Raw genomic sequence first — 70872 nt, 5'->3', positions numbered from 1 at the left:
ATGTTGAACAACATTAGCAGTAGGCTGAATGGACAGGTTGGAAAACTGGTTCAGTTGATCCAGCCAACTCTTGAAAGCAAGCAACGAAACTTGAGCCTCAACCCAAAAGTGTGATGACCATTCTTCTAAAAACTCATTTAGATTAAATCAAATAATTTATTTGAAAAATTAACCATGATTAAAAAAACCTTAAAATTATAAAATCATTATCATAGTTAAAAAGAATAAACTTATATCACAAGTAATATCAATAATTAACTTGGACATTGGACTTTCGAAGTCCAGAAATACTATTCAACCCTTAGTTCAAACAAAACTCATACTTTCAAACATATGAACTGATAATCTTTTTAAAATGAGCTATGGAGTCCATTCATCAAAAGTCAAGACTTTCAAAATAGTATCACATACAAAGCCTTCGAGACCTCTAGCCTTTTAATGGCTCTCTCATCAAATAACAACAATCAAAGTATTAGTTTACACATCAAAGTAGATGAGCCGTATGTGGCAATATATAATAAATTAGCATGTAGAACAAAAGCAGGGAGGTTATACAAACTATAACAACACATTAAACCTCCGAAGCATTCTCTGATAAACCACTACCTGAACTATCACCTGAAGATAGTAAAAACTACAGGGTAAGACAAAGCCTCAGTAACCAACTTTCCCACTCATCATACATACTAGCATGTGCTCATGAGGTGTCAAGTGGGACAGTTGTTAATTCTCAAAAAATATAGATATATCAATAAAAATATAAAACATGTATACCAGGGTAATTTCAATCATCCAAACCCTCACTATAGAGCTAACACACAAGCCACATAAGTCTATCCCTCACTATGAGAGATCAATCAGACATATAGGCTTATCCCTCACTTTGGGAAACGAATAAGAAACCACAAAAGCCTATTCCTCACCATAGGGGATGAACGAAACCAACCAATGTGCACCAATGACAGTCTTACCACATGATAGAACAGAACTCAATTCAAAATCCAAATAATAACCAATCATTCATAATATAACGAGAAATGTCTTAATCTTTTTTCAGTATAATCCACCAGATATAAATCATATATTTTTTTAAACTTCTTAATCACAATTTTAAAATATCCCACAAGATGAATTTTAATAAACCAAAAAGGTATAACATATTTACTTGAGTTTCAAATAGAACATCATTATTCTAAAATAGCAAAATACTCACAAACAATATATTAGCACATATAACAAATGGAAAGTGGTTATCTGTCGTCAAAACAATAATAAGGATTACCACAAGGTCAATCCTGTGCTCAATCAATAATTAGTCTACATAATTAATATAATCATATGTTAATATAAGCTAATTAATTAATTAATTAAGCTTATATATGTTAGTTAAATTTCTAATTTAATTTAATTCAACTTTTATTCTAAATTCCCGTAATTTTTATAACCCAAAATTAAGTATTTTAGAACCAACTTAAAATTTTTTTAACAAGCCAAATTATTTATTTACATCTTCTAAATTATTTACTTTAATAAAAAAATTTCAAAATTTTTAAATATGAAATTATTAGATGTTAAATTCTAAAAATTCCAAGTTTAAACCTCAAAACTAAACCATTAAAAATTCAATAGTACTTCAAATATTTATAAATAAATAATCCAATCAAAATTTTAATGGTATAACTATCATATTTTTTTCCACAAACAATAAAATTTTTAGCTAAAATAATTATTTTAAATCCTCAAGTCACCCAATAAATAAAACTAAATTGATTAAAATCTCAATAATATGTCAAACAACCCAAATAAATTGTTTAACTTAATTTTGATCGGTATAAATATGATATGTCTTGTAAATAATAGATTTCTCAACTAAAAATTAATGGACAAATATAAACCAATAGAAATGATCTACTATAATAGATCGACAATACTATGATTAATACTTATGAAAACTAAATACTTGCTCCAAATTCTATACTAAAAATTTTCTCTAAGCAACATAAAATTATCATCATTAGATAGATCTAACTGAGTAGAATAATTTTTATGAAAGAAGTTTTATAATTAAAAGTAATTTTACTTATCAAAATAAGTTGTAATGGTAGAGGAAGACGTTGGAGAGAGAGATGCTACAACAGGGAGAGAGAGAGAGAGAGAGGAAAAGAAAAATGACGGTTAAAATAAATTTTGAGATACACTGAAGTTAAAAATCCTAGTTAAAACGAGAAAAATAACAGTTTGGAATCCTATTTTTTGTAATTTTGGAATAAAAATTAAGATGTTATAAGGAGAGATTGAGTTGATCCATCAGTTTTACGACAATAGTGTTTTATTCGGCATCTAACCCATTTAGAGCGTGGAGTATGAGATCCTCAGTAGCACAGGGGCTTCAACCAATGCTAGTTGATTAAAAATATTTGGTTAGGTATTCTTCTATCTTTATTCTGTTTTCACGAGTCTAATATAGCCCTGTTTTAAAAAACCATGACACGCACCCTAATGGAGGCACAAGACAATGCACGAGCTCTACTCCATAGTTCTTGGGCTGTCTTGCAATGGAGGAGCTGAGCACAAATCTCCTGAGACATTGTGTTTCAAAACCATCTCACCAACATATGGTTGACGGAGAACCACTCTTTATAGTCTGGATTGACTTTCGTCCCTGCACCATCAGGGATCAAAGGAGGTGGGGTACTAACGGAGCTGTTAAAATGACCTTGAAGACAGATGCCGGCATAGTTCTTGGAAAGAGGTGAAGAGGCGGACCCAGCAGAAGCAGAATCAGAGGTAGAAACTAGAAAGAGTCATGGTGACAGCTGGCTTTGATGCCAAGATAAAAAATTAGGGTAAATAAATGAATAAGCTGAAGGCACGGTGCCCTAGGTACTAAGGTTCTTTTCAAGATATAGAGTGCAATTGGACAAAGTAGTATAGTATGAGGTAGGGCCCATTATGAGGCCTATTGGGCGCATGACTGAATATTACAGTAATACAATAACTCAATGGTTATATTTTAACAATAATTAATTTAACAAATTTTTTATAATTTATTTACATTATTTAACTAACTTTTATATTAAGAACTTGAACTAGTATATAGACTACAGAAGTGTTTGAGTAATCCCAAAATTACTTTTGAAAAGTATTTTTTCACAAATCGAGACAAACTCCTTCACATATAAATACTGTAAAAATAATTTTAAAACCAAGATTTTACTTCTACCCAAACACCCTTTACTATATATATATATATATATATGAGTAAATAAAAGCTCTATGCTTTTTTTTTTCTTTTATATCATCACTAACATCATAGTATGTTTGGTTTTATGTTTAATGTGAAACTAGACGATTCATCATTTGTTGGGCTCTTCTCTTTTTTTTTTTTTTGGGTGACAGACTCATGGCAATTAGTTAGTTCTGGTTTTTTGTTAAGACAGTCAGTTCACTTTAAACAAGCATAAAGCATGCCATACTTGTTGAAAAGAAATCATACAGAAGAGAACATTGAAACCAAATCAGTCATACTGCTGTGGAAAAATTCTAATCAAACTGTCAATATGCAAATTTATCTTTTACAATGTTTTACATGGCTATATTTTATTAATTATACAAAAATCAAAATACCATTTATCTTATTTTGAAAGAAAAATTCAAGAACATGCACACTTTTTTAAAAAAAATATAGAAAAATACATATTGGTAACTAGTAAATTGTCTTAGTGGCAACGTTAGCCATTAGATGAGATTTCAAATTTGAACCTAATGTTAATGTGTTTTTCTGAGTGTTTAAATCGTATAATATTAAAAGTAATACTTTGAGTTGTTAGATATCGAAATATATTTTCTTAACAGATTAAATAATAAAATTATACCATGTCATTTTACAGACTTAATTAATTAATTGATTGATTAATTTAATTGAATTTATAACAATACATATCATTGTATTATTTCATTAAGAATTTCATTAGTGACTAAAAAGAATGGTGAGAAATAGTTATTGAGATTTCTTTTTTTTTATATTTTTTGCTAGCAATTTTGACCCTGTTTGGCATTAGAATTGAAATCACTTATAAACATATTTCATATAAGTAGACACACAATTTTTCTAACATAACCAACAAGTTGTTGGATGAAGTGATAGCGGCTTCACCCCTATGAGAAGGAGAACACAAGTTCAAATCTTGAAAAACGTACTTGTTGGAAGGGCTATTCCTTACAGCTTCATGCCCGAAAAGGATTAGTTTTAAGTTTAATAGACTTAGGGATACCCTTGTTTCATTTATAAAAAAAAATTCTAACATACTTAAGTCATGTTCCAATTAAAAAACTCTTATAAGCTATTCTAACCTAGCATTTTATTTCATTGATATTGCGTGCACGTTGTCAGGTCAGGTTGTGCAGCACAAGATTGGCATGTTGCGTATTTTTGCGGCTTTAATTAATCATAAAATAAAGGGAAAAGGACACTAAGTCCCATAGAAGGAAATATAATACAAAACAGTCCCTTGAAATCTGATAATGAATTACAAGTCTCATAGCAACTTAATTGCAATAATAAGAATATCAAAAGACATTATTGGCCAACAGTGTAGAAGTAAAGGGCACTCATATTTCTCGCATGGTTTGAAGTTGCTGCGCATGGGAGAGAAGAGCTGGTGAAAGAAAGAATCAGCCATTGATGATGAAGCATCTTTCTTATCATCATTAGTGAACTTCAAAGAGCTTCCATTTTAATCTCTCCACACTTCCAATTTTGCAACTTTGTTCCCCTCCTCTCCTACTACATTTTACTTGACAGATTGTGTATGGGTATAAAAATTTAGAAAATCGCTTTTGCCTTTAGATATTACAAAGCTTTTGTTTTTGGTCTAATATGAATAAGTTAATCAATAGAAAGATTGTGTTTTTATTTGGTTTGGGTTGGTGATTTAAGTTGGGGTTTCATTATGGGTGGGTAGGATAATGATGGGTGCTTTATTTTTGGTTCCATGATGGGTGGTTTTGCTCTGTTTTAGCATAGTTTAATGTGAAAGGCTAAAAAGAAGATGAAGGTTGGTGTGCGTAGAAATCTTTCCTGGGAAATGGGATATTGTGTTGTCAATGTACTACGAAAGTTGTTAATGGATGCCGCGATAATTATCAATAGTGCTGTTTCAATTGTCAATAACAGCTGGACCATTGTTGATGCAGATTTACATTAATGATGGCCAGTACGTTTAGCAAACATCTATTTTTCTTTTTTCATATAGGTAAGAAACCAATTGAAGTGAAAAAGAGGAGAAAAAAATAAGAAAAAACAGATGCAAAAGAAAAACTTACAACAGAATGTGTATAAATTAGTTGTCATGACTACATTACTAGTTGTCATTCACTGCATTATCACTTGTCATTATGTGCTACAAAGTTATAATCACATTGAATTCTTTTTTCTTTATGCAGAGAAATTGCTTCTATCAAATACCTCATAAGGTGAAGCTACAACTATTTGAGCATGAGGAGCAACTAGATAGGCAAGTTAAATATGCGAAAGTCTATGTGCAAACTGATAGATGAGTTGGATTAGTTGTCTTTGTCTTTTTTCAATTATGGTCAAAGATTCAAAAGTATGAAGTGTCACCTACAAGGATGGGGTGGATGTACTCACATGGTTACGAATGAGGGGTGGGACAATTTATGATGATTATAGATACATAATGCCAAAGTACTCCCATAAAGACCTTCGTGATTTGAAAGTTAGCTGCTTGTAGTGGCTTGTCAGTCACTGGAACAATTTACATATAGACAAAGTCTTGTCTATACTTCTAGGAAAAAGTCACAGCAAAAGAAAGAAATAGAGACCATAGTTGTTTATATCAGTTGTGCTTGTAAAATGGCATTTTGTATTGAAGTCATTAAATGCTGTGATGAAAAATAGTTGATCAGACTGTATTTACAATTTGTGGTGCCACTTTTGATAATTTTATGTAGTTGTATTGATAAATAAATTATGTAGTTAATATCTATGAACTAGTGCACAAGTAGTATCATTACTTTGTATAAAATTCATGGATAATCTAATTCCATGCAGTGTATTACTTTATATGAAAGTGTTATTTATTTGAAATTTCTAATTAAGTTATTTAACTAAGTAATTCTGAAAATGACATTAAACAATAGAAAATTTAACAAGTACAATGGCCTTATTAACAAGTCAATGTTTGGATATTAACAACTGATATTGGAAATTTTCAGAATTGAGGGTGTTGTTTGTTTAAGATGTTCGATTAAATTATACATAACTTAAAATATAAATATTAATCAGAAGGTACGTTAATTGGATGATAATTTTTCAAAACTTGACAAGTCACAGTGTAACTATTGACAAATCACGGTGCCACTATTGATAAGTCACGATGCGTTTGTTGACAAGCCTAATAATGCTCAATCTGCTACAGCCTCTGAAGCAGAAAGGACGGAGAGGCATTCTGTAATAGGCGTCACTCTGTCTGGATGAAATTCTATACTCTTGATTTCATGGTTGACAAGTCACAATACTACCGTCAACAAGTCACAGTGCCATTGTTGACAAGTGATGATGTAATTATTAACAATTCATTTTATAATTTATATGTAATAATAGACTTTTAATAATGATTGTATACGACATTATAACCAAAATGTCAGAGTAATTAAAAACATCATATGATATGTCAACATTATGTAACATGAATTCATATTTTAGATAACTTACATCAGCAAATTAATTGACAAGTCATATTGCAATTAGTGACAAGTCAGAATGGGTCTATTGATAATGCAGGGTGCAATAATTAATGACAGTAGAATCTAACATACTATTTTATAGCCAACTTTCATTTATACCTTTGTATATATGGAACCATTCATATTTCACAACTCATCAAAATAAAATAAAAATACGGGTTGTATGTAATTACCAAACTAATTATTGGTGTGTATCCATTTATAAAAATCTCTTCATACTTATTTACAAAATATTTCTTTCACATCCATATACAAAAAATAGTTGACTTCAATATGTTCTCAGTTAGTATTTGAGTTCTTGCATGGTTTGATGGTGTGATGCTTCGCAGACATACTGGTTGTCGTTAATGTAAACCTGCATCAATAATTGTCCAGCTGTTATTGATAAGTGAAGCAGCACTATTAACAATTATCACGGCATCCATTGACAACTTTCATAGCCTACATTGACAATACAATATCCTGTTTCGTAGGAAAGGTTTCTACCCACACCAACCTTCATCTTCTTCAGCCTTTCACACTAAACCATGCTAAAACAGAACAAAACCACCCACAATGTAATAAAAAATAGAGCATCTATCATCATCCTACCCACCCGCAATGAAACCCCAACTTAAATCACCAACCTACACCAAACAAAAACACAACTTTTCTATTGATTAACTTATTCATATTAGACCAAAAACCAAAGTTTTGTAATACCTAAAGACAAAAACAATTTTCTAAATTCTCATACCCAAACACAATCTGTCAAGCAAAATGTAGAGGAGAGGAGGGAAAGAAAATTTCAAAACTTGGAAGTCTGGAGAGATTAAAATGGAAACTCTTTAAGAGTTTACTAATGGTAACGAGGAAGATGCTTCATCATCAATGGCTGCTTCCTCCTTTCTCCAGCACTTCTCTCCCATGCATAGCAGCTTTAGATTGTATGAGAAATATGAGTGCCCTTTCTTTCTACACTGCTGGCAATAATATCTTTTTGACATTTTTATTATTGCAGTCGAGTCACTATGGGACTTGTGATTTATTATCCCATTTTAAGGGACTGTTTTGTAGCATATTTTCTTATATGAAACCTTAGTGTCATTTTCCCTAGAATAAACCAAAAAAGGCGGAAGCTTGGGTCCCTGGCGGAGGACTATTTAATGGGGAATCAAGAAAGGAAGATAGGAAGAGCACTCCATCAAGTCTTTCCCTTCCTTCTATGAACAATCTGCTGAAGAATTGAGCTTACAAAGAAGGACTTGGAAATGGCCAGGAGGTTGAGAGATGAGGCAAGCAGCAGCAGCAACAGCAGAACGGAAAGCGTTGTGATCGATTGGGGAAGACTTGAAAGCCCTTGCGGTTATTGTAATGGAAACAGCTTCTCTCACGGTTTGTTTCTTCCAAATTTTGATCCTTTTCATTTATTGATTTTCTCCCCTTTTATCCTCTTTCATTCAATCAGCTGCTGAATTATCGGTTTCGGTCACACGGAACTGTATTCTTGATGGGATTTGATACGCTTGTAAATTCGTTTGCTCAACCGATTTCGTATGTGTTAGGATTGTTCAACCGTCCTATCCAAAGACAAAAATGTGATGAAAATACTTAGTTCGTGGAAAATTTGAAGTTTTCTCCTGGAAAGACTTTCGATTTGACTAAGGACACAATGCATCCGACTAAACCTTGGGGTAAATTTGAGCGTTGAAGGTTACACTTGCAATTCCTAAGTATCTGGATGGCAGTAGTCGCAATGATTATCGGAGGAGTTTTCAAATTCACGTGCGGTTCTGTTTAAATGCTTATTCGGGATAAGACAGTGTAAAAACAGGAGCGTTCTTCCTGAAACTTTTCCCCAATTGGCATTATGAACCAGAACTGGCTTCTCTTTCAATTAAGCTAAAAACGAAATGAGCCTAAAAATCATTTGAATCCCAACATTCAATTCAAACTCGTGCCTAGATGATTTATAACCTTAATTGTGAGTGGCGAGACGAATCACTTTCACTAACCACCTCCATATCAAAATTGGTGGTTGAGGTCAAGACTCTTTCTTGATGCAATGCAAGAGGAGCATATGGAGTGGGAATTTGTGAAAACTGCCCGATAAATACTTATAAATGTGTAAAGCAAATTTACTGTGTATATTGGGCTATCTTACTAGAATGGAATTATTTTCACTTTGAAATAGGCCTGTCAATGCAGCATAAAAATCTTCTAAATTAGTCTTCTCTTCTGTTTTCCTTTTCTGCAGTCCTGCGGGCACAAACCCTTACAGTGAATGATTACCAAGGTGAGTGCAGATGGAATTTTACCTTGTGCTGCATATTCTGTTATTTTTATTATTGATTTACATACAAACATGTAAAAGGACCTTTGTGTGCACTTAGCACTCTTCAGGGCTCTCCACAATCTCATTGGCACGGTCTAAACTACTAGGCTTAGATGATTTCTTTATCATAATTTAAAGCCTGGTCTGGTTCTCATATGCTGCAGCTATCTGTTAAGGTCTTGAGCTTCTTGTTGGAATTACATTTTCTCTTGCAAATCAAGAGTGATGCAATTGTGTTCAATATTTTTCATCTTAAAACATTTTGCTGAAATTTATGTAAGGAAGTCTTCAGGACAGATCATAATATTTCAAATTTGCCATTGTTCTTGGAGAGATGTGATGCATAGCTTTTCTAATTCAGCTGTATCAGAAAAAATTGGCATGCTGCGATTTAAACATCTGAATTGCTATGTTTGTATGACTTATTTTTGTGCAATTCAATTTTATATTGTTTTGTTTTGATAGATCTTCTTGATCGGGGTTGGAGAAGATCTGGATGTGTTGTTTACAAACCAGAGATGGAAAGGACATGCTGTCCTTCTTATACAATTCGCTTGAAAGCAAGTGACTTTGTTCCTTCTAAAGAGCAACTTCGTGTATCTAGACGGATGCAAAGGTATCCTTCTTTTGCCCCACAGCAAGTAATATTAAATTGAAAACAATAAAATTGTTACTGTTTCTCTGGTATAAAGAACGTTTAAGAGCATCCCAGGAGATTTTAACCTATTATTTAGCTAAATTAGAAAATTTGGGTTCCTTTTAATCTTTTTCTTTAGTGTGCGCGCGCGTGTGCATTTCCTTGGAGGGGACAAGGTTGGGAAAGAGAAAGGTGGGGATGGGTTAGATTAATAAAATAGACTCTAAGACGCAGCTTCTTTCCTCTTTTCTGCTTCATTCATTTGGTGTTTTATGATGGTTGAGTGCAACTAATGGGATATTATCCGTTTAGAGCCATTTATATCATTTGATATTTCTACCTTCAAACATCTTGCAGCTGTTTTACTTCTTAATTTTCCATTAATTATTTGATGTGCCTAGGTTTCTAGATGGCGAGTTGGATGTCAAAAAAGCTAATACTTCAGAGCATCCAGCTACTTCTAATGAATCTGAAAGCTCTGTCCTCCATGAGTTCTCAAGCCCTCTGTCTAAAGACTCCCTCTCTACTTGTAATGAAGAGAAAAATGAGACTGAGAAAGTTTTGCGTTGCTTATCAGATCAAATTGATGATGCAGTTTGCATGCTCACTAATAAGGAAGAATTTCCCTCTGGTATTCAGTTACCAAAAGCTTCAGTCAAAAAAGTTTCACCTGGGAAGAGGAAGTTACTATTTAATGGATCAGAAGATCTCCTATACAGTAGCAAAATAGCATTCCAAATTGCAGCTTCTATAAAGCGAGCACAACTAGGTGACAAAAATGCCCATCAGTCAAAACTGTCTAAAGATTGTACAGAAGAGAATGAGATGTCTCCTAAAGTTATCGCTGAAAAGTTGGCAACATCTTTAGCGCATACTTTAAAATGTTCTGATATATCTGTAAGATCCTGCAATGGACATATCAACTTTAATTCTTCTACTAAGCAAGCTTCCTCAAGTGAAGGTGCTCAAAATGCTTCAGCTCCTAAAAAATCTGGGATAAAGCATGGGAGTGAAGGAAACCGTTTGAGTAACCCTCAGTGTAGTGAAGTGAAAAGGCGGAGGCTTGAGCTTCGCCTGAAAAGATCAAGTTTTGATCCTGAAGAATATGCTTTGTATAGAAGATATCAGCTCAAAGTGCATAATGATAAACCAGAACGTGTGACCAAGGACTCATATCGGAGGTTTCTGGTTGATACTCCATTGTTATATGTTGCTTCCTTTGGGGATGGCACAGTTCCTCCTTGTGGTTTTGGCTCCTTTCATCAACAGTATTTAATAGATGACCAATTAGTGGCAGTTGGAGTTATAGATATCCTTCCAAAATGTTTATCCAGTAAATATTTGTTCTGGGATCCTGACTTTGCCTTCTTATCTCTGGGCAAGTATTCAGCACTCCAAGAAATAAATTGGGTGAAAGAAAACCAAATTCATTGTCCTAGCATTCAGTACTATTATCTTGGCTACTATATTCACTCTTGCAGCAAGATGAGATATAAAGCTGCATTTGGCCCGTCAGAGCTTCTATGTCCTCTACGGTATCAGTAAGTTATTTAATCCAAATCCCTGAAGAAATTTGCTACTTCATCATGATGTTAGTTCCTTCACGAATATCTATAGAAAGTTACTGTCTTTATCCAAAATTGTTGTGGTTGCTTTCCAATATCTCCACCATAGTTATCAAATCCTACTGCAGTTTGTAATCCTTTATAATGTTGTCAAGACACTGTATTTTTTAGTTGTAGGTGATATGAAATGATCAGAATGTACCATCATGATCTTCCAGCCTGTAGATTTGTTAAATAAACTATACTTGCTTTTCTGTTGGATTCTGATAACTTTTTGTATGCATCCTTGATTATGTTTCAATGAGGCTGATGAGTGATGCATGATCTACAGATGGGTTCCATTCGACATTGCAAAGCCTTTGCTTGACAGAAAACCATATGTTGTTTTATCAGATTCTTCCATTTCACAAAATGGAGAGTCATGCCAACCTCAAGTTACTGTAGATGTTTTGGAAAGGCATCTTGATGCTGACCAACAAGACGCAAATGACGTTCCAATGGATGAAGATTACGAACTGGATGATTCTGAATTGGAAAGTTCTGACGACAAGCCAGCCTAGAAACTACCTCATGCAGCGAAACAGATGGTGATGTCGGCAAAGTTTTGCTTGGGTTAAAGGGATCTCGCCTGAGGTACAAGGTATGACTGCTCAAGTCTTAGCTGTGCTAGTCCTCTGGACCCGAATACTTCTCTCTTCCTGGAGCTCAAAATACTTAAAATTTCAAAGGAAAATCGTAGAAAATATAGTATTGATTATTAGCTATTTTAAATATTGGTAATCAATGTGGTTTTACTCTTGGATGTCCTTTGTAACACACGTTGTATGAATTCATATTATTTAAAACTAACCAATATTAGGTTTATTATAATTTCTTTACAAAATTAACTGCTTTAGGATAAAGCTAAAATTCTGAGGGGAACTAGTTACATATAACATGCCCTAAAACGTTTTCACAGGCACTCCTCGCTTCAGCAGTTTCTCCTGTGACTGCTTATATCTTGGTTTTTTTTTTTTTATTTGAAAAGAATCATGGTATTCCTCATATTTTATATATGAAGGATCTGCTTCGGGATAGATTTGGCTCTTTGGAAAGTTAATAGAAACTCTATATCTGTAAGTGGTGGTAACTAGTAAGTCTGTTCTAAAGGAGTCCTGCATGCATCAATGAATGAATGAACACTACGTCGGTCCTCATTTAGATTTTATATTTACAATCGAAATTGTGGGAGAGCATGGCTCTTATCCCCTTCTTTCTAGAAATAACTTGTAAAAAATTAACTGAGTGATCAAAATTAACAATTAAGGATATACAACATAGGGTAATGTTTACATAAAAATTTTTATATTTGTTATGTAAAGTTTTTCAATCATATAGTTAATTTTTGAAATATGAGTATTTGGTACTATTTTTGACTTTTAATATAAAAATTAATTTGACATTTAATTTGATTTTAAATATAATATTTTAATCTATTTTGTCTCTCATATTTATTCATTTTTTCTAACATAGTCTTTGTAATAGTTGCACATATTAAATGTTTCATCTAATAATAATTCTAATTAATACATATAAATTAGCAAGATTATTTTAAGGAATATAACACTTACTTATTACAAATAATTAAATTAATTAGCTTTTATATTAAGAATAAAAAATATAATAGCATTTAAATATAAATTTATGTAAAAAAAAAGTTATATGATTTTATGTGATTAAAATGGGGAGAATTGCAATTAGGTCCTATCTAATGGAATTAAATACAAAAAAGTCTCTTGAAATCATGAAATTATTCTAAAGTTTCAAAGGGTTTTTTTGTAATAAATTTTATTTGTTTAATTACCAAATTACTCTTCTTTTTTTTTTTAAGTTTGTATTGACAATTGAAAGAGTAATGATTAAGAATTTAGGGTGCAGTCATTGACAACTATCGTAGCTGGTTTGACAACACATTTTCTCTGTATATCACACCCTAAGTTGTCAAACCAGCTGCAATAGTTGTTAATCCTTATACTCTAAGTTGTCAACCACTGTTCTTTCAGTTGTCAATGTAAACTTTAAAAAAAGAGTAATTTAATAATTAAAAAATAAAATTTATTACAAAAAAGTCCCTTAAAACTTCAGAATAATTTCATAATTTCAAGAAATCTTTTTATATTTAATTTTCTTGACTAGGACTTAATTACAATTTTTCCTTAAAAATGCCTCCGTCCGCTCTCTGTGGGGCCCGTGCGATAAATTGAAAGTCAACGATGAATTGGAAATGGCATTGATATATTTGGAGGGGGTATGGACTCCCGGCACTAATGCCTCAAATCTAAAATTACTATTATGATTTAGTTACCAAAAAAATTAGAGTAAAATACTTTAACTACCTCTCTATTTTATCTAAGTTACAGAATTTGTTTATTTTAAAATTTTTTATTAAAATTAAAATGTATGATACACAAATTTTATATATTTGAGATTTTATTTTCATCTATATAACTGTTAACTGACAATTAAGTTTAATTTTTAAAATTTTTTTATCAAGATACCCCTCATTAACATAAAATTTATTTAGACATTTATATTTTTTTAAAAATAATTTTTGATACAACAAAAATAATTTTAATACATCTATTTTAAAAATTTGTTAAATGTAATAAAATTTAATAATTTTGATTATATTATAAAATTTTATAATTTTAATTCTTCATCACATATAATAAAAAAATTTTTAGGTTTGTTTAAATGGCTAAAAAATAAAATAAATACATATTTTTCATCATATAATATAAATGATTTAAGTTTGAGGTATTATAGAAATCATTTAAATTTATAATTTAAATTTTTAAATAAAAATTTTGTTAGAAACATTTATAACTTATTTAGTCAATTATATATTTACTTAAAAAATTAATCAAATTTTCATTCAAGGTTTTTTATGTCTACATTAACTAAATTACTTAAATTTCTATGCCAATATATAAAAACATTAAACAAATAACTATTTAAAAAATAAAAAAATAAGATTAAGGAAAAGGAAAAAATTTTAAATTCTTCAAAACTTTTTAGTCAAAATTTAGAGATTTTCTATTATAAAGAGTAAATTAGTAAATAAAAATATTTTAATATAAATTTTAATTAAAAAAGTATCTTCTGAGAATATTTTTAACAAAATTAATGATTTAAACTTAAATTTATGTTTTTAAAATAGATAGGAAGCCTATATAATAGGGTAAAGTAGAAGTCAGAGTATTTTACTAAAAAATTACTATTATGATTTATGAACCAGTTGATAATTTGGGGAATCTCTCACAAATGAATAATTGAACGAAAAGACATCTTTTTGTTTTGGTGAAATAAAAGATATCTGCTTATCCGTTTGTAAGTGATGGTTTTATGCTTTTGGTAACATAACATAACATAATACTACTTTCGGTATTTAATATAAGACCTTATTTGATTTTTATATTGGTCCTAAATATAAAACCTTAATTCATTTTGTCTTTAATATTTATGTATTTTTTTCTAAGATAATCCTTCTAATAATGATAGTTCTCATCAACACTCTTGATTAGTAAGGATATTTTTGAAAAGACAACACCTATTTATTACAAATAACTAGCTTAACTTATTTTCTTAATCCCCTCAAATTAGTTAACTAGCTCTTATAATTAGGACCAGAGGTAGTATATTAATTATTTGACTAAACGGTTTTATATTTAATTATAAAACATTGATCTCTTCTTTTAAAATTAAAAAATAACTGTAACTCATTTTTGAATAAAACAAAACATTTTTAAATCTAGTAAATTATAATGTAACAGTTTTTTTAAGTTTGTTATTTTAAACACTAAAAGGTATAAACATGTTCCCAAAACTTTTAGATGAATCTAACAATTATAAGAATAATATTTTATTACTTTGCATGTGGAGAGAGTTAGACGCTAACCGGATTTGCATTGGATGCTCATCAGGATCTGGACGGTCCAGATTTTATTTTATTTTTATTTTTATTTTTTAAAAATAGTCCAGATTTCTCATCACTTGATGAGCACTGGGTGCTCATCAAGTGATGAGCACCGAATGCAGGCCCGATGCTAACCACACTACCCTACTTCGAGCTAGCCACATGTAGCTACACTTTTTATTTGATTTCAACAGTAACTTATTACAAGCCTTATCACATATCAACCATATAGATGAGGGCATTTTAGTCGAAATATAATTATTTTTGGTTTCGAAAGGGTAAGAAATTTTTAGAATGAAGGCAGGGACAGCACAATCAAGCCACCTGTTTTAAGAAACGATAGTTTACCCATTTCTATGCATTTCTACGCTAAGACAAATATCTAAGCTCTTGGCATATCAACAGGTTGTTTACAGCGTTCCAGAACAATGGTGATATTGAATTCAATAGGCTAAAGAAACCAAGTTTCACTAAACTTAAATGAAGTTTCCTTAGCTTCCCAACGACTTTTCACTTCACTGTACCACATTCGTAAGTCAGAAAAGGCAGGCCAATGCTTTTTTTACCCCTTTCCATCTGTGAATGCTTCAAAAATGGCAGGCCCTACTTATATCAATAATTTACCATTTACCAATGTGAAAGGTTAAGAAAAAGATTTATCACAACTTTGAAACATTAATTTCATAGCAGAATCAACAATCAGGTTCATAAGTCTTCGACAGTTAATGGGCAAAATGCACAATTGCCCGGATAAATCCACATTCATTCATTGAAGGATTACATCACGGGTTAGAGAATGTACAATTAACAGTAGGAGATTGGAGATGATTAAGCGTCATCTGCATCACTTCCCCCAACATGTGCCTCATGACTGACCCAATAATTGCTTCCATCAGGACCAGACACCTTGTACCTGCCCAATAATAAAACTCGTCTAAACCACCACATAGCAACAACACAAGAACTTGACTTCATATTAGATTAGTAATGGGTTTTTATTCCTCACTCAACATTGCTACTGACCGTTCAAGAACAGACTTTCCTTCCTTGTACTTCTGGCTTTTTTCATAGGCAGTCTCCTGAAACAAACCATCAGAGTGACTCAATGCTACATAAAAACAGGCAAAACCGCGTGAATCAAAGTCTGGGACTTTTGAAACACTGCCTCCAAATCTTACATATTTCCACCCAACAATTGATCCACAACCCACACAGAAAATGTCAGCCACAGTATGCAACCCAGTCATCATCATTCTCTCCTCCTTTTCTCCAACAGAAACGTTCACTCTGTCATAGAATAAAACATTTGAACCACATCCATGAACGTAACCAACAGCTATATAATCGCGTCTGAAGCTTTATAGGTCTAAAGGCAACAGTAATATATACTTTTGTAGCTATAAGAACCATAATTACCATGTCTGTCATTGAGTTCCGATATACTACTAAAGGCAGCGCAGTAAAACAAGACTAATAGCAATTATGCACTGTTCTTCGTACATTGTTGTGATGCAGATAAGATTTACATATCGATAGGCTCTCATTAAATGAAACAATGAAAGAAATCACCCACTGGACATACAGAAGGCAAACAAGATAATTAATAAACTGTATTCTGAACTGTCTATGACCATTACTCAGGAGCGGAAAACTGATACATGGATTGTCAGCTCCCTTTGGGTGACACAACAATCTTTAGTGTCTATGACCAAAGGTCTGCGTAATTTACTCAAGAAAAGAATGAGTGCTCGTTTCATTTGCTTGATAATCATCCAATGACAAGGAACCCAGAGTAGAGTCTTGAATAACTTACACCTTATTAAAGAGATAAGCTTTCCCATGTCTGCAGTGGAAAGACTGAATAAAACACAGACAAAATTGTAGTCAATGTCCAGTGAAAAATTGCTGGATCCAAGCAATGGTATCAAGTTAACAACACTACTTCACGCACACAACCAAAAGAAAGAAAACCAAGAAATAAAAGTCGAAGGCGAGAAAAATGAAGGTGCAAATCAAAGATTATGGCATAACTGAACTTCATCATATGGACTTGCTGCTTAACTTTTCTCTAACCAATATATTAAACAGGTTCAAAATCAAATAAAATGGAAAAAAACGTTACCTATACGAGGAGCACATTTCTGCATGTAAATATGAATGCAGGAGTAAACTCCTTTATTTATTAAACAATACTAGCATGAATTATATTCACTAAAAGCATGAAGTTATGAAACTCTAAGTAGTATTTTATAGCCGATCCTCAGAATACGCGGAGACAGCAGAACAAGCCATGTCAACGTTGACTAGAGATGAAAATCAGAGGACGACTATTTTCTACATTTGCAAAGAAAACCAGGAAATTGTCCGCTTCCTCCTATTATTTATGCAAAGTAACGTAAATATATACTCTATTCCAGAAATGGAGCCTGCGAATCACATCATCTGAGTCCATGAGTGTAGACAGTAAAAGAAAACAATTGAAAGTATGAAAACATGAAACAGGACGCAATAAGCTTTTGTAAGCTTTTGAGAAACGTAGGCACGTTTTAGCCGTTGCAGATTAAGTAGCCACAATGTCACTGGGAAAAAAAGAACCAAGATATCTGAACAGAATTGTCAGAAGGTAAAGCTCTCCACTCCTAAGAAGATGAGAAGAGACATTGACAGAATCTGAGTGAGTACCAAAATGCAATTGAATAAACATCAACGACCCTCAATTACATATGATGGACACCCAAGTATAAGACCATATGCAATCGCATAGTAAGACTCTTTTTTGGTACCTAAGAAATGCCCCCACGTAAAAACTTTGGCTATCACATGATAGCGAGCAAGTCATCAAATTGATAGATTAACGACAATCTGGCCAAAATCAATCACTTATACAACAATCCCAGAAGAAAAATACATTTACCATTAAAAGATACAAAGCGATCAAACCTTGGATACGATATCTTCAACAAGAGCGAGGTGGGTCCGGCAGTGCTTGCAGCTATAGATCTTCCCCTCAAGATTGACCACAAACAACCTCCCCATGACTTGAATCTCGACTCAGAGAACAACTCTATGAAATTCCTACGCAATATGGGATGGTCAAGAACGATTTAGATAAAGGGTCGTAGCGAAAATATTCAGTTCAATTGATTAGAGATCGTCCAGAGATCAAATGCGATGAAGACGTCATTCGTGAATTACCAATTAATTTAAACAAGACGTCACAATGGAAGTCGAGATGCGAAAGAAGAAAAGAAAAGAAATCGACGAATATTACCTCCCTTCGGGAATGCTACGATGAAGCAAGAAATGTGGACGGTGAAGCTATCACATTTATCGTTTCTTCTGTAAAAGCAGAATCTGACAAGACGTCGAGAGCACGGTTTTCTTTTATTTTATTTGCTTTCAATTATTTATTATGCGAGTGGTTGCTTGCTTAAACAAAAACCTGATGCGTGATTAGCTTTTAAACTTGTGATTTAGTCTTCATAATCTTCTCAAATTCGTAAAGGTGCTACGAATAATGAAACAGAAAATCACGTGCAAACTATATCATTTCTTACCGTTTAGTTATTATTTATACAAATATATAAATTAAACTTTTAACAATTACAACGTGTGTTGTGTGTGGGTGACTCATGCAAATAATTGATTAAATTATTACATTAAATTATTGGCGAAGACATAAGAGGCATTAAAATGAATTTTAAAAAAATGTATTAATTCTAACTAAAGACACAATCATTAGTGGCATAAATATGAAGATGCCGGCAACAACAGCTGACTAATTCATGAAAAAGGACGGATATTCTATTCAAATTATTTGAAAAATGTCTAGAGTATAAGTTTTGAACTTAATCTACACAAGAAGAATTATCTTAGTAGGATAATGTTTGATTTTGAAGATATCAAATGTACCGAATGATTTGTACATAAAAAATGGTATGCTCTTTTAAAATGAAAGGAGGAAAATTAAATATTAAAATTTTGGGCCTGAGAAACCAAATTACAACATACAAATATAATACAAAAACTTAATAAATTATTTTTGATAAATTTTATGCCATAAATAAAAATAAGACAATAGTTTATATGTAAAACTCATTATAATCATCTCTGGTCCCCCAAAAAAAAAAAACTCATTATAATCATACTACCTCTAGTCCTTAATATAAGAAGTCTTTTAACTTTTATTTTAGTCATAAATATAAAATCATAATGTATTTCGTCTCTCATATTTATTTATTTATTTTCAACGTAATCCTTGTAGTAATGATAGATTTAGTCAATACACTTTATTAGTAAGGATATTTTAGGAAAAATAACACCTATTTATTACAAATAACTAATTTAACTAATTTTTTTAATCTACTCAAATTAGTCAACTAGCTCTTATATTAAGAATCGGAAATAATATTAGAGATAAACACAAGATATTGAAACTCCTTAAAAAATGAGGGGGAAGTAGACGACTTTGGTTTTTCTCTTTCCAAAATAACACGCAAGTTTCGCACGAAGGGATTTGACTTAAAATTTATTTTCAGAACAAATTTATTTTAAAAGTTTAAAATCATAATAATATTATCTCTTACTAACAAAAGACCAACATTAACTGTTAACATAGCTATATTGCCTTGTTATTAAAAAAATTAACGGTCAATGTTACTATTAAAATCAACATTAGTCTTTTGTTAGTAAAAGATAATATCGTTACGACTTTAAACTTTTGAAATAAATTTGTTCTTAAAAAAACTTACGGATACTCAAAGTTTCTGAGTGAAAACTTTTGCCAAAATTGTCACTTAGTCTTTTTAAAAAATAATTTTATAAAATTATTCTAAGAACAAGAAAAAAAAAATAGAAAGCCCATAGTTTCTATTAAATTGTTTTCCGTCAGTGGATAAATTTCTCGAAAGAAAAATGAAACCATATTTGGATTCACCAAGAAGTGCCCACAGCCATTTTAATAGCCTATTTGTGACTTACGATATTCTCCCTTAATACAAACAATCATTTGAGTTGTCAAAAACAATATCATGAATTAGCTCAATTATGTGCTTTCCAACCTGTGCTCCATTCCTTCATAACAATATTCTGCTTTTTGTGCTTCTGCTGAGCAAATATCACAAATTTGTCAGCTGAAATTTTCTCTATGCTCATGCTTCTTGTGCTTCCTAAATCGAACATCAACTTTCAAGAATCGCCTTAGATGATGCAGATAAAAGCAGCTATATATGACAGCTGCAAATATAAGTTTATCTGAAAGTGCCTTTTCACTTTAACCAAATTCCAGATACATAACTATTATAAGCTTATCATTACAATTTATACTGTTACGTATACACAAATTATTCAGTATGAACATCTTTAAATTGAGTTCTCAGAGACTAATGTTCTCAACTGTTTTTCCTGCATCAAACGACCAACTTATACCATATCATGATGGAGTACAGTGCAAAAACAGAATACATACAGCATCATACAAAAACAGAGAGAGTACATTAACTCAACATTTGATTGATTGCACAGAGCAGTTCTCAAGGTGGGGGGAGTATAGAAGAAGAATTGAAATGGGAGCACAGGCGATGTGAGCGGCTCAGTGGAAGAGAAGGATCGAGCTATGGAAGTTTCATTGGTGGGAGTAAGGTGATGTCACTTGTTAAAGGTAGCAATGAAAGCGATGGGACCTTTCCCTGTAACAGCAGCTTGAATTGCAAAGATGAGGAAAACCACCATGGCTAACCTGGAGTGCTTGATCTCTGCGAGTTGAAGTCTGGCCCTCTCTTCTGGGTCGTTGGCCAAGCCGAGGGGATCGAAGAACTTGCCACCTGGGTATATCCTCTTCTCTGGGTCAAGTTCTGCATTTCTTTGGAACTCAATGTAGCCTATCAATATCACCTCAATCCAGATCAGTGTAGTCAATGAGAATGGAAGAGGAAGCCCGAGATAGGATGCCCCTTCCACCAGCTCTACCTGATCAGGGCAGTTACCAAGAACAAAACCATTAAACTTGGTATATTTTCCTACTGATCAACCGGACACTATGGGGGAGACAAAAATGTCAGTCTGGCTTTAATTTTTCACCCTAAAGCCACAAACATTTCAACTTTTAAGCAAAACCAAAAAAAACTGGCAGCACCATGGATCTTTGAAATTTATATACACTCAATTTATGGGAAGAAAATGAGTCATCACGAGCAAATTTTAAAGTTCAAATTAGCTGTACCCACAGAAACAGAGAAATTCCAATGAAAGAAGCGGTCAGGACTCAGGACTCGAGAGTGTTCAGAAACCATTCATTTTTCCTCGAAAATTGAGCCAATTTATCCACATTCCATCCTTGTTATGTGGGAGAGGAAAAAAACATCAGATTATGGGACCCTCACACAAGCGATTCCACTAAAGTAAGCCCCATCCTTCGTGTCTTCGTGCGAAATAGCAACAGGGAAAAAATGTAGCAAGAGTCCGGTTCTGAATTCTGATTTGAAGCGAAATTTAAAAGAGAGAAAAATAATAGCAAGTATGGAATAACGTAAACAACATCGTAAAAAGCTTGTCTTCATCGTTGTTGTCCACAGAAGTCACAGTCATCTTCAGCACCATTGTGATATTCATACTGAAAGCAAGTGGACCACGATAAGCCACGCTCAGCCAAAAGCACCTCAAGGCATATTACCGCCACATATATGGGGACCATAACGACGATATCATATTGTCATTTGCTTAATACTCACAGCAACACAGCACTAAAAAGATCAACATCTAATCCCACAATCTCTCATAAGTAGAAATCAAATACTTAATCACAGGTTTTAACATCGTTATTAGTTCGACACAGACGGGTTGTAATAACGCTATTGGAGAAAGATCCATTTGATCAACGATCACCAACCGTTTGACTATTTCAATGGTTGAAAAGAATGGTAGGCATGTGTACTCAATTTTTCACATAAACATTTGAACAGACACAAACAGTACCTTTCCAGCGTCTTGCCATGCGACTCCAGTAAATGCCTCAACGGCCAAGGCACCCAGTGCTCCCAGCATTGCCCACCTTCCATGGATCACCTCACACTCGCGGAACCTCTGCAACCCGAACACCTCCGTGTACGGCTGGAACGGCGTTGGTTTAACCTCTGTGGTCTCCACTCTTGTTCCGATCACATCTCCGGCCTCATTCTTAGCCAGATTCTGGTCCAGCGAGTCCAGGTCGAACTGCAAATACTCCGCAGGTTTCCCGAGCCCAAATGGGTCGAACCCGCGGTCTCCCACCATGGTTCCGTCGAGCCATTCCGGTGGTTTGGCACCGGGGAACCACACGAGCCGGTCTCCGGATGGTTTGGTATTGGATGGCGCCCTTTTGGGGGGCGGAGGAGGCGGGGCGGCCTTCTTTTTGGTACCAAACTTAAGCAGGGCGTGGAATCTGCCGGAGTCAGAGGCGGGATTGTTGGTGGTGAGACGCGTGCCGAAGAAGTAAGAGGTGGCGGCGGACGTGGCGGTGGCAGCCATGGGAGGGTGGTGGAGAAGCAGCGAGGCGTGAGAGATTGGGAAGGACAGGTGCAAATGGAAGAAGAGAGAAATATATTGTGTGAAAAAAAAATGAATTATGTGATGGGAAAGAATGAGAACGAGAGGCTTATCTCCGCCTTATCTGAATTGGGGCCATGGACGGCTGATGGCTGCTTCACCTCATACGTGGGGCCAATTGGGAAATTTTCCTTTTACATTTTTAGGTTTGTTGGTTGAAAAAAAATTCTATAAAAAATTTTAAAAAAATCTACATGAAATGCATATCATGCACATGTCGAATCAGTCTAAGATTTAAGCCTTAAAATCTATATGTGATATAAAGAATTTAACAATATACTAGTATATTATTTATAAGTTATAAACAAGACAGCTTATCTCTGAAATTCCTAACCAACTTTCAAAATGAAAATTAATTTTGGTTTATGTGGGCCAAATTTGGTTCCGAAGTAAAAAACCAGATCACAACAACTGTAGATGTCAAGGCATGTTAGATAGAGAAATATAAATAAATATTTTCCATTTGAGACTTTTTCTTGGGTCATGTGGTATTGTTCAAGACTTCAAGGTTCAAGCTAAACAAAAATAATTGCAACAACGAACCAATTAAAACTGTCTTTCTAAAAATATATGCATGGAATTATGTTCAAAATTTAGCCTTGTTTGGTTCGAAATAATAATAATAATAATAATAATTATACCATGACTCCATTGCATATGGGCATGAAAAGGAAATCAGCCATTGTATGTAATGGTTCTCTTCCTGTTGTTTTTTTTTTTTTGGGGTTAATTTTCAATAATTATTATGATTCTTCAATAAATTGTCAAATCAGTAGCAAACTCCCCATAATAATCCTACTAGACCTATACCAGACCTGACTTCTCTGGGCCTGTCCATGTATTAAATGGGTAAGAATATACGTGAGGCCAACAACCCATTTCTGAAAATGAAGGCCCTATGCGCTTACTTAACAAAGAATGAAAGGCATCCATGCTTTTGTCTTGGGTCCTTTTGTTTCTTTGATCCAATAAACAAAATCTCAAGAGCTACCACCGAAACCACACAATGACTAGTTCAGGTTATCCAAATAATGGTCTAAACTCAAACCCCTCACAAATGGAAGAAAAAATCCACCACAAGAATCTCCTAAGTTATTCTACGCTGATCCTAATTATAAGACCTTGTTTATAGACATAAACGAGGTGTTATAATTAGGACCGAAGGTAGTATATCACTTGAATTACCAAGAAAAAGATATACGCGCATAGATGAGAATAGGCTCCATAGAGATAAGCCCCCCCCAAAAAATTGCGTCGATTAAATTCAAGTATCTAATTCGGATTTAAAAAAATCTTTCGTCAGCCTTATTTTATTTTAAAAAAGGATGTATATTTTATTTTTTAAAAAAAAGAATTAAAAGCATGTGTGAAATTACAGCTTGGGTTAGGCAAGTTTTAAAAGAATAATACTGCTAGAAGGGATTGAAGGCAGAAAGAGGGAAACATGAGGTGATGATGGCATGCCAGCACAATTCTGGGACTCTGGTGACAAAGTAGTACATGCCCATATTATGGCTCCCTACAAAACACAATACGCATAATTGGCTCAAGTAGCCCATTATAAGCTGCATCTTCCCTCCATTATTAAACCCCCCCAACCACTTTCCATTTCCACGACACAATCAACTCATATCACAAGTCATAACCCTCTAAAGACGGCAACATTAAAACAAACACCATGTCCCTCACACGTTTCATTATTCAGACGGCAAGCTGTTGCCTGGTGGTAAGGTTACTCGTCACGTTTGGATAAGGTTCTGAATTTAGTGTTGACATGTTTTCTCAGGTTGGGTTGAGCCGCAATTGTGAGAGTTTTTTTTTTTTTTTTGCTGGATCCTGATTAACAATTTGCACGACAATAGAATTAGTAAAATGTTTTTTTTGGGGGGGGGGGGTTATTATTGGGGTGGTTCCGGATGGTGAATGACACGGGGGAGTGTCGGGGGAATGTCGGGGGAAAGTGAAGAAGGTTGATGGGAAAAGGAAAAAAGGTGAACAGTTGAAGAGCCTCCCACAATGCCTACACATGGAGCCACTCTTATTTCTCAGGTGTGTTCATGTGTCTCTAATCTGCGTGTGTTAATCATATCACTAATTCGAAGCCCCTTTCTTTAATCTTAATTAATCTCCCCCACATTCATTCACTATATTATCCCCATCTCCCAATTTCTGTCCCTCCTATTCCCATTCACATTCCACGTGTGGTGGGACTCTCTTTCTCTCTCTTCTTCTCATCTCCTATGTGTTATATCCATATTACTTCTATATAAGGAGTGTTTGGATAGAATCAAAATCATAATTTTAAAAGTGTTTTTACGGTCTACAAAATAAATATGTTGAGGAGTTTATTTCGATTTACAGAAAAAACACTTTTCAAAAGCACTTGTGATGCTACCCAAACACCCCTATAGTATAACTTAGTTTTTGCTCAGTTTTGTTTGGTATGGTATGGTTGAGATACACACTACCCATAGATGACTTCAATTTGATTTCGACGTGATGTCAAGTGGGCTGAAAAAATAAGTTATGATTTTCTGTCCATGTAGTTTAGTTTTATTTAATTAATATGATAGTTCTTTCCTTACTTTTCAGCCATACTTGATCTTAACAAGGATCAAGTATGGATTCTTTTAAAGTATCTTACATAATCTCACATAGGGACAAGTTCAAAGCTCAACACTTAGGGTGATGAAAAACTACTTTATCAAATTCTAAATATAAAAATTAATTAAAAATTTCAATTTGATTATAATTATAAAATACCAGTCTCGTTTACATTTAATGTTTATTATTTTTTCCTCAAACTATTTGTATTAGCTATACATGTTAATCAAAATATTTATTATTTAAGTTAGTTAGTTATTTTGTGAAAAAGTTGTATCACTCGTCTTGTTAGTTAGTTATACAACTTTTTCACAAAACAACTAACTAACTTAACTGAAATTTTTAATTTATATAAATTAGCTATTTAGTTTTTATAAAATTAAAGCAATAAGTTACATTGTATTTTATTCTCACGAAAATTAAAGCGCATCTTGTTATTAGCTGTATATCATATGTTAATTTAAAAAATTAGAAAAAAAAGAAGAAGAAGAATTCAAACTCACTATTAGACACAAGAGAATGGCATATAATGATTTTTAGGTGAGAAAAAATAAGGGGGGAAAAGGACAAGCAAATAGAGGCCAAGTATTATTATTCCTCAAGAACCTGCTCTGCACAATTTTGCTACCTATTGTCTCCCTCCATTTATATTTCTCCAACCATATCTCCCTTCATATATATTTCTCCAACCATGTCTCCCTCCAAAGCACTCACTTTTTTAATTTCAAACCCTTATTATCAAAACTTTCCACCGTCCTTTATTGACAGAACCCAACCTGCTTGGCTCAGCCTATATGGAATCGGAGAATCGACAGTAATTAATTATTACCCCCAGGGGAGGGGGGATCAAGTATTAATTAATTATTGCATATGATTAATTAGAGACAAAGCAACCAATATCGTTTGTAACTACTTTAGAATTTTGGCTGTAACGTCAATCACAATGATCCAGGTTTATTTATTACTACTACTTTACAAAAGTCTCAGCGTGTGATTATTAGTGATCACTAGTAGCAATTAAAAAAAGAAAAGAAAAAACAAAGTAACGGGATAATGAAACGAGAGAGCACTGTTATTTTCACCAAGTCCTGTGAAAATAAACGATAGCCAAACCGTAAATCAAGGCTTACTATTGTTTATTAGTAATTATTACAGATTCTGTGTCCTGTTCATGAGCAGCTTTGGCGACCAAAAAACACAGGACATTACATTGACACTATAATACTCTATATGGAATTAATCATTCTATTATTTTAGTAAGAAGATGTTATTTTTTTTTTTTTGGGCAAAAGGCTTGAATATCATTTTTCCCTCGGTATAGCAGGAGATGTCTAATACTCCTTCTTCCGATTTTTATTATAAGACACTCTCTATAAAAAAAATTATTTAAATGTATATATGATAGAAAAATTATTTTACTTTTAAATAAAGATAATGGCTTAATCATTTTTTTTATCCGCTGAAATGATAAGGGATGCCCTGTAATAAATATTGAAGAAAGTACATTAATGTGAGGCTAAGTTTAAGGGGGAGAAAATTTAGTGCCGGCAGGGAAAAGGACAGGGATTCCTCGGCAGATTGAAAGTTGATTCCATTCGAACTGGGAAAGTTGATTCCATCATCTATGGGAGTCGGCATTCCCTTTTATTTCTAGAGTGAAGAAAGAGTTCATTGGTCAAGAATGATGTCCAAAAGAGCTTAGGCTGGAAGTCGGCATTCCCTTTTTATAAGGGGGAAAAAAGGATCAAATACAAATAAAATAAAAAGTCAGAATTTTCAATTGTATTTTTTAAAAATACAAGATTCTTAGCAATGTGACATGGGTTGGAGAAGGAAAAGGCGTAGAATCGGTAGGGGATGGGAAGCGTGAGAGTCGGCGTTCCCTTTGATAAGAAGTGTGATGGAGCTCCATTCCAGGAATGCTTCTGTGTCCCTCGTCTATTGGCTCTGGTTCTTTCTAATTACTACCTCCGGTCCTAATTATAAGACTCAATTGACTAATTTGAAGAGATTAAAGAAGTAAGTTAAGTTAGTTATTTGTAACAAATAAGTGTTGCCATTCCTAAAATATCCTTGCTAATTAAGTGTGTTGGTTAGAACTATAATTATTAGAAGGACTATCTTGGGAAAAAATACATAAATATGAGAGGCAAAATGGATTGAGGTCTTATAATTAGGACCAAACTAAAAGTCAAACGGGGTCTTATATTAAAGACCGGAGGTAGTATCATGGGCCAACGCCATGCCTCTTTTATTACTCAACTTCAAGTCATTCATTTTGTTTTGCAATTATCATACTACTCCACCAGTTCAAAATATAAAACATTTATATTAGTATATATAAGGGTTTTATATTCAGGACCGGAGGAGTAATTATTATTGATAATGAAAAGGACGAGGCAAAATTAATCTTCTTGTTTTTGTAATTTTGACTCACTTACAATTTAATCTCTAATTTTTAAATTTTTAACTCACTAATAATTTGGTTCTTAGTATTTCCATCATTTATAATTTGGTCATTGTCATTCATAACTCACTCATGTTGAGTCGTCATTTACCCATCTTACATGGCGAAAACCATATCATCGAAAAATTGCTAATTGCTGAAGTGGCTTCCAACTCAACTTCGTAAACATTTTGAAATTTAAAAAGAGGGCCAGACAATGTTGAGGCCTTTCTTCGTCGGTTTTCTACTCAGGCGTTACGCAACTCTAATGAGGATGCTGCTTTATCGATTAACTATCTTTATTTTTTATAAATTAATTTTCTAACTTCTAGATTAAAAATATAGCTAGGGTAGATTATTCTTCCTTTGGTCCCTTTCATGAGATTCAAACTTTTGAATTGATCCCATTTTTTTTTATAAAATCTAATCTGGGATTGTCTAAAACATTATTAAGTGAATTTTTACTAATTTTCTCCTTTATTAATTGCATTATCTTTTTTCATACTTTTCTCAATATTTCTCTCTTTCACATACCTTCTAATAAATAACGATATGTTTTTAAAAAAATATTCCTTACATTTTTTTTGCTTTTAATTAATATTGAATTTTTTTAAAATTATGCAATCCGGTTAATTGAATTTTATGAAAGGATTAGATATAATATTATCTCTAATTTTTAATATAAGATCTAATTATAAACTATATTTTATATTAAGAATTGGAATTAATAGTATTCATAATTCCAATATATGGAATTATATATATATTTTAGGGAGTGGGGAGAGAGAAAATTACAGAGTAGAGTGAGAGCATTATGGAGGTAGGGCTGATTTGAGTGGGCAATAGGCGTCTTCGCTTCTTTTTCCATTCATTTTCGTCAACTCATCTCAACTATAAGATTGGGATTTTAACAATTCAGATTTCATATTTATAAAATTATAAATAAAATGTTAAATTTTAAAAATAAATAAATAAAATCAAATAAAGCTATTAAATTTTAGTCAATATAATTCAAAATAATAATAAATAATAATTTATAAAATTATTTTCAAATCCATAAAATCTGAATCGTTAAACTTTCAAGTAAATGGAATTGATAAAAAAAAAAAAAAAAAAAAAAGAGTGAAGAAATTTGAGTTGGATAGGACGGGGCGAGTTAGTGACCATGACAAAGGAGGAAGGGTGGGGAGACGTGGATTGGTTGGGATTTTCCATACATATTATAATAAAAAAGAAACGAAGAGGAAAGGGTGGTGGGGCCAGGAGCGCACGTGAAGGGGGCCCACAGAAGGGGGCACACGTGCAGGGACTGACACATACGCATTCGTGCGCAAAGCAGAGTAGCAGAGTGGACAGAACATTGGAAACTGAAACCTGAATCACTCGCACACGTGTGTCCCCCCTCCCCCTTCTCATTCAATGCTTCCTGCATCCTACGAGTATGACTATGTGGTCTCACTTTAATTTTTCTTTTTCCTTGGCCCGAATCTCACTTGGATTCACATCCTTCTCTCTCATTCTATTGGAACCAGTCATTTTCCCCCCGTGGTCACACCAACCAGGCAGTAATTTAATGAGATGCAACGCTCCTGTGGCTTGGTCCTTCACAAATTGATTGGCCCTAAATCAATGTTACTGGTACCTCCCATCCGCTAAGAGCCAGGGAGAGATTAAATTTCGGTATTAAATATACAACTCTACTTCATTTTACCTCTCAATTTATTTAAATTAATCCTATTAATTGTATTCATCCAATATTATTTACAAATTATTTCCAACATGTTGTATATAGAAAAAAATCTTAAACTGCATTAACTCTTCATTAAAATTTATTAAATTTTTAACTTTATTCCTGTTTAATACTCCTAAATAGTATTCCCTCCGTTCCTTATTATAAGAGACGAATAACCGAATTACGTTGATCAAAAAATCAGTTAAAATTAGTTAAGAACAATCAATATAATTTTTTTTCCAAAAATGCCCTCATTAATAAGAGAGAGAGCATGAAAGAGAATAATTAAATTATTGAAAGAAAGAAAAGTGAGAGGGAGAGAGAGTGTGAGTTGAAGACAATAAATATGGGTAAAATAGGAAATCAACACAAAAAAGTAGAGACAACTTTTAAGTGTCTCTTATATATAGGAACATGCCATAAACATCAAATGTCTCTTATAATAAGGAACGGAGGGAGTATATCCCATAAAAACAAAATTAACACAATAATAAGTGAAGGATAAAATTATATATTTATATTAAAAAAATTTCTCTTTGTCTTATAAATAGGACTAAATTTTTTTTTCTTTTTCTATCCTATAATAAGACTAGAGGAATGTACGTTAAGAGAGTTTGCATCAAAATATAATTTCAATCAATAACTTAAAAAGGTATTTTAGAAAAACCAATATATATTTTTGACAAATAACTAATTTAAATATTTTTCTTTATTTATATGAATCAATTAAATAATTTTATATTAAGAAAATAAGATAAATAAGTTTTTTGAGCCCTTCCATTTTTTTTATTCATTTTGCACATTAAGGACTTCTATTTAGAGCATTTAAGAGTGCACATTATTAAATAAGACATTTTAACAAAACCAATGTATATTTGTTATAAATAATCAACCATGTATAAATTATTAAAAACTAGAGTGGATAATTTATTTTACAAATTATTCATATTAATTATATATATGTGAAGAGATTTTCTATCAAAATATAGTCCCAATACAAACAATAAAATTTTAAACAAATCAGCAACACTTTCAATGGATAACTAAATTAATTTGTACAAATTCTTCCTTCTTTCTCGTTAGGCGGAAAAAGCAAACCCTATCACATAAAGAGGCGTCGGCAACTTATGCCTCTCAAAATTGGATACGTCAATTTATGAAAATTATATACTGCACTTGAAAATAACATTGCAAATGCATAGAGCAGTGCTGGTCATAGTTGGCTCAGGTCAAACAAAAGAAAAACAACAAAACAAGAACCCTATCGATTAATACCTCACATATAATTGATTCCCATCATATGTTGCTGTCCTGATATCGACCAAATAAATACTCACTTATATATATATTTGAATCAGTCCCAACGAATAATAATTTCCTTCAATTTAATCCCCCAAAAAAAATTGAAGTAATGGATAATTTTCAATACGGTGTAGTGAGATACACTGAACCCAATTACGCATATGTTTTTCAAAAATTGGTTAGAAATCTATATAAAGTTTTATTGATAAAAAATTCTTGAATTCGAGTGCTGGTATTTTCTGTATATAAAACTTAACTATACCAGTATTAACATCATTCTGGTCAAGAAAATTTCCAAAGAGAGTTTCTTTTTTCCCCTTTTTCTTTTTACAGCTGCATAGTATATAAATAGTGCATATTTCTGATGGTTTGATTAATACGGGGTGGCCAATGAAGAGCATATTATTGAGAAATGGGCCATAAGAGAATGTGGAAGTAATTAATATTGACATACACTAAAACCAAAAATTTAATTTGTCTGATAGCCACGCACTGTCATCTCACACGTGGATCATATATCCTCTGATTACGACTTCTATGGATAACAATTTTTCTAACGTAGTCCCCCTAATGTTTTTCCTTTTTTTTTTTTTTTTTTTAGGAACAGTGCCTAAATATTCTGAATTTTATTCGTTCGATTTTTTTCCTGTGTCTATAGTATACTGAGCAATGCGATATAAGCGAGTTTGTGAACGGCCAATAATTGGGTCTAAAAGTGAATCAAACAAGTATATTATTATAAGCATGTCATGAATTCCTGAAGTGTATTAAAAAAGTTAAAAATCAAGCGATGTATTTGACTATAGCTTAATTTATATAGCAGTATTAGTTTATGTTGGTGGTCAAACCGATGCAATTAGTGTAGATTAATACACAAAAATGAAACAAAAGAAATTTAATTAATAAAGAAAGTGCATGGTTGATTCCAATATTGCGGCAACATATTTGGATTTGAGAGAACATCGTACTCCATCTTAGAATTTTAAAAAGCGAAAACCTCTCTCAAACAAAACAGGATTAAATTTTGTCCAAGATCCCGTCAATCGTGGGCACAAAATCTGTCTCTAAATCCCGAATCTACCTATAGAATCCATTAACTTATTGTTATAATTATAAATGATTACTTTAGTGCTTTTCTCAGTAAACCGCATACTACTTCGGATCCTAGTTGGTAATTCAAGTTAAAGTTACAAACTAGATTCTGTATTGAAAATCGACCACGTCACTTCAAAATTTTTCCCCAGTGAATCTGCTTTAATTTTCTCCCAAAATAATTTTTCATCAATATATTATGACTTTGAAAGAATGGTATTAGATTCATGAGCGTTGATGTTAGTGTGCATGAATGCAGAAAACTATTTTTAAAATATTGATTCTCAATTGATTCTGATAATGTTCAAATTTGCTCTGACAAGATAATTATTTTAAAAAAAATATTCCTGGTATATAAATTTAACTAATTTGATTAAATTGTTGCATTGGTTATTATAAAGTGACATTCCTAAAACACCATAATTTTTCTTAATATCTCATATTCCTCTATTGATTATGGTTGAAGATCCATAGTAATTTAGAGAAAATTGATAAATATAAATGGGTCTTATATTTAGGAAAAAACTCAACATTGGATCTTATATTAAAGCACTATGGTTTTTTTTCCCCTCCAGCAAGATTGGTACTAGTTTCGTAAAAACAGAATGTTGGTGTCATTAATATTTGCACATGTGCCCTCTTAAAAGATTGGGACAAGTCGCGCATGCCCAAAGAATTATTCCCTTTACTTAATTTAATCGTCACATTTAATACCTCATATTATTTTAAATAGGATTGTCTCTAATAAAAAGATATCTACATTTTAGCAAGAAAATTTAATTGTCACATGACGCCAAGTGAGGCGATAAGGATAGTATGGGAATGTAAGTACTCCAGTGTCTAAGGTTTTGATCTTTGCACCACAAAATAACGATTCAATATTTGATTTTTTTTAATATTAATATCCAAGTCCAAGTCAATCAATGTTTTGTATCACTGGTAAAGAAGGTTGTCAAACTCACGAATTTAAATAAACTCGTAATAATAATATATATTCGAATCGTAAACTCAAATCATGAACTCAGAAGAGTTTACTTTTATTAATAAACTGGTATTAAAAGTATATAATCAGATAATTAATGTATAAAAAATGAGAATAATTTTATTTAAATATATTTTAAATTTAAATAATTGAAATTATATCCATCAATGTTCATAATTTATCACATTCAACAAATTTTTTTTTATAAAATTCATATATAAAGTTATTAAATATAATCAAATCTAAAAATTTAGCACGAGTTTAAGAGCGAGTTGATACGATTTTATAAGCTAAAAATGTAAAAACAGTAAACTCGGTAAATGAACTCATAAGTTTAACCGAATTTACAATTATCAACAGTTTAAGAATGAGTCGACACGATTTTGTTAGCTGAAAACATAAAAACGTTAAATCCAGAAAGTCAACTCGCGAGTTTGACAACAATACTGGTAAGATAACATTCCATATCATTTTTCCTCAAACACATTTGAAGTGTAATATAATGTGAGCATCAATTAAATTGAAAATTGGAGTATTATGTAGTGAACAGGTTGTTTGACGAGTAATTTCAGAGAGATTGATGGGATTTTTCACTATTAAATTTTAATTATGAAGAAAATAAACTAAATGTTAAATAAAAATATTAAATTGGAAGTATAGTTTGAAAAATAAAATAAAATAAACAGCATTCAGTTACTTGAGAGTGGCTAAAATATCAGTGGCCTTAAAATTTCATAGTATTATGAGTTTGATTCTACTTGTAATTTTATGCCATGCTGAAAAGAAGAAAATGGTTCAAATGTGGGGACCAGGTGTGTATGTGGCTGAGCGCGTAATCATGATGGCAAGAACGTTGCAATTGTTCATTGCATTGATTCCATTGTCATACCTCACCCGTGTGGCTCCCTCTGTTTCTAATGTCATCTTCTTAGAACCTTCCTCCCTGGCAGTTCACCATCACCTTTATGTGCGTGTGTTGGGGGGGGGGAGGGAGAGAGAGTATGATTGGAACATGTTTGGTTAATTGGTGGGATTTCAATTAAACTTATTTAAATTCAAATAAATAATTATGAAGCCTGTTTATCTTGTTTGGGTAAATTTATAAAATCTCGATAAATCGTGATTTTACTCTTTTATTGTATTTTTAGGATAAACAACAAATAGTAACTTATATGTTTGAAGAATCTCGATCAATTTTTAGCAACTAAATTTTCTCTAATCTGTCCTCTCATACTTTTTCAAAAACCTCTCCTTGAATATTATCTCAGCATATCTTGCTTAAAATTTTTTAACCTAAACGACTTCAAATTTATTCTTAAAAGGCCGTCGTCACGTCGTCTCAGATCAATCAAGTAATCAAAAGTATGCTTCCTTCTTCTTTATTTGTTCACTTTTTTTTTATGCAAGTCAGAATTCACTAATCTTATTCTCACGAATTTACAATCTCCGGTCCTCACCATGCTCTCGCGAAGGACTGCCTTGTTGAATAATCGTAATCTCTGTTCTTCCAAGCGCAGCGGAATACAGAGACATCAGAGGCTGGTCGAGGGAGGGCATCATGAATTTGGTGACATTATGCAGTCTTGGTGCGAGACGCACCTTTTTTTTTTTTCCCCTGGAAATTTGAAAACATGGTGTTGCCTGAGATAAGGTTTACATTGTGTCATTAAAATTGCTAATCATTTTTTTTTAAAATTTTCGCTTATTTATATGGTGTCTCTTATTTAATGTTTGCACTACACATAAATTTTGTAAGTTATTTAAATAATAATTTTAAAATAAAAATAATATTTAAATATTCATATCATTTATGAAATTATATTTAATAAAATTTATTACTAAATATAATAATTATGAAAATGTAAACAACTTTATTAACTTTATACCCTTTTTGGTAATTATACATCTATGAGTGATTTTAATAAATGAAAACCAAACATAATTACAGTTCTTAAAATCACTTATAAAAAAAATCCAAACAAAAATCACGATTAACCAATGTCACTTATAATTAGTGTTATTTATATAAAATTCATGATTATCTAAAATCATAGTTGTTCACCGTTAATTCAAACAAGCACTAACAAATCATTAAGTTTATAAACACGTTTTATATGTAAGTGAAGATCAAATTTCTCTCATACCACTTTCGGTCTTTCATAAAAGAGCTAAATGACTAATTCGATTAGATTAAAAAATTTTTAAGTTAACTATTTGTAATGAATATGTGTTATCTTCCGTAAAATATCATTACTAATCATGTGTATTAGTTAGAACTACATACATGCGCAACTATTATAAGGACTACTTTGAAGGAAAAAAAGATAAACATGAGAGACAAAATATATTTAGGTCTTATATTTAGAACCGAATTGAATATCAAAAAAATTTTATATTAAGGACCGGAGGTAGTATTCCGTAAGTCATTATTGAAAAGCTGCTTATAAACCATTCTAAGTAAACCTGAAATTGATAATTCATCAGTTTTGACAAAAGCAAGACCATTATGTATTTTTGTTGATGTGTTTTACAATTATTTTGATTTTGGTGGAGATCAAAGCTATTATTAGTACTCTGCTAATTAGCAAAGCAAACTAATCCAAAATATTGAATAATGTATCTTTGAGTAATAGTTACATGTTTCCAATAATATCATGGACTTGAAATTAATGAAAAATAATACTGATGTCATTTTAATACCAGCTGCAGGTTATTTGAGGAGGACTTTGAAATTAATATATTACGATTTTTCTATCATTCACAAAAAATGACATTTTTGTTTTACTGAAAATCGCGGACTGACAACAGTTGACATGCTTAATGGTTAATTATTAATAGACAAAAAACTGTGAAAGTTGCTGTTAAAATAAATGAGGGTTATATAACTCGTCATCGTTTTCCACGTTTCATTTTCTAATTTGGGAAGCATATGGACAAACGTGACTCGTACCTATGACAAAGTCCGCACGATAATTATTTCATACAATAAATATAAGAGAGAATTACATTTAAGACCCAAAAATAGAATTAATTACCTTAAAATCCATCTACAAGCGTGAAGAGAAAACAGTAACAAATTCTAGAATAGAATATGACAACAAATTTAAACTGATCATTTGTCATTAAAATTTTTTAATAATTAAATTTTTTCAATTACTTCTTAGTAATTCTCCTCAAATATAATTCTTCTTTGTAAGAGCATTCACAGTGAACATTAAAAACTAATCTCTCTAAAAACATCAAAAGTAAAAGCGCAAACATTTATTAAACTCTATCAAATACGTTTTTTGCATTTACATAAATTTGAATTTGGGATTTCGTATTTAAATAACGAAAAGTTAAAACTCGTTTCATTAGTCACTAGGACCAACTTATGTTGGTGCCTGAATTTACATTAAGTGTATGACACGTGTCTGCAAATTGTGTGATATTTTTTGATAAACATGATTATATATGTGATATATATTTGTCTATCCCAAGCGTCCCAAGTGGCAAGAAAGGATGCCTAAATTCGCATCACGCCTGCCGTGAACTTTAAAGTACTCCCCGGCTTCTATTTATCAATTTCAAATGGGAAGAGGTGTGCAATTTATTTTATAATAAACTTTAATTTTGGTGTTTGTTTTAACACTTAATGCATTTTTTTAATCTTACCTTTAATTATCTATTTTCTCTCTTTTGTCATAATTTTTCTTATCAAATTTTTTCACACATTCTCTTTCATTTCTCATTTATTATATGAGTATATTTAAAAATAAAAATATATTTTTAACTAATTATTCGTTATCCGTGAACTAGTTACTTGAAGTTTACAATATAAACATGAGAGAGTAGTACTACCTCTGGTCCTAATTATAAGAGCTAGTTAACTAATTTACGGATATTAAGGAAAGAAGTTAAATTAGTTATTTGTGATCAATATGTATTGTCTTTTCTAAAATATCCATATTAATCAAGTATACTGGCTATAATTACTATTGTTAAAAGGACTACCTTGAAAAAAATGTATAAATGTAAGAGACAAAGTAGACTGAGATCTTATATTTAGGACAAAAATAAATGTCAAATAAAGTCTTATATTAAGACCAGTACTTTCTGGTTAAAAAAAAAAAAACCTCGAAAGCTAATACTGGATTTAGGTCATTTGTGTGTGGACATTTAATTTGACCCGAAAAAACTGAACATTAAACATATTGGTTAGAAAGCAATAGGCCTCAAAATTCCGATTAACGGATATTCCCATTGTGTCACCAGGCAATTAATTTAGATTAACCCTTCATTAATATGAGGCATCGAAAGGAAAGTTCAAGCTAAAGGTTAATTTTGTTCACTAAACCACCAAGATGCTCCTGATGCAATGGAAATATGGTTAATTAGTTTTGTTAATTAACTATCCTAACTAATTAACCAGCTTGACAAAAATATTTCACAAATATTTAATTTTAGAGCAAATTAGAGGGATCTTGTATTTTGTTGCGTTGGCAGTAGCATACAGATTTCTTTCAATTCTAAAGTTTACACAAATCTCTCTTTAAAATAAAATATCCACACTACTGTTAAATTTTCAAAACCCCAGCCTTCATCTGAAAAATAAATAATATTTCTTTAGTTCTATTTATAAAGTACCATATTTCACATGAGAAAAATCTTAAACTAGACTAACTCTTTATTAAAATATAACAATTTTTTTTAACTTTATTCTTATTTAATATATACATCTTCTAAAAAATATCTAATAATAAATAAATGAAAAAAATAGTATATTAAAAATTTAATGAATTACCTTATAAATAGGATCAACAAAAACATCCTCTGTATCTTATAAATAGGATGAAATAAGTAAACTACGGAAAATTTTTAATGTTTTTAATGTCATATTTGAAAGCGTGTTGCGTGCGTTTGGAAAATGCTAGGGAGATCTATGTGGTTCTATTAAAATTTAAGAATAATTTTAAGACTAGATTGACCCTACATTTGCATATGGCTTGTGATGAATGGTACTCTTCTGGTCCTAAATATATGATTCTTTTTATAGTGTAATTTACATTACAAAATATAGAACCCATTTTGTAGTGATATTTATAATTTTTTATATAATTTTTTTAGAACCCATTTTTCTGGTCCTAAGCATATTTAGGACTAGAGGAGTATAATTTTTTATATGATGATATTTATACGTAGTAATTTGTGTTAAAGCCTTGTGGGATGTTTGAAGGCTTTGTAAATTTAAAAAATATATTGAATCGATGTAATTAAAGAAATATTGAATCGATGTAATTAAAGAAATAAATCATAAAATGAGGAATAAATAATATTTTTTCTGATACACCTCCAATAATAACTGTATAAAAGAATTTTCCCACCTTGAGCATTAAACGATGAAAAAACTGAAGAATTATGTAATTTGATCCTTTTTTTTTTCCCCGGTGAAAGAAAAGGGGTCAAGCCCAGTACAATTAAGTGATGACTATTCTTCTAGGAATTTCAAAACCAGCAGCTCCCTGAAAGGGAGGGAGTAAATTGTATATATACTGGCTAAATAAGACCCTTATACTTATAAAGGTCTTATATTTAGGAGGAGTAGCTAATATAAGCCATACGTATGATGTTTGCAATGCAGAGGAGAAATGAGAAATATAAGGGGGAAAGGATATGATGAAGAAGAAGGGGTAGAAGGAAGATTAAATATTCCGTGGAAGCAATAATAAAATTATACAAATGCAACGAATGGGGCCAGGACACAGCATAATCAGATATTTACTGTGCTGAAGTAAACCCACTAATCATTTTACTTGTTTCATATAAGCACTACCTCTCCCCCACGTTACATATGTGCATGAACTTCTTTAACTTATTTCATAAATCATACTACCACTTTTGGAATCCCATCACTCCACAATTTTGACCCACAAAAATTGGGGGCTATTAAAAATTTTATCTGTGAGAATGACTTAATAAAATTTTGTACATAAATAATACTTTGCAAAATTTGTATACAAATAAAACTTTTAATGAAGTATTTTTTTTTTCTCATTTTCCGGGAAAAAACCATGTTTTTATGCCTAAAAATAGCCATGCGCGGTGAAACAAGATTGGAAAAAAAGATTTTTAAATGACTTTAGCCAATTTAAAACACAAAACTGACTTTAACTAATTTTCTTTATATGTATAAGATGTGTGTTTGTGATTTATATTTGGTATGAGATGTGACAAATTCAAAAAGTTCATCCAATTTTTTCATGAAAAAAATTAGGGTCTACTATGAGTTATTAGTGTCCAGTGATTTAATAAAAAGCGAACAAAAATCTAGAACTAATATAAGCACGCTAAATTGAACTCACAAATTTTAAATTTTAAAAACGCGAAAGTATATTGGTCAAATAATTTCGTCACAATCAAGGTTACCTAGGTTTATTATTAAGGAGGTGTTTGTGCCAACACAAAAATATTTTTAAAATGTATTTTCACATAAATTGAGACAAAATTCTTTTTTCATACACTTATTTATTTTGTATGTTATAAAATTACTTTTAAAAATATGATTTTATTTTTATTCAAACATCCCCTCCGTCTTACTCCCATCTAGAAATTTTTTGTCATATAAAAAATTATTTTGCTATGTTTTGAAATTAACATATCAAATATAACTTATAGCCCGGTAGCGTAGAGCTTTCTTGTCTCTTGGCCAGAAAAAAAGAAAAAGAAAGAAAAGAAATAGAACTCTCTTATAAATGGGAGTTGATGAGTTAGATCTATTTTGTAATCTTACATGCCTTTTTAATTGAGAAAATGGATCCATCAGCTATATGACCAAATATTTAATAATAAAGAAGTTGGCAAGAAAAAAAATTAATCATAAAAAAAATAGAACATGGAAGTTAATCAGAGTGTTAATATAATATTTGATTCCTTAATTTTTCTGTTATTTTAGTTTTAGTTTTTTAAATTTGAAGTAATAAGTTTTAGTCATTTAAGAAATAAAATGATATAAATTTTTACTAAATTATAGAACTAATATTTAAATAAAAAATTTAAGAAATTAAAATTTATGATTTAAAATTTAAAAGATCAAAATTAAAATAAATTATATTAAGCTTTTAAAGAAAGACAACCATGAAAACAAACTCAGCTTTTTAAACCTGAAAAAGTTATAACAATTAAAACGAACTCAATTTTTACAACGAGAAAAAGTTCAAAGAGAGGCAAACAAAAGAAGGAATAAAAGGAGGTTTTCCCATACTGTGTCCAAAAGTCCTTGCCTTTTAAATCTCCCGAGAAACATAAAGGAGAAGGTGTGTTTAGAGAGAAGAAAGGCTGTCAGATACCAAAATATCCCACATCCTTCCCTCCCTCTTCCCGCTTTTAGATTCTTGCCATATACTCCCTCCCTCCTCCATTACTGCCCCTCTCTTGAAACTTTAAAACCTTTCATCTTTTCTGTATTTATTAAACATATCTATACATACACAAACATATACGCACAGTATATATATATATTAGCGCCTTTCTCTTCTTCTGTATATTCCCATGGCTTCTTTTCTCTCACTACTTTTCTTTGCCGCCGTCTTCACCGTTTTCCTCTTCCTCCTCCGGCGGAGCCGCTACCGGAAGCTCCATCTGCCGCCGGGGAGCTTAGGCCTGCCTTTTATCGGCGAGACGCTTCAGCTCATCTCCGCCTACAAGAGTGAGAACCCGGAGCCTTTCGTCGACAAGCGGGTGAACCGGTACGGGGCGATATTCACGACGCACATATTTGGGGAGCCGACGGTGTTCTCGGCGGACCCAGAGACGAACCGTTTCATTCTGCTGAACGAGGGGAAGCTGTTCGATTGTAGCTACCCCGGTTCGATATCGAACCTTCTGGGCAAGCACTCGCTTCTGCTGATGAAAGGTGGCCTTCACAAGAGAATGCACTCGCTCACCATGAGCTTCGCAAACTCCGCCATCATCAAGGATCATCTCTTGGTCGATATAGACCGGCTGATCCGGCTCAACCTGGATGCCTGGACCGATCGGGTCTTCCTCATGGAGGAGGCCAAGAAGGTAACCCCTCCTTCCCCGCCTTAATTCATTTCCTTTCTTCTCAATCACAAATCACCAACTTTCCCAAATCTTTACAACTCGACCAACTCTACCGGTTCGACTCGGTCCTGGATCGTCCGAGTCCATCTCGATGGCCATCACATGGGGCTTGGGACTGTTGGAGCTGGTGGTGGTCCAGTAAGGACTAAAAACACCCTCCTTCCCCCCTTCCCTCCCCCCCGCCTTCTTTTTAATTTATTTTTTAAAAAGAAAATTTGGTTGATTATGGCTTTAGTTTTCAATTAAAATAATTCCCCCCTTTTAATTAATATGTTAGAATCCGTGGTATTTGCATAGAAGCCCCACGTTAAGCCAATATAGAACCCACCAAAAGCACAGTTTACGGCTAAAAATAATAATTTGCATATTAAGGATAACATGCCTTTGAGCGTCACATGCTATAATATTATATATGTATTTTCCGTATTTATTTTTTTAATTTTTATTAATTTTTGAATTTTAGTTCATGAATACACACACGTGTGTGTGTGTAACAAGAATCACATTGTGTAATGCGTGCTTTGGTGATTTGAAAGTGATGAAGAAGGAAAATGTGTGTTGCAGATAACGTTCGAGCTAACGATGAAGCAACTGATGAGCTTCGATCCGGGGGAGTGGACGGAGAGTCTGAGGAAACAGTACGTGATGGTGATCGAAGGCTTCTTCACGCTGCCTCTGCCTCTCTTCTCCGCCACCTACCGCCGAGCCATCCGGGCCAGGACTAAGGTCGCCGAGGCCCTCACGCTCATCGTCAGGGAGCGCAGGAATGACAATCGCGCCAGATCCGACATGCTCGGGGCACTCATGGCCTCCGGCGACCACTTCTCCGACGAGCAGATCGTTGATTTCATGATCGCCTTGCTGGTCGCCGGCTACGAGACCACCTCTACCATCATGACCCTCGCCGTCAAGTTCCTCACCGAGACTCCTCTCGCTTTGGCTCAGCTCAAGGTAACATCAATCCTACCTCTGTCAAAAAAGTCTACATTCTTCACTTTTCACCGTGGTTAAAAAGATCATAAATATCATATTCATACTTTCGGACACGCGATATATTTATCCACAACTAAATGTTTTATATTAACCTCGATCCTAATTATAAAATATCTAAAACAGAAATTTTACTGTGGACGCATGGCAGTAAAAAGCGGATAGTTGTGTGTGGCAACTCTTCCTGTAAGAAGCTGAGATTAGATTAACAAATTTAAATTAAAATATCTTTATGAAATTAATCAAGGTTGCTTCAAAGATAAAAAATAAAGAAGGTCAAAAGCAGGAGGGGAAGTACATGTCGTAAAGTCAAAGAAGAAGACACGAATGTCGAGCCAAAGGGACAAAATTATTACATCCAAACTGCACGCTGAGGGGTTTTTGTCAAGATGACAAAGTCCCCAAAAATCAATTCTGCAGAAAAAAATAAAATCGGTCGTGTCAGAGTCTCTGATCACACATGTTTCTTGACCCCTTCCTTCTCCCATTCCTATATTTTTTACCCATCTGTAATTTTGCAAATAAAGTACACTAAATTTTCAGGTTAAAAACAAATGCCATTTTTTTTTTTCCTTTCAAAATATTGGATTCTTCTCAAGGGCTCAAGCTTAAACTTGTTCTGCTGTGGAGCTGTGTCCTTTGACGCATAGCTAATAAGTACTATGGGAAATCGTGCGGTGGTGGTTTCAGCTTTCAAGGCCTTTGTCAAATCCAACGGCGCGTATTAAATATTAATTAATGCTCCAAGATCACACTTGAATGATTTTATTATGCTGGTTGCTAAGTTTAATTATGCGGTTTGATAACGTTGTGCTTTCTCTGATTCCTAGGACAGCTTTTGGGTTTTGCCAACTCATCTGTATCTGTATCACTTTTTTGTTTTCCTTTTTATCGTGCCAGGGTTGTATTCCAACAAAGCCCACAAGTTGTTAGAGATTTAATCAAGCTAATTAATTGATAATTTGCCTTGTGATTAAGAGTTTAATGGGAGGATTTGGTGGTGGTTTTGGCAGGAAGAGCATGATCAGATCAGAGCGAAGAAGGGGGATGCAGAAGCTGCTGTGGAGTGGAGTGATTACAAGTCAATGGCGTTTACTCAATGTGTGAGTGTATTCCACATACAGACAACATCAAAACCTTCTTTCATTCGTTTGTTTAATGTTATATAATATATAAATGTACATAAAAATATATATGTGTATATAATCCCCTCTTCTTGTTTTCTGGGGTGTGGTATTCAGGTTGTGAATGAGACTTTGCGCATGGCTAACATAATCGGTGGGATTTTCAGGAGGGCCATGACGGACGTCAATATAAAAGGTGACCACTATGCAAAGTCAGAGCTCTTGTAGTTATTCGTAACATATGAGACACATATGGACATTATTTTTCAATGTACCAACTAAAATTTTGTGGTACGAAATATAGGTTATACAATTCCTAAGGGGTGGAAGGTGTTTGCATCATTCCGTGCTGTGCATCTGAACCCAGACCATTTCAAAGATGCTCGAACCTTCAATCCATGGAGGTGGCAGGTAAACCTCTCTTTTTAGCTCCATTTTTATTTGTTGTGTCTTGTTTCATCACTTGGGTTTCTTATATATATGAAATGGAACAGAATAACTCGGAAGCAGCAAGCCCAGGGAATGTATATACACCATTTGGAGGAGGGCCAAGGCTGTGCCCTGGCTATGAGCTTGCTAGGGTTGTTCTCTCTGTCTTCCTTCACCTCATGATCACTCGTTTCAGGTCATTATTCAATTCAAACACTACTTTTTCTGATTACAAAGTGCGGTAACTAGATCAGTCTTAACGATAAATGTCATTTTTTTTCCTGTTGTTTTCTCTAATGTGATGGCAGTTGGGAAGCAGCGGAGGAAGACAAGGTGGTGTTTTTTCCAACAACGAGGACGCAGAAGAGGTATCCAATCATAGTGAAGCGCAGAGAAAGAGGGCCGACGAGATTGTAAAGTGCAATGAACAGCACGTACGTACGTAGGGAATAGAATGCCTAACACACAAGATTTAGCAGTGAGAATTGAGATTGTAGCTGTTCATGAGCTTTGATGAGCAGTGCAATGCCACGTTATAATAAATATTATAATCATAATTATATGTATAATGGTAGTTTTAGTGTTTAATTAAATGTATATGTTCATTGCTAGTTAATGCTAGCAAGCAAGTCCTGTTCACAGCTAACATCCTTGAAAAAGCCACCTACTCGTCTCTGCAACTTCCCAAATACCCGCGCTCCATCCACATTTCCTGTATACTAGTGGCGGACGCTCGGTTGCACCTACTTAACCATGCGCGTGTGCGCGCTTTATGGTATATGTTATACAAGTGGCATGTGTATTTATGGTATTGAGTTTGGGGCCACGATCTCCTTTTTTTTCTTAATCCACTGTAATTACTTTAATATTGTGTAATTTCTTTCATTGTAAACATAATTTTTACCAAAATAATTTTATTATCGTTATAACTTGTGATATTATAATTTTTTAGTTTCTCAGTTCTGTTTCTTTCTGTTAATGGACCAATTTATTATCTATCCATTGTTACTAGAAGACTGAAATATATATTTATATATATAATTTCCAAATGGAATTCGTGAGGGAAATAGAAGAATTCCTTCCCTAAAATATCAGAAGCAGAAGTATCTTGAAGACGTGAAAAATGAAGGAGCAAACAAATCCAAGTTATCATTCTCCAAACCGCAAGGTAAACAGACCATCAAAACATGCGCTTACCCAAAACTTTGTATTCGGCCCATAAAGACCTAGCCAACTTGCCATTAATACAACTTTTTAAGCCGAGTGCAAATTACCAGGGGATTTTTTTTTTTTTGTAATCCAAATATCATGTATCTTTACCTCTAACGCTACAATATTTATATATCAACGAAAAAGATTTCGTAGAAGTAATGTGGAAATATTACTTTAATTACCAGACTGCGTTTGCCAAAAAAAATTTGGACAGGACTGCTCTTATCAGCCGAAGAATCAGTCGTAGTACATACTGGCCCGCCTTCACTAGTCTGATCAAACCCCACTGTTCGCACGCAGGCGTAGCCTCCAAGAAGATTCCAGTGAAGCTTCTTTAGCAAACCCCAATAAAAAGAATGGATACCGCCCAGCTCAAAAGGTAAGGTTACATCAGCTATGGCATTTCTCTGCTCTGCCTTTCCAAAAAAGGATGTTGGAGCACATAATATGCAACAATGCTCGATGCCATGTGATCTGTAATTAAGATTTTCCACTCTTCTTGGAACAGGCAGAGTGTAGTGGAAACTTATAACCTGTGCTTGCAGGTTTTCTTGCGTCTAAGTTTTGCAGGTTCTGTTAGAAGAGGCGCATGACAAGGCCAGTTAGAGTATTCCTACTAATCCCAAATTACAAGCCCTAACATAAGTAGTGCTTCAATCTTGTTACAAACAAGAGGATCAAGGTCTAGGAACGCTTGATTCCCTACGACCTTTTTCCCGTGTTCTCAAGAGGGACTCAACAACCTTAACCTTTCTCGTATTCTCACTATTTAAAAGGGAAAGTTTTTCAAGCGATGATTTGAGCATCGATTTCTGGGCCTTGTCAACATGACTCTTCCTACCTGTTATTTGCTTTTGGTGGCTATTGGCTTTGGATGATTGCAGAAACCTCCTCAGCCTAGCACTTAGAGCATCAACAGAAGAATGCAAAGCATCCAACTCAACTTCCCTGAAGTGGTCTGCAAACAGAAAATAAAAGTAAATCAACTAAGCCCTTCATAATTTTGGGGAGAGATATTGCTACAGCTAATGCAGAGAGGGCAAGCAAGCAAAAGAGACTGAAACTTTCATGGGATGTAACATCCATTACCAAGCTCAGACTTGAATTGTTGCTCGGCCCTAGATAATGGCTTGTTGTGAGCACCAGGTAACTTCCTTAATTGTTGCAAGCGCTCTTCCAAAGAACTATGCATTTGAACTGCACGATCTATTCTTTTCTCTAATAATGGCTGCTTCTCCGCAACTTTCAAAAGCTTTTGCTGTGCATCAGCCAAACGATCATGTTGGTCATCAATGATTTTCTTCAACTGAGGAGCATGATGCTTGAGTTCCAAGTACACCTAATCGGTGAGGGAGAATAGCAAGGACAACAGTTAAAAACTAAGCAAAGCCTGGTTCAAATTATGGTCGCCTTATCATAGAATACATCCCCAAACAGCAGTTGTGATGATGAACTATCCCAAAATTGATATAATTTGCTGATGATACACCAACTCTGACACATGATCCTTAAAGTGATGTGCTTAAACAAAGATTGATGCATATCATCAATAAATTTCTTCTACATATAAGGCATTCTATGGTCAGTTCCGTACACTAAGTTAACTCACTGCATGGGTATTATTGAACTCGAACTAGAGCTTAATAATTCAGTTGGAGCCAATACTCATATATATCCAGCATCTATTTGACTCATTTAAAAGAGAAAATAACAAAAAAATGGAAAAAGAAATAACAGCATAGTCATGTTATAAGCCTACAACGAATAAAGTAAAGTAACTTAGACTGCACCTTTCTTGAAGGATGAAAAATTCAGTCATAATGAGGATATGGTGGTAATCAATACATTTTGATATTCTTACCTTATGCGCATACTCCACATAAGTTTCATGAAAAAGCTTGAAATACTGATGCAATGCTGATCTGCCTTCAATTGAATCAGGTGAAATGGAACGCAAGGTTGGAGACGCTTGAGGAACAAGTACCGTCCTAGGCCCACTAAGTAATTCTTTGCTAATGATAGTTGGGATGTCTCTCTCTTCTGATTCATCTTCCAATTGAATGGGTTTTTCCTCCATATCAACATTTGGTGGCAGCAACAGGTTCCACGTTTTTGTCTCTAGCACAATGCACTCTTGAGAAAGAGTGACTGCCACAATCCATGAATATCCAAAAGAATCTGACAAAGATGCAAAACCACAAAGAGGAGATGCTGTGGTGCTCCCCCTCTGACATGTATTTAGAACAGGATGCACAGAAGGAGTTCTCATGGTGTCATCCTTGCCATTTGCCTGACTTGTGAATGGAAGGAAATGCAACACTATTGAATCAATACCTCCATCATGAAGGGAATATATTCTTTCTGGCATAAGAGGATCCACAAACAATGCAATATTGTAACCACTTTCCGCCCTCCGAGGCAGAGCCAAGTCAACAATAGCCAGTCTCAGAAGTGGTGGTGGATTGCCCAACCATACAGCATGATCAATCTTCTCAGGCAGGCCACCAGTTATTGACTCACAAATCATGGCAAGGCCAAGAATATGGTCATGGGAATCAACTCGAAGACGTGGAGAACTATCAGCACTCCACACAGGCTGGATCTCATCAGCCAGAGCATCTATCTGTAATTGCCCACCACTCCAAGAAGTTACCAATATTGTGTCTTTGCTGACAAGATCATAAAGAAGACTAACTGCACGGCCTTCACATTCTGCACTGCGACCAACTGAATCTTCATCCCCACCCTGACCTACTCTTCGAAGAGGTCCCTAGAAAATCAAAGAAGTATGGTCTAATCATACATTTCAACAAATGGCCAAATGACAAAGGCAATTTAGGCAACTTATAGGAGTGCGACTAAAAATATATGCATACCTGCAGGGTAAGAGATGCATCAAATTGAGCATAAGCATGAGCTCTTTGCATAGACATGTTCTCTTCTGTCTCTTGATTTTGTAACTCAGGGAATGTCGCTTCCAACCATGAGATTGCCAATTTTGAATTACTAATGGCTCTAGAGTTTGCAGATTTGAGCCCAAACGTATGAGCATCATTGTATATTTCTAGCACAGATTCTGATTTGAAGAGACTGCAGATAAGTAAAAGGAAAACATCAATCACACAAAACTAGGAGCATTAATGAATAGCATACAATCAATTTAAACAAAATAATGGCATCAAATCATCAATTTATACTATATTATTTAGCATCTACAAATGGCTAAGGCAACAGTGCTGCATCTCAAATGATAAGAGGACATATTGGCAATACTAGCGGACGATTAAATTAAAATTCAAAAGTTTCAACTTGTACAACAGAAAAAGCCCTGCCTAGGAAAACAACAGTTAAATCAATGATTCTAACAATAATAACTAACCAGCTTTCACATTCTCAGTTCTAAAAGTGGAAACTAAAGCCCAATGCTTAAAGGTTGGAACAAATTAAATGGTGGTCCAAGTCCTCACCATAATAAGCGTGATTGATTACCTCATTCAAGATGTGCTGTCAAATCCACAAGTGATTTCTATAGTTTGACGCAATTCTCAATGAACTCAATTGTTCACAAATCAGCTAATATCTTAATATGCTACGTGTGTTGTTACCGTATTTTCTTTGCTCTAGAGAATAAAAACCAGAAATGTTCTGTTTCCAATCCTTTTCCATCATACAGGAAAACTTCGAATAGAAAGGCTCTCTAAAAGTTTTGTTCCCATGATATTAGACTCTTCAAATGCTCGTCTTTATTGCATTATTTGCTTGGCAAAAAGGAGATCATCGTACAGGACTGATAAACTTTTTCAGATGGTCTGGGAAGGGATATCTCTGCCGTTCAACAAATTGACAGTGGTAACATTTTGTTGGCATATAGTCTGTGTGGTGGCTAGTCTACCTCAACTCAACACTCACTCATGTATCAAGCGATACATACACAGTGACATGTGTAATAGATTCAGATCAATGACATGATATGTTTATTCATATATCATAATGACACATTTGAGGGAAAGAAGATAGAAACTTATAGAACATGAAGCATATGATACCTTCCAAATGGAACAACTGGGCAAAGGATGTAGATAGCTCCATCACCAAACAAAATAAATACCTGCTCAATGGCACAAAAAAGTTTAAAACAATAGTAAAGCTGTTAAGCCACTAATGTACAAAATAGAGAATAAGTTTTTATTGGTTAAGCAATGCACTGCAGACATTGAAGCTCCTTCTAAAAGAGTAACATTTCTAGAAATGTAGATTACAGATCAAGACACAGCATAGTAAAATTTTAATAACATCAGAGTCACCAATCGCAGGACATATTTAGAGAGGGAAACCAATTATGATAAAATACGTGGTAAAAAGCGATAAGCAACACCATTATAGTATGCTAAAATAAAATTTTAAAATAATTTAAAAAAACTCGTGGTACCAAATGTTCAAACAGATGAGATGACAAACTCTGCAAAGATAGAAATGAAAAGTATACGGTACAGTTTTCTAGAGTGAAGTGTCAGTGTTATCCTAATCCATAGCACCATTAACTAGAGTGATGAATATAGCATACTCAACACTTCTTTATGCCAAAATGGCTTTGGCTTTTTTTTTCTTTTTCTTTTTTCTTTTTTTCTTTTTAATTTTTTAAATGAGGCATCTAACTATCTAAGTCACCAAGCCTTCTGCTCCATTGAAACTGGAAACACAGCCATATTGACCTGCTTCCTTCCTATGCAAATCCTCCCCCGACTCATACTCATCTTTCATTTTATCTGCAAATCTGAAATTTGATGAACAAAGAAGGGATCGTTGCCTTTTCTGCTTCAACCTTGCATATTTTTGTGAAATGGAAGAGAAGAACCCAAAAGTCTCAAATCTGGGGACTTCAAAGCAGAAAAATAAGCCTTTCTGGCCTGAAAAGGAACTGAACAGCAACCTATGATCCTATTTAACCGTGTAAGAGCCACATAGGTGGATTCCATCAATTCTGTAAATATAGTTGCGGCTAATGACGACACAGAATTTTTCCATTGAGAAAATGTAAGATAGAATTGGACTGAATTAAATAAATTTTACTTGACTCAAATGAAAATATGCACCAAAAGTAAAGATTAACAAAATCCAGGCCAATGAGTCCCATCAATTTTAAAGCTGAAATGTGGATTACGAGTAAAAAATATGTTTAAGTGATCAGAATATCAGCAGAACTTACACTAAACTTGTCCCACAAGTGGTCACCGCCAAAAGAAAAATCCACTGGAAGCATTGATGAAGCACTTCTGGATCTGCCTGGATCCACAGGCTGCAGATAATATTCTTGCTCAGGTTGCAAAGGATCCAAAGCCAAATTAAAAAGCCTACAAGAATGGGTTGACAAATAAAAGGCCCAAAAGACAATATAAGTACCAATTAAAATAAAGATGTGCAGCTTCAACCTTACTCAACCAAGAAATGAAGATATATTATGAAAAAAGAAAGGAAAAGACACGAGGGTTTCAAAACAACTTTTTTATTCAGAGAAGTTTGACTAGTAAATATGAAAGTAAATTGTCGGTAAAAACATTGCAAAGACAACTGAACATTAAACAGCCAAAATGACATTTTGTTAAGAAATACAAAGGACGGGAGGATGCTGAATTATACTTAATGCCATGGCTCATGTCAAGGGCAAGATTTGAATAACAGAGTGAAGAGACAGAGAATCCTCCCAGAAAGCAAGCTATTGAGGTGCAAAAACTAGCCCACTTAAATACCCATTGAGTATTCCATGCTAAGCATCCCATACTGCCTAAGTCCCCGTCAAATGGCTCCTTGAAGAGCCCACATCATGATAATTGCAACTTGTGACACTGCACTCAGCTTTCTCACCAATCAGAAACCTTTGTAGGTAGGCCTTTTCAGAGAAATTTAGTAACAGCAATTGATAGGCACTCAGATGGGATGGGGAACCCTCCACCAAAAGTAAGCAAGGGGGAAAAAAACAACTTATACCCCCATTGAGTATCTCATGCTATTCAATGTGTGACTTAGGCATCTCATGCTGCCCAAGCCGCCCCATTAGAGTTACATTTTTAACATCTTCAAACTTCAACCGGACTTTGTTCATCTAAGAACAAACTTAGGAGCCTATTAAATATGTTAATTAAATGGTACGAGGCATCGAATTGCTAGACCATTGGCACTTTGTTCAACATATTATCGATATTATTTCATTGCTCCAAAGTAAGAAATAATCACTAAGGGATTCGTTTGAATAATTTTCAAGTACAACTTGACCCTCAACCTGAGTAAAAAATCATATTCCAAGACGTTTTATGTTACAGCTCATTATGAATTCCTTCATGTCTTTAGGTTCTATGTTGATGTCTTTTTGGGTCTACATAAGCCAGGTTGAACACTGGCTCTGCACTCAACATTCAAGCCATTAGAATCTTCAAAAAAGCGTCTACAATAATATCGATCCCAAAAAAAAAAAAACAAGAAGAAGCATAAAACAGCAAAAACAATGAAACATACCTGAAAACAGAGTCAGAAGAAAGGATTCCCACGTGACAATCACTATATGGATGCCATAAAGCTTTTAGCACACGTATGTCATTGCTACTCTTGGAATATGTTTGTGAACCAATCATAATAGTCCTGTGATAGGATGCCCCAAAAGCAGTTTAATAATAATGGTAATGTATATATGTGAGATACAACTCTCTAAGATGGCAAGATAAAGCTCCACACTTTGACATCAGGGAACTACGCCCAAGGTAAACATCTAATTTCTAATTATGTGGTGTATCTTAAAGTTCAATTCTAAAATTAAACGCCAGAAATAGATAGCGGAAATATCTAATTCATCTAACAAGCGAATAGCACAAAAGAGACACAAGATAACCAGAATGGATGCAGATAAATACAATAGTATAAAGTTCTATTCATGGGAAGAATGAAACATTGAAATTAGCTACACGTGTCTGTGTCCCTATTGCTAGTTGCACAAGGTTCAAACAGAAAACTCATTTTTATTTCTATCTGTACCTGCAAATCAGATTAACATCCTTTTTGGATGTACGTCCATACAGATACATAACACACAGTCTTTCAGAGCCAAAAAGAAGTAACGCTGATCCATTCCTGTTGATAGAGATTTTGTGGATAGCAAAGTTGATCTCCACATCTGCTCGCAATACCTATCAAAGTATTGGCATTATTAATTAAGCAGTTCAAATCAAATGTATAGAAAAATAAACGAGTTATTGTAGCTTTTGTTATAAAGCTTTAGCATTTAAAACTCGTGTTATTAATTTGACTCAGAGTATAAACTTTTTCGACCATCATCTCATAGCCTCCAAGTCAGAAATAAAACAAACAGGAACAAAGGCCTACCCAAGTCTTCAGAACGGTATCACATAATTCACAAAGTTGCAGACTCTGTACTATTAAACACTAAACGAATTAAAATTATAAGTCGCTAATATACCATGACCCATCGAATTTCACCAAATCGCACGCCAGAATTTTCCATCCAATGGTGAATGGCCAATTTAATCCTGCTTCAGCTATTTAGTCTTTTACGTGTTATATAATGCAAACACAAATAGTTAGAGGGTTAGTGTCGTCGTATCTACTCCATAATGGTTTTTCATCGTACACTGTTAGCCCATACTTCCAGTACCACATGATAAGGACTCTTGAGCATACTCAGTCTATGTTGAACTCATCACTAAAAAATTTCTCGTTACGAAAAGTTAAGATTTTTGCAGGATAATTTGTTCGAGTTCAATTTTGAACAGCATTTCTTAAAAATAAAATGAAATTGTTAGAAGACATGTAAACACCATTATCATGCTCTAGTGTTAAAGACTAGCCATTCCGCATCGAAGCTCAGGCATGTGCTTAAACCTTGAAATGGGATCAAGAATTTAAAGTTTTCATCTTAAATTCTCCATTCTTATCGGTCTTCGAACTCTATTTCCACTAATCCAACTGCAACAACTCCCTCATTCTACTCCTAGCTTGAAGTCATAGGTTTTAAGCTCAAACACTTTCTTAGGAACAGGACGGTACACAAAAGCGAAACCTAATGTAGCAACTGCGTCGAGAGTGAGGAGGACCTTAGAAGGGGAAGCAGCAAGTATAGAAGTAGGCTCAGGCTCGCCCAGTCGAAGAGACAGACGATGGAGGCAGTTGGTCTTAGGCTCCCAGAAATAGAGGCGAGAGGATCCATCCCAGGACACGAGATTTCGGGAAAATGCAGTGCCGGAATCGCCGTCTATGGAGTTATTCGTAGCGACGAAGACCGGGTGTTTCTCAAGTGGAACCCATTCAACTTCTTTTGGCGTTGCTGAGAGCCTCGGCTCCGAGTTCGTCTCCTCCGTGTCCAATGCAATCCTCATCACTCCCTGCGCGACACCCCACCCAAGTGTTTCTCATTGAACTGCGAACCCTGGCTGGTTCTCGACTTGCTGCTTCTGCAAACGCTCGCTGGTTCGATTCGATATGGGTCAAACGACGCCGTTAGCAACTTTTTTTTTGTGTGTCTTTTTTCCCCCCCAAAAAAAGGATTTTTTTGGTCAAACGACGCCGTTAGCAACTTTTTTTTTTTGGTTCTCTAGGCTTTGGATCAGAGTTCTTCCAGTTGAGAAGCCCATAGAAGATTTTCGCGCTTTGTTGTTCATCCAGCTCCTGAACTGCCTGAAAAAACAAAGTACAAAAATGCTAAAAAAAAAAAGGAGGGGAAGAAAAATAAGAAGGATGATCATATAAACCAAAATATCCTTAACTAGGAGATGGGTAACTGATTCGTAAAAATTAAAAAATTAACCAGATTAGTAATTTGGGAAAAAAATATGGTATTTAGTATCAACACAAACTTTTCACTAACTCTTACATTTAGGATTGAAGAAAGTACCACCAAAATTAAAATGGCACACCTCAGATATCTTATGAGATAATGCAAAAATTTGCATTCTTTCATGGAGCAATATCCTCGTTGGATTACGATTATGATATCAGCATGCTCTTTGCCTGCTGCTTTTTTGATCAAGGAAGAGAATAAACTTAATTAAACGTGAAGGGTGAAGCTGGTCCAGTCGTGTTCTGTTTGGTTTCTGTTTTTCTTTAGGTTGCAAGTTCGTCATTGCTTTTTGTTTCCATTGCTATGTTCTAATTTCTAGGTTATTCTGTTGCTTTATTCTGGTTTTACTTTTAATCTTCTCGTGGGCCTCGTCATGATAGGTCATTGGCCAGATTAATTTTACTAGTATATCTCAAGATTGAAACCAGCTAGGTGGAATTAGATATTTGTTAAAGTTTAAAACTTTTTTCTCAGGGGAAACAAGTTTCACTGGATCATTATACTACCAACAGAGTAGGATCCTGTAGAGGATCCACTGAAGTGGGTGACGTGTAAACTTATTATCCACTTCACTTTTTGCAGATTTATTTTAAAAATAAAATAATATTTAACCAACACTGCCACTTCACCCGCTTGATCATTGTTCTGCTTGAGGGAATCCACCATGATCCCAAATTACAACTTGATAAGCTGACACTTTGAGCAGGGGGTGCCATTTCTCTCTGATATACAATATATGAAAATTTAAAAAAAAAAACAAAACAAAAAAAGAACTGTGGAGTTCTATAGTATTTACATTTCACTCAATCACCAACGTGCAACTTAACTTCAGCGACTCTGGACAATTCTTCTGTGACTCTTTACTCTGTAATTTTAGTGTTAGCTTTTGTTCTTCAGTGCCAAGGTGATGACTCAGAGATCCTTCGGACAAATCTGTGCCAATAATGAGAAAGAAACAGCCATCAGACCTGGGCTCCCAACCAAATACAGCTCAACTTCTTTTTTTCTTGTCATAGTTGAATCAGCTTACCTGATCATCCCCTGAAGCACTGAAGAAGACAACGTGACAAGTTGAAGCTATAAGTTCAAAATCTCTCTCTCTCTCTATATATATATAGCTGATATTTACACTCTAATATATTTCATGAGGTTGGGTGGGTTCAGTTGATTCGTTCTTCTTTAAGAATCTTGGGGTATCTCTTGCAAGCTGAAATCTGCACATACAATGTCAATAGCACAAGCAATGATTAGCTTCGTGATAGTGTTAACTTAATTTTTTCCAGATAAACAGGCAGATAAGGCATTTGCAAAGGATACGAGAATCGCAGTGCATGAGGCACATGATCTAATTAATGGTGCATATAATACATAAGGTCGGTTTTGGGACCATTTCCTGACATCTAAAGTAACACAATCACGAATCACATGCGAGAGAGACCAAGTCTTCAAATCAGCTCATGTTTATGAGCCTTCAAAGTTGACTTATAAATTAGGGAAAATTAATCTCCATATCTTCATAGTTTTGCTTGATTTTTAATCATGTCCCTGTAATCAAGTGATTAAAAAATATGACAACTTAATTAATCTTGACGCAAACTTGAAAATTAATTTTTGTCAATAAATTATGACAAGAATTGCGGATTTTGACCGTTTGAGAATACTAATAAATTCAATGATAATGAATCTCATAGTCCTTTAAATACAAGTACATGACAACATAGAAAGTTACGTTTTCAGAAAAAAAAATATTTATATAAAGATTCTAGAAATAATCTTCCTTTAGCCAAAAAGTCAAGCATCCCCATAAATATTCCCACCGTTCAATTTCCCACCAACTCAATTTGGCTGTCTTGAAAAGTCAGAATATTTATAAACACAGCCGCAGCTAAATATAACTGACCGATTCAATAATAGCACAAGAAGATCCAAACACACAAGCTCTATAATAAAATGAGTTTGGTGGTGTACTCCTCAAGCATAAGCCATTTGGTCATCAAATTATTGACCTTCCAGAAGAGTCATATTTACTCCCCTGCCCTTTGATGCGCATTATTAATTACTCCTCCGATTCTAAATATAAGACCCAATTGTTAAGTTGGTTTTGATCTTAAATATAAAACCTATTTATCATATTTATCAATTTTCTCTAAATTACCCATATGGATACTCACTCAACCATAATCAAGTAGAAGAGTGAGAGAGTATTAAGAAAGATAATTATAGTATTTTAGGAAAAATGTGTCACATTTCTTATAATTAACTAACTTAACTAACTTCTCTAATCTAATCAAATTAGTTAAATGGATCTTATATTAAGGACCGGAAGAATATATGGTATAAAATGAATTATATTAAAAATAATAAAATTTTTAGAATAAAAACTAACACTCCTAGGCATTATTAGACAGTAATTAAACAATAGTAATATGGTAATAAATTGTAGTTATCTCATTTTTATACTCCAAAACTAAAATTTATAACACTCATATTTACGCATAGATATAATAAACTCAAAATGAATATTTTCAGCTTTTATATGCAACCTGCTAATAGTAGTTGATATTAAAATTGGTTTTGACGTGATCTAAAATGTCATTAAATTCATGGCATTAAAAATCAAAATATGATTCGACCCTATTAATGCCATTGAGGTGCCTCCGTGCCTAATGAAAGGTCCTCGTGGGCCCCACCAAAATTGGCATCAATTCCTACTACTACCATTTTTCCTGACATCCACGCGGAAAAAACATTCAGAACTAATTCGAATTCTCACTAAAGAACCTCTCAACTTATGAAAATTATGCTATTCCCCCAAAAATACCAACTTCTAGCGGAATTAGGCTACAAAGATACTTACAGCTTCAACGTCAATTTTGTACACCAGAAGCTTTCGTCTTTCTCGGCAACTTGTTCTGTAAGCTACGGCGATATGCCCAATAGCCAAAGCACACGAACACACGAACAGAGCTATTTCGAAGGCTCTCACATGGCTTCCTCCTCGATACGAATCTGGGAGGCTGAAAACATAAACAGCTTTCATAGACACAAAAATCAAAGACGAAATAGAGCACATCGTCGTTATCCCCAAATAGGGCCCCCGCGAAAGCCTTGGCCCATCGCAGAAACTATAAACACCTGCGCAAAAGCCATTAATTAACAGTCAAAAACAGAGGAATCAAACAGAGTATAAAAAAGTTTCGAGTTTATGCGAAAATACTCACAGAAGATGACAACGGATCTTATGATGGACACGAGGGGAATATCGATGAGGGAGTATCGGAAATCGTAGTTTCTGAGGTGGGAAGATAGAGTTTCCAGAGAGAGAGAAGAAGGCGAGAGTGCAGAGAGTAGAGCCGAAGGAAGAAGCGCATCGGCGAGAACAAGAAAAAGCGGAGCCGAGAAGAGCAAAAGCGATATGATCATGGTGATCAGGAAGAACAGAGTCTTGAAACCCCTTAATATCTTCGTGAATCTCTCTTCCTTGGAAGAACCCATCTGTGATTGATCCAGATGCTTTCAATTTCCCTTCAGTTTCTGAGAGATGTGGGTACGAGCAGAGGAGGAGGAAGCGAGAAGAAGAACACAAAAGGTAGACGGAGCAGGGAAAAGATTAATAAGAAGAAGAGAAGCGGGAGGAAGGTGCAGAGATTTTGACCGGACTCGACGACTATGTGAATGATGATGAAATACTTGGAACTTTACACGCGGACTCCCACGGGGTCGTTTAGTGGCTCTCGTCTTAACTCTGGCATACGGTACAGTATGCCTAACGTCCAACGGCAATACCTGAAAAGTAAACGGCCGTTGGCTATAATTTTGATTTGATTTGAAGGTTACTTTCCTCATGGAGGCCAAGGTGAAAATCTCATAAACTCATCCTCGCTTGTAAATTGGGCCCCCCTAAATATTTATATCATCATTATAAAATTTTAAAAATAATATCTTATACTCCTCCAATCCTTAATATAAGACTCATTTAACTAATTTGATTAGATTAAGGAAGTTAGGTAAGTTAGTTAATTATAAGAAAAGTGACACATTTTTCCTAAAACACCATAATCATCTTTTTAATACCCCTCTCCCTTTTCTACTTGATTATGAGAGAGTATTCATAGGGGTAATTTAGAGAGAAAACTGATATATGAGAAATGGGTCCTATTTAGGACCAAAACCAACTCAAGAATTAGATCCTATATTAAGGACCGGAGGAATATATGGATTTTTTTTTATAATATGATAAAATGTAGCACCTATTGAAATAAAGTAATGCTACCTTACTTACATAGAGGCAACATAAATAATCACGGACGAAAGATAAAGTTACTGAATTACTTTAAAATATATATTTTTTCAAAATGAGTTTCTCTTACTTATAAATTAATTAATTTTAAAGAGGTCATATAATGTATGTTATAATTAAATAATTCAGTAATTTTCTTAATATTCTAAATTAATTAACTAAATTTTGTATTAAGCACAAGAGATGATAATTAAGATGAAAATAAAATTAAGGACTTTAGTTATGTCAAATTTCAACCACGCATGATTATATGTCTTAAACTAAGAATATGTGGCCATGTGATTTTTTTTTTTTGCCAACATGATGATGTAAAATTAAAAAATTTGACATGACAGATATAAAGAATTTGATTTAAGTATTATTCATAATATATAGTATATTAATCAAGTATATAAAAATGTGTTAAATAAAAATACGTGGGCTTAACGATGGTGACTTGGTTGGGGATACCTATACGCTATTCTTGGTTCTAGAAGCACATTTTAACCATGTAGAAGTCTAATAAAGGAATTATTAATAGGTGGCCACGGGTTTGGCACTAGTCTTTATTGGCTATTAAGGGCTCTCTTATTTAAGAATGTTCTGACTTTCTTCAAGTTTGCTGGTCGCATTTGGCTAACAGGCTACGAAAATAATAATAGTAGTAATAGACAACTAAAGCCATGCATCTAGCCTCATAAAGATGTGATGGCAAATGATAGAATTGTATGAACGCACATGTATATAACATTTCAATTCAATACCTGACCGGCTGCTTGGCTGAAAATAATTGAGTAGGCTGAAAAAGAGACAATCTTACAAGACAAAGTTTTGTCTTATATTTTCACTCTGTAAAATGCAAAATTATTTGAAACATATTAGTATAACACCCATTTAAAGTTTTTAAGAAGCTTGACTCCCAGCATTTCCATTTAACCTTTTTTTTTTGACGTCTTAAAACGAAGCCTTAACAGCATCATTGAGTTTTCCCTTACAAGTTGATAGATCGGTACTCCTCTAATTTTTAATACAAGATCTATTTAACAAATTTGATTAGATTAACAAAGTTAAGTAAGTTGATTAATTATAAGAAATATGACATGTTTTTCCTAAAAGACCATAATCATCTCATTAATATCCTCTTTTACTTTTCTATTTGATTATGGCTGAGAGAGTATCCATAAAGATCATTTAGAAAAAATTGATAAATATGAGAAATAGATCTTATATTTAGAATCAAAATCAACTCAATAATTAAGTCTTATATTAAGGATCAAAGAAATATTATTTTGTGGATCGCCTTATTTAATTAGATCAACAAGAAATGACGTTAGCAAGAAATATCAAATGTATAGAAGCCATCATGTCGATTTGTTTGTTTTTTTTTTTATGTAATATTTTTCATGAGATCTTTCTTGCCACATTTTATTGGATTTAGGTGATGAAGATATTTAGAGGAATGAATAAAATAATTGGAAGCAAAAATACAAGTGAGAGATCCAAAGAAGCAAAGACATGGAGAAAAGAGGGAAAAGGAAAAGAAACAGGGGCAAATTGGGCAGGACAAAAATTATGGCCAGGACGATTCCTTGGGCCACAAATGTCAAAGATCCCGTGAATGTGGCTGCTTCCCTCCCATAGCAGCCATGGTCCACGCCTACAAGCAATGCCCACCCCATTCTTCTTTTAACGTAAGCACTGTCTTCATCATACGTCATTTTATCCTCAGTCCAAAGAAAATAAAAGTCGACTCTAATAAATTAAAATTAAAATTAACAAATTTGTTTTATGATTTTCGTCCAATTTTCTATTCTCTTGACACTTGCAATCATCTGCTGACACGTGAGTGACACAATTTTCTTTTTTTCTTTTTATTGATGCAGGAAACAAATATATCAACACGGAATCTCATTTGAGCTGTATAATTGATTATCAGTTGTCTCAATAGTAACACGATGAGGTCCTAACTTCTAACCTGTCACACAGACATATTACTTCCGATTTTAATTATAAAATCTAATTTTTAATATATAAATAAGGTCTTATAATTTAAAAAACGAGGTAGTATTTGTCTGTATGTAAATGTTTAAATTGTATTAAATAAAAAAAGTTATAAAATTGTCAAGACTCATTCTTTAAATTGCCAATATGAAAACTTCATATGTTTAATATTGTGTTGCCGAGCTCGCAATTTTTTTTTTTTTGGTGTTGCCAAGCTGTGAAAGCCAAAATATTTCTGGCTAAAACATATTTAACCATTTTGTGTTGTGACTACATGAGGGATTAAAAGACATTCTTGTCTTAAATTATTCTTTCAGTAAACATTCTAAACCGTTAAATGATATATTGTTGTTCATAAAATATTAAAAATTGTGTAATATTATTTTTCCGTTAAACATGTAATCTTTTTAACTTTTCATTGTGTCTAAAAATTGATGAGCATTGTTTATTTGAGCAGGACCTCATTTATTTAATTTGTGATCTTATTTATTTAATTTGTTGTCCCTTGAATCTTTATGCAATTACATAAACTAATTCAGATTACCTATTCTTCACTTCTTCAGTTAGTTTCTTACTGGTTCCTATATTTTGATTATTCATTAATAAATATACACCATGAAGTTTTAGAGAATCATACGCAGGTATCAAAAAACTAATTTAATGACAACTATGTTCCCAAAATACTCATACATAATTAATACTCCCTTGTTTGCATCTTTATATATGCTATAATTTACAGCTGTTGGCAAAAAAAAAAATAATAATGCAGCTATTTCTCCGTATTTTATAACTGGAAATTGTCTTGGAATGTAGATTAAATTGACCAATTATTTCTATGTTAAGGTATTGCTTGTCTGGGAGTAAATACGAAAGGAAAGGTGAATTTCTTTTTAGAAAACCTGTAAAATATAACAAACTGATTTTTAACTTATCGAAAAGTCAAGTTTTGCATTTTTTTACGAGCAAGGAAGTGAGCCGAACTTATATAAGTTTACTCACCTAATACCACTTTGTAGTTCAATTAAATCACAAATCACAAATTATATATCACATTAGGGATTAAACAGATGAGTAATTTCTTAGGCATGATACTACTCTGTTTATTAATAACAGGACATGTTTAACTAATTTAATTAAATTAAAGAAGTTAAGCTTCACACTTTCTTCATAATTATAAAAGTAACCTTTTGATTAAATTCTATATAAATTATATATTCCACATATTTATGTTTTTTAAATAAAAAAATAATGTATTTCTCTTAAAAAACAAAATCAACCTAGCAGATTATATATGAAGGGGAGTTAGCTTCCCAGAAAATTGCGGATTCAGCCGAGCGGGGGTTCTAGATGTTCCCAATGTATGTGGTCAAAATTTTGAATAATGAATGAGATACTCTAACACATTCATTGCGTCTTATATAATACATATAAAATTTATATACTTCTTTTGTTTATTTTATTTCAATGCACATAAAATAAAAAATTGCAAAATCAGAATTGTCACGTGAAAATACAATACATGGGAGTGACGATACAATGTTAATTAAAATAAGAAAAAAACTTAAGTCAAATTATTTATATTTATTATGACAAATTTTTCAATCACACAACCATATTTTTTTTATTTAATGTGATTTTATAATTAAATGATAATATTTTAAAAATAAGATATATAATCGTATGTGATCAAAAAACTTGATATTAGTGTTGTTCTTAAAATAATATATATATTAATTTTGAGAATAATGATTTCCAGTGAAGACTATAAAATAATTATAAATGACAACATCCAAATTTATGCATACGAAAAAATAGCATAATAAGAATTATGGAAGATATAATAAAAATATATCAGAAATACAAAATAGAATGAAATTAAGAGACGGAACACTTTTCATAATTTATCAAAAGCAAGATATAATAAATATTGCTTATAAATGATCTATTCTTCTTTTTTTGGATATCATTTATTTTCTCCTACCAAACACAACACACATGTCATAGATTGGCATCTTATGTGGTCATTGTGAATACACAAGTCGAATTCAAATTTCTTCTGATAAAGTCCAAACATAAAACCCAAGTCTTGCCTCTTCTAGAATTTTTTTGAGAAAAAATATCAAAAAGTAAAATAAAAATTAAAAAAATTCATTTATGGGTAATTATTAGTGGTTATCCCATATCACGTAACCCCGTCATCAAAATCAAATTATTATGAAAAAGATATATGAACTGAAAAAACAAGAAGACAAGGCAGGCTTTTGCATTCTGAAAGATGAACCTCGCCTACGTGGCACCTTATTTCTTGTTAGCCAAGGATCTCTGGGCGCGATGCATTACTCAGCCACGCACCCTACGCGGAGAACTTTGTCCAGTCACATTTAATTTAATTTTGATATATATATTATTTATTATCCAGAAAATCTGTCACCCATTCTAATATATAAAGGCAGTATAGGGTGGGACGGTGACAAAAGGCATGATCACCTTTTGGATTAAAATGCTTGTTTTTAAAGATTTTGATAAGAAAGGTCCTTCACTGGATAAGATCAAAAGGATCTTAACTAAACTATTCGTGCGGATCATTACGGGACATAATGCCCCACCAATTGAGTCATTTGTGAATAATGAAAGTAAGCATATGAATCTAATAAGAAAGTTAATTTAATTAATTTGCCTTTCACACCTCTGTTACGCCCTCTGTATATGGAAGATCTTCCTTTGTTTCCGCAGCGCAAGTGTGCTTATATTTGTTGATGATTTAAAAAACAATTTATTTGTGGTTTAGGTCATGAACTTTAAAATTTATTGAATCGTGTCTTACACTTACTAACAATTTATTTTAAGTGGTTTTAGGTGGTGAAGAACAGTTTATTTAAGTAGTTTTGGTGAGAAATGCATATCTTGAACCGGCTAGTCAGGTGGCAGGTGCATTTATTGAGAAGAGTTTCGTATATACATTTCTTTTTTTCGCGTATAGCATTTGGTATCTTAGGACAGGGTATCTTTCAGGCACCACAACAGTTCTAGACTAATTTGGATTGTCGTTTGAAGGCCCCTCGATGGGGGATCGACTGAACACTAATTTTGGTTCCACCCAAATAAATTCAATGTTGAAATATATAAGATTAATACAATTTTTAATCCTTTCGTCTTATATGAATTTTATTTTTAGTCCTTCAAATTTTATTTTCGATAAAAAAATAAATAAAATTTTAAATTATAAGTTTTGATCTTTTTAATAATAAAATGGTCCAACTATTTATTAAATTATAGAAATTAACGTTTTAGACAGAAAGAAACTTAGTAACTAAAATTTGTATCAACTATCCACCCAATTATATAGTTATATAATTATTGATACACACACGTAACATTTCATAATACTACTTTTAATTCTAATTATGATATTTTATTTATAATTTATAAATAAAATCTTATAATTAGAATTAAAAGAAATAGATAATAACAAGCTAAGTTTTATATTTAACAACAAAGCTAATTGTAATTTTCAGTTTTTCACAAGGAGCATGCTTGGTGAACCATTGAAATTTCGTACACGACTGACAACTGACAAGTTCCGTGTGTCTACCCTAGGGCTGTGCAAAAACCCGGTGGTCCGGTATGGTCCGGTCCAACCCGAGCAAACCCGGTCCAGTCCAGTCTAGAAAAAATTGGCCCGAAACAAGACTGGACCAGACTGGACCGGACTGGTCTCATCGGGCTGGACTGGACAAGGGACTGGCCCCTCAGACTAATTGGTCCAGTCCAGTCTAGCCCGGTTTTTTTAAATTATTATTTATATAATTTTAATTTGATTTAATTTTTCTATATAAATTTTTTATCTATTCAAATAATCAAGATTTATCTATTAACTTTCTAAGTAATAAGCATGCATATATATTTTCTACAATTTAAGATCTATATTGACGAGGATTAATTAATAAAACATGATTTCATTGGGAAATTGAAAAGGAATTATCAAATTTGATAAACTTTGGATTAAAATATGTGCAAAATTTTATATAGTAAGTTACAATCTTGCCTCCTATTGAAGAAAAAAATTTAAAAAAAAAAATTAAATTTAAGTCTGGACTGCCTGGACTGGTCCAGGCAGTCCAGAGGACCAAGTCTAGTCCAACCCGACCTCGGGTTGGCACTGGACTGGACCAGACCTCGGGCTGTCTTTTTCAGCCCGAGGTCTTTATTGGACCAGACTTCAGGTTGATAACAAACCCGGTCCAGTCTGGTCCATGCACACCCCTAGTCTACCCGTATACGCGTGTCATTTTCCATGGCATTCTTCCAGAACTCAATTCATGGATTCGAAGAAGGTTAAGAAAAATGACCAGTCAAGACTAAAAAGTAACAGCTCAAAAAAAAAAAAGACTAAAAAGTAACAGCTGAGAGAAGCTGGCAAAATTTCCTCGTTTGATTATTTTTGTTAATTGAGATCTCCAATCATTAACATTCGAATCCCCCCCGGGCTTTTTTTCGATGTGTTCTAATTAACATATAGGCTCATGCATTGTTGAGGGCCTGAAAAATGAATTGTGTCATCTATAACTTTATAGTTTGTTAAAAGTTATATACTCCTCTGGTCCTTAATATAGGGTCCAATTGGTGAGTTGGTTTTAGTCCTAAATATAAGACCTATTTCTCATATTTATCAATTATCTCTAAATTACCCCTATGGATATCCTTTCAACCATAATCAAGTAGAAGAGAAAGATGAGGTATTAAGAAATATGATTATGGTATTTTAGAAAAAACGTGTCATATTTCTTATAATTAACTAACTTACCTAACTTCCTTAATCTAATCCAATTAGTTAAATGGATCTTATATTAAGGACCGGAGGAGTATATATATATAATACTACTCCCGGTCTTTAATATAAAATTTTGTTTGATTTTTATTTTAGTTCTAGATATAAGATCTAAATCCATTTTGTTTCTCATATTTATTTATTTATTCTCAAGATAGTCATTCTAATCAAGATAGTTCTAACAAGTAAATATGATTAGTAAGGATATTTTAGAAAAAATAACATATATTTGTTATAAATAATTAACTTAATTTATTTTCTTAATCTACTCAAATTAGTTAATTAGCTCTTATATTTAAAACCGGAAGTAGTATATAAATATACGGATATTTTTATAAGCAAATACACTAACAAAAAATATCAAGGCATAAGAATATTCGTCACTTTGACATATCCGAGAAATGAAGATCATATCTCCTCAGAAAAGGTGCTGCGAGGAGAACAAGAAATCCAGCCATGCAACAAGATGCCTTTTACAGATTTTTTTCCCAAAAAAAAAGATCCTTTAAAAGTTTTTATGTTGAGAGGTTTATTTATTCGTTTTCAAAATTAATTTTGATCAAATTTATAAAATATAAATTGAATGTTCATTGTTATTTTTCACGTCGCATTAAAGAGTTATTATAAGCTATAAAATTACACTCAACGATATATGATCAGTGCAATTTACATGGATTCAAGGAATGAATCATCACTTTTACAAATTATAAATTTTATTAATATTTTAATATTAATAAATTCACAATGTTTAATTCTTTTATTTATTTATTTTCAGTTTCATTCTTTTTTTGGGTAATATATTTTCAGTTTCGTTTCTACCGAAATTATTCTCCTTGGTTCCCATATAAAATCATATATTGGAAGGTTGAGAGACCAAGACCGACGTTGAGCCCATCTTCAGCCCATGATGGGGGACACAACCCAGCCCAAACTGCAGAGCTTTCTCGACTGCTGACTGGCAAACAACTGTGTGAATTTGGCGCAAAAAGATGAAAACAAAGGAGCAAAAGAAAGATACCAGAAAAATCAAAGAATCGCCCAAGAGTAACGGTCTCTCTTGAGCGCTTCGTTTTGGTTTCGCCTCTTTGCGTTGCTCCATCCGAGGCTGAGAGCTTGAACTACTTTCTAAAGGATGGGCCTACTGTCTTTATGGCGCGCTGGGACGAGGCTTGCTCTGGTTACCTCCACCATTAGCGGTGGTGCCGCCGCTGCCGCCATAGCCACCTCCGATGATCCTGAAACGACTCTCAAGCTTTGCACCACCGTGCCCCATCGCCTCATCCGCGACGCCATCACCGCTGCCAATATTGCTTTCGGTACTCTCGATCTCTCTGAACTAGCATAATTGGAGCCTTGCGTTACCGTGTTATCTTAGTTTGTGAATTTTTATTCTTTTTTAGCTCCCGTCCTGCCATCGGTTCATTTGAGCTTAAGTGTTTCCCTTGAGCGAATGAATCATGGGAGTCAGGTGGCGGGATCTTTGAAGGTTGGTCAGGAGTGAAGAGATTTAGCTTTTTGAACTGGAGTAGGTTCTAATTCGGAAAATAATTGTATAGAACTTGCCTTCCGTGTAACCAATGCAAAGGCCGAGGTTTTATCTTCAAATAAGATTGTTGTTTGCATTTGGTTTTGGTGATAATGTACAGGGTTGACGCATTGATAATTCAATGAGGACGTGATCATTTGCTAATATGCGCCCCATTAATAAGAGAAAATCGCAAAGTTATTAGTAGCTTTCTTTGTGAACAAAGCTGGGCTTAAGCTGGTTTTCTTCTTATATGCATTAGATTATGAATATTCTCTTTGGGGACTGCCGGAAGGAAGTAATGAGCGGTCAACAGTCACGCACGAAGTTCACCTCCGCTCTGCTCGTAAACTTCAAGAGCTGTGTTTTAAGAACGGAGGGGTTTATATAAAGCTTGGCCAACATCTTGGGCAGTTGGTGTGTTGATCTACTCTTTAAATCTTATGCATGAAATGCAAGTCTGATTTATGTTCAGTCAAGAATGCTTAATTCAATTTTTAAATCTTATACATATTCTTGACTCTTGACAGGAATATTTAATTCCTCAAGAATATGTCCAGACAATGAGGGAGTCCATGTTGAACAAATGTCCAGTTTCTTCATATGATCAAGTATGCCAGGTCTTTAAGAAAGAACTTGGAGAAACACCTGACACAGTATGTTTAATTTCTTCTTGACTGAAGCTTCATTTTAACTGGAATGATTTGGCATTCCCATGTGCTCCAAATGCTTATTTGTTAAATGTTATGAAATATAGCTTGGCGGCCGCTGAATTTAGCCTTCTAATGTGCAGGTATTTTCTGAATTTGATCCAGTTCCAATAGCAAGTGCTTCCCTTGCCCAAGTTCATGTAGCCCGCACCCATGATGGCCAAAAAGTTGCTGTGAAGGTTTTGGATCGTGAACTTTTTCCATTTATTGATGATCAGTATATTTTGAATCAAATTTCTTTCTATGAATTAAGCATTAGTTTTTCTTATGAAAATTTCTTGTACATGTCCTTGGAATTTGTCAATATCCAGGTTCAACATACTCACATGACTGATACTGCGGCTGCAGATCGTGCCACTGTGGAATTTGTTGTGAACACTTTGCATAGGGTTTTCCCCAGTTTTGATTATAGGTATAATTTCAATGCCTTTACCTGTTCGGGATAAGCCACCTTAATGATTGAGAAATTTAGGAGCCATCTAGGTCTGTAACATGCGTATCCTAACTGACAGATGCCTGTAAATTTTAACTATTAAAGGAACTGAGGGATCTAAGTTTTCTGAAAAATAATTAATAAGCCTTATCTATCTCCCACTATGTTGTGTTGCAATTGCATTGATGGTACAGTTCTTTTTACTTCTGTCTTCAGGTGGTTGGTTGATGAGATACAGGAAAGTTTACCTAAGGTGAGCTGCTAACTTCAAAACAAATGCTTGGGCCTATAAAAGTATAAATATCTCTTGCACAATGGTTTATCACTTATTTTGAGTTAATTAATGATGTTGCTATTGTTTTTCCCCCATGCATAGCACAAAGACACGTGATTGAGAGTGTATTTCTGTGTGTAAAGTTGATTTCATAGTGCATATATCATTTAATATGATGATGCAGGACAAACACATACTCTAAGAAGGAAAGGGAAAAGAGGATTTGAGGAGAGAAAAATAAGGCGTTGGTGGACATTAATAATTTTTTGCTTGTTGTGGTAAAATTTAAGTTATACTGGCTTTTTGAAATCCTTTGGACATAGATTCATCATACTGAATGCAACCCCAAAGGTAACACATTCAACATATATCACCTCTAAAGGAAATTTTAATTTTGTGGGCAGTGAAAACTAGAAATACTTTCATTGGCTAATTGAAGTTTCTAATTTCATAGGAAATTAGGAATCAAAGGAAAATAGACTTGATTGAAAAGATTACAGGATTAAACTCTTGGTTACTGATGAGCTAATGATTTAAACTAAATGACCTAGAGTTCGAATTTTTAAGCCACATGCAACTTATGTTTATTCTACTCTATCCCCAATACTTCTATTGTTCTTATTAGTTCTATATTATTCCTTTCCATAAAATGGATCAACGAAGCTGATGTGAAGTTGTTTTTCTTTTCTTTTTCTTCTTGTCTTTTTTTTTTTTTGGGCTAATACATTTTAAATTTGATATTTGATCATTTTATTAGAAGACTTTTTTTTAAAAAAAAAAAATCTAGACATTCTAACTGAGCTTATTCAAGAAAAAATCCTTAAGCGCATGTTTTTTTTGTGGATGACATGGTTCTTAGGGTTGAATCAAAAGAAGAGATTAACGCTAGATTGGAGTTATGGAGGAGGGCCTTGGAGTCGAAGGGTTTTTGCTTGAGTAGGAGTAAAACAGAATATATGCATTGCAATTTTGAGGGGAGGCACGTCAATGGTGATTTGGAGGTGAAGATGGGAGATCAAATCATTCCTTAAGTGTCAAAGTTAAAATATATAGGATTCATTATATATGAGGATAGTGAAATTGATGGAGATGCTTCTCATAGAATACAAGCTAGGTGGTTAAAGTGGAAGAAGTCTATTAGAGTTATTTGCAATAAGAAGGTACCTGAGAAGCTTAAGGGAAAATTCTATCAGATTGCTATAAGACCAACTGTATTGTATAATAGTAAATGTTGGGTGATAAAAGGAAAACAAGAGCATAAAGTTAGGGTAATAGAAATGAAGTATACAAAAAAAGATAAGATTCGAAATAAAAATGTCAGAGTAAGAGTAGGTGTGGCAATTACTGAAGAGAAAATGGTTGAATATCGTTTGGGGTAGTTTGAGCATGTGCAGAGAAGGCCATTAGAAGCTCCATTGAGAAGGGTAGATCAGATAGTTTGGAGTCCTATAAAAAAGGACAGAAGAAGAGCCAGGAAGACGCTTAATGAGGTCATTGAATGAGACCTTTTGGTCAACAACATATTTAAAGACTTGGTTGTTAATAGAGCACAATAGCGTTGTGTGATCCATGTAGTTGACTCCACTTAGTGGGATAAGGCTTGTTATTGTTGTTGTATTGGAAAACCTTTTTTTTTTTTTTGGTCCTTTTTGCTAGTGGGATTTTTTTTCCTTGTAAAAAATTCATACGAGTGTGTTAGAGTCTAGTATAATAACAAGAAAATCTGCATATTGAAAGAATTGACTAGTTAGAGAATTAATGGTTTCATTGAAGTCCAATTTTTGAATCCTGAGTTGAGATAAATATACCCGTTATACTTGTTCTCTTTTCCGTGCTTTTCGTATATAGCAGGTAGTATAAAAAATTGTTGGTTTAGTCAGATTTAAGATTCAAGAATCTTGCATAAACCCGTTAAAAAATTTCCTTGACCTATGGAGGACTTTGGTACTGTTCTTATTCACTGGTAGATCCATGTTCGAGTTCTGTTTTCTACTTTTTTCTTGTTTGCTTCTTTCACGAAATGATTTCTGATCTGTTTAGTTGATATTTTGGCTTCCAGGAATTAGACTTTCTGATTGAGGCAAAGAATAGTGAGAAATGTTTGGAGAACTTCCGGAAGTTTTCTCCTCATATTGCGAACTATATATATGCACCAAAAGTGTATTGGAATCTAAGCACCTCAAAGTTACTAACAATGGAATTCATGGATGGTGCCCAAATAAGTGATGTGAAGACCATCAGAAGGCTTGGGATCCATCCGCATGAAGTTTCAATATTGGTAAGTGCTGATGAGATATGATTCTTGTTGACTCTAGAAGATTTGGATTATTTAGAATTCAATTACTTAAAATCTACTTTATTTCCAGATTCTGTCCAAATTATTAGGAGATTCACTTTTCAGCTGTTGCTCAATAATTCTCTCCTAGAACTTCTCCATTATATGTTGATTTGAGCACAGTATAGTTGCTATCAATGCTTTGAGGATCATGTTTCTATTCTTCGAGTAAACAGATTCGAGGATCTGGTTCTGCTGTGGGGATTTGTCATAGATCTATGGGCTACTTGTCTCAAGAATGACTGATATTTGGAATCCTACTTACCCATTGTCAGCTATGCTTCAACTTTGGAGTGTATACCACAGTAGTAGACCATGGATGGTTATACAATGAAATGATGGATAGGTGATAGTCTTTGGGCGGTTTATTCTAACAAATTATTATTCTGAAATCTTGGATTACATATGTCATGGCTATAAAAGAATGAGTCAACAAAGTTGGTTAGTCAACCGATAAGCTTTTTTCAATTATTGCATATGATATGCAGTCGGTGAATTATATATCTGTGGTCAATATAATTTAGTAAAATGTGATAATTGTCTATGCAGGTCACTCAAACTTTTGCTGAAATGATGTTTAAGCATGGATTTGTGCATTGTGATCCTCATGCTGCTAACCTATTGGTTCGTCCGTTGCCTTCTAGCAAAATGAACATCATGGGTAAGGATTTGTCCCCTTGCCAAATTTGAAGTCTTTCTACAGCTGTGGTTACAAGATCCAAGTATACTCTAAAAATTCCCCACAAGCCACTGAAAACTCTATATCTTTTAGCATTTGACACTTGCTAGTCCAGTGAATGCTTTGTCACATCTTTTGTAGTTTAACAAAA

General features: G+C 33.5%; 7 protein-coding genes across 11 annotated transcripts; 3 read left to right on the top strand and 4 right to left on the bottom strand.

Moving 5' to 3' along the window:
- Positions 1-7952: 7952 nt before the first annotated feature.
- Positions 7953-12099, top strand: LOC114752394 (arginyl-tRNA--protein transferase 2-like). Its single transcript, XM_028941148.1, is given in 6 exon segments — positions 7953-8142; positions 9005-9043; positions 9548-9698; positions 10121-11260; positions 11616-11836; positions 11839-12099. Coding segments are annotated over 6 exon segments (1767 nt in total). The 5' UTR covers positions 7953-8018; the 3' UTR covers positions 11931-12099.
- A 3776-nt stretch (positions 12100-15875) lies between these two features.
- On the bottom strand, positions 15876-18589 carry LOC114752400 (protein yippee-like). 2 transcript variants are annotated; one of them, XM_028941154.1, is made up of 6 exons: positions 18511-18589; positions 18180-18314; positions 17053-17096; positions 16418-16526; positions 16263-16318; positions 15876-16152 (listed from the first exon to the last, which is right to left on the bottom strand). In XM_028941154.1, the coding sequence occupies exons 2-6, from the start codon at positions 18273-18275 to the stop codon at positions 16068-16070; spliced, it is 390 nt and encodes a 129-aa protein (XP_028796987.1). In that variant the 5' UTR covers positions 18276-18314; positions 18511-18589; the 3' UTR covers positions 15876-16067. The 2 variants fall into 2 exon arrangements, with proteins under 2 accessions (XP_028796987.1, XP_028796988.1); XM_028941155.1 differs by having other exon boundaries at positions 18180-18303; positions 18511-18529.
- Positions 18590-20493: 1904 nt separating this feature from the next.
- Positions 20494-22833, bottom strand: LOC114752399 (chlorophyll a-b binding protein CP29.3, chloroplastic-like). The gene is made up of 2 exons (XM_028941153.1): positions 22212-22833; positions 20494-21206 (listed from the first exon to the last, which is right to left on the bottom strand). The coding sequence occupies exons 1-2, from the start codon at positions 22740-22742 to the stop codon at positions 20886-20888; spliced, it is 852 nt and encodes a 283-aa protein (XP_028796986.1). The 5' UTR covers positions 22743-22833; the 3' UTR covers positions 20494-20885.
- Positions 22834-40267: 17434 nt separating this feature from the next.
- On the top strand, positions 40268-44314 carry LOC114752396 (cytochrome P450 90A1-like). Of its 2 annotated transcripts, XM_028941150.1 has the most exons (8): positions 40268-41021; positions 41625-42011; positions 43064-43153; positions 43292-43370; positions 43479-43585; positions 43669-43799; positions 43912-44037; positions 44246-44314. In XM_028941150.1, the coding sequence occupies exons 1-7, from the start codon at positions 40506-40508 to the stop codon at positions 44018-44020; spliced, it is 1419 nt and encodes a 472-aa protein (XP_028796983.1). In that variant the 5' UTR covers positions 40268-40505; the 3' UTR covers positions 44021-44037; positions 44246-44314. The 2 variants fall into 2 exon arrangements, with proteins under 2 accessions (XP_028796983.1, XP_028796982.1); XM_028941149.1 differs by having other exon boundaries at positions 40269-41021; positions 43912-44249.
- A 482-nt stretch (positions 44315-44796) lies between these two features.
- LOC114752403 (nuclear pore complex protein NUP88) lies at positions 44797-53255 on the bottom strand. The gene is made up of 9 exons (XM_028941157.1): positions 52915-53255; positions 51839-51990; positions 51326-51448; positions 50022-50166; positions 48862-48923; positions 47692-47905; positions 46677-47585; positions 45905-46154; positions 44797-45773 (listed from the first exon to the last, which is right to left on the bottom strand). The coding sequence occupies exons 1-9, from the start codon at positions 53194-53196 to the stop codon at positions 45493-45495; spliced, it is 2418 nt and encodes an 805-aa protein (XP_028796990.1). The 5' UTR covers positions 53197-53255; the 3' UTR covers positions 44797-45492.
- Positions 53256-54284: 1029 nt separating this feature from the next.
- On the bottom strand, positions 54285-57286 carry LOC114752397 (uncharacterized). The gene is made up of 4 exons (XM_028941151.1): positions 56879-57286; positions 56515-56792; positions 54688-54871; positions 54285-54590 (listed from the first exon to the last, which is right to left on the bottom strand). The coding sequence occupies exons 1-3, from the start codon at positions 57150-57152 to the stop codon at positions 54818-54820; spliced, it is 606 nt and encodes a 201-aa protein (XP_028796984.1). The 5' UTR covers positions 57153-57286; the 3' UTR covers positions 54285-54590; positions 54688-54817.
- Positions 57287-65759: 8473 nt separating this feature from the next.
- LOC114752401 (putative ABC1 protein At2g40090) lies at positions 65760-70820 on the top strand. 3 transcript variants are annotated; one of them, XR_003740830.1, is made up of 9 exons: positions 65760-66081; positions 66553-66707; positions 66821-66946; positions 67084-67179; positions 67312-67412; positions 67650-67686; positions 69767-69985; positions 70219-70388; positions 70592-70656. XR_003740830.1 is itself a non-coding variant. In XM_028941156.1 (8 exons), the coding sequence occupies exons 1-8, from the start codon at positions 65898-65900 to the stop codon at positions 70730-70732; spliced, it is 1059 nt and encodes a 352-aa protein (XP_028796989.1). In that variant the 5' UTR covers positions 65760-65897; the 3' UTR covers positions 70733-70820. The 3 variants fall into 3 exon arrangements, 1 of the variants encoding a protein (XP_028796989.1); XR_003740831.1 differs by lacking the exons at positions 70219-70388; positions 70592-70656 and adding an exon at positions 67892-68058 and having other exon boundaries at positions 69767-69833; XM_028941156.1 differs by lacking the exon at positions 70219-70388 and having other exon boundaries at positions 70592-70820.
- The last annotated feature ends 52 nt before the right edge of the window (positions 70821-70872 follow it).

This window comes from Neltuma alba, unplaced genomic scaffold (genome assembly GCF_004799145.2).
Source record: "Neltuma alba isolate B1F8T4 unplaced genomic scaffold, ASM479914v2 tig00007371_pilon, whole genome shotgun sequence".
Classification (NCBI taxonomy): domain Eukaryota; kingdom Viridiplantae; phylum Streptophyta; class Magnoliopsida; order Fabales; family Fabaceae; genus Neltuma; species Neltuma alba.
Note: the sequence above shows the minus strand (reverse complement) of the source record. Positions and strands in the feature narration are given on the sequence as shown.

What these genes read in the sequence shown, in the direction of transcription:
- LOC114752400 (XM_028941154.1), bottom strand. Translation starts at nt 18,275, where the DNA reads ATGGGGAGGTTGTTTGTGGTCAATCTTGAGGGGAAGATCTATAGCTGC. An exon ending in TTGAAGATATCGTATCCAAG is followed by an intron (nt 17,097 to 18,179) that starts GTTTGATCGCTT and finishes TGTTTTATTCAG; the next exon opens with TCTTTCCACTGCAGACATGG. An exon ending in CAATTGTTGGGTGGAAATAT is followed by an intron (nt 16,319 to 16,417) that starts GTAAGATTTGGA and finishes GGTTTGTTTCAG; the next exon opens with GAGACTGCCTATGAAAAAAG.
- LOC114752399 (XM_028941153.1), bottom strand. Translation starts at nt 22,742, where the DNA reads ATGGCTGCCACCGCCACGTCCGCCGCCACCTCTTACTTCTTCGGCACG. An exon ending in CATGGCAAGACGCTGGAAAG is followed by an intron (nt 21,207 to 22,211) that starts GTACTGTTTGTG and finishes TGCCCTGATCAG; the next exon opens with GTAGAGCTGGTGGAAGGGGC.
- LOC114752396 (XM_028941150.1), top strand. Translation starts at nt 40,506, where the DNA reads ATGGCTTCTTTTCTCTCACTACTTTTCTTTGCCGCCGTCTTCACCGTT. An exon ending in TCATGGAGGAGGCCAAGAAG is followed by an intron (nt 41,022 to 41,624) that starts GTAACCCCTCCT and finishes TGTGTGTTGCAG; the next exon opens with ATAACGTTCGAGCTAACGAT. An exon ending in CAATGGCGTTTACTCAATGT is followed by an intron (nt 43,154 to 43,291) that starts GTGAGTGTATTC and finishes TGTGGTATTCAG; the next exon opens with GTTGTGAATGAGACTTTGCG.
- LOC114752403 (XM_028941157.1), bottom strand. Translation starts at nt 53,196, where the DNA reads ATGAGGATTGCATTGGACACGGAGGAGACGAACTCGGAGCCGAGGCTC. An exon ending in TTGCTGCTTCCCCTTCTAAG is followed by an intron (nt 51,991 to 52,914) that starts GTCCTCCTCACT and finishes ATACTTTGATAG; the next exon opens with GTATTGCGAGCAGATGTGGA. An exon ending in ATGCATCTCTTACCCTGCAG is followed by an intron (nt 47,586 to 47,691) that starts GTATGCATATAT and finishes TTGATTTTCTAG; the next exon opens with GGACCTCTTCGAAGAGTAGG.
- LOC114752397 (XM_028941151.1), bottom strand. Translation starts at nt 57,152, where the DNA reads ATGGGTTCTTCCAAGGAAGAGAGATTCACGAAGATATTAAGGGGTTTC. An exon ending in AAGATCCGTTGTCATCTTCT is followed by an intron (nt 56,793 to 56,878) that starts GTGAGTATTTTC and finishes GCTTTTGCGCAG; the next exon opens with GTGTTTATAGTTTCTGCGAT. An exon ending in ACAAAATTGACGTTGAAGCT is followed by an intron (nt 54,872 to 56,514) that starts GTAAGTATCTTT and finishes TTGTATGTGCAG; the next exon opens with ATTTCAGCTTGCAAGAGATA.
- LOC114752401 (XM_028941156.1), top strand. Translation starts at nt 65,898, where the DNA reads ATGGGCCTACTGTCTTTATGGCGCGCTGGGACGAGGCTTGCTCTGGTT. An exon ending in CGCTGCCAATATTGCTTTCG is followed by an intron (nt 66,082 to 66,552) that starts GTACTCTCGATC and finishes TATATGCATTAG; the next exon opens with ATTATGAATATTCTCTTTGG. An exon ending in GCCAACATCTTGGGCAGTTG is followed by an intron (nt 66,708 to 66,820) that starts GTGTGTTGATCT and finishes GACTCTTGACAG; the next exon opens with GAATATTTAATTCCTCAAGA.